The sequence below is a fragment of the Aegilops tauschii genome, chromosome 4 (assembly GCF_002575655.3).
Source record: "Aegilops tauschii subsp. strangulata cultivar AL8/78 chromosome 4, Aet v6.0, whole genome shotgun sequence".
NCBI lineage: Eukaryota > Viridiplantae > Streptophyta > Magnoliopsida > Poales > Poaceae > Aegilops > Aegilops tauschii.
In genome coordinates this window covers 452,439,753-452,510,160 of record NC_053038.3, presented here as the reverse complement: position 1 = coordinate 452,510,160, position 70,408 = coordinate 452,439,753, and the positions used below count along the sequence as shown (strand labels likewise).

Here is a 70,408-nt window from a genome sequence, read left to right as displayed (position 1 = left end):
AATCATCTCCTCAAAAAGTTCATCAGCAGATCATCCCCAATGCACTTGTTTGTTAAGCAGTACAACAAATTGCTTGATTCCAGGAGCCAGGCAGAAGACGAGGCAAATTATGTCAGCAAGCAGGTATAAAAGGCATGCATGTATTTTGTTTATATAGTATGAGTACTACTCCAGCTACTATCTGACATTATTTTATTTTATCTCACACATTATATACTTATTCCACTGAATAACAGACACGCAGGCGGCTTGTAATTGGCGCTACTATCGAGATAGATGCAGCAGCTGTGTACACGAAGGCTTTGTACAAAAAAATTTCACACGAACTTTTTAGAACAGGCTCATTTGATGCACACCGTTCCAAGCCTGGACACGTCTACAAGGTCAAATTGTCGCCGCAACTAGCCTTAACTGATTATGACAAAAAGGTATTCACCGTCAAAGTGGAAGACGGTGGGGACTTTGTCACATGTGATTGTGGATTTTTTGATCATGTCGGCCTGTTGTGCTGCCATTCATTAAAGGTATGCACACATTTTTTCATTATGGTCCTATGTCATGCGTCTCAAACTCATTTTTACAGCACTACATTAATGATTTCTCATCTGACTCGTAATTTTGTTTTTTCAGGTATTAGTTCAGAACAATATTGGCAAGATTCCACCAAGGAATATAGTCAAAAGATGGACTTTATGGGCAAGGGAATCGAGACCACTGCACCTGGCAAACGAGGGTGAAATGGGGGAGCTGTCTTCTCAAACTACGTATAGAAGAAATGTTCTATATGTGGCTGCTATGGACCTTATCAAGGAGGCAGAATCCGGGTATGAGTCATTCCAAACGGCGTTCGCAGCTATATGTGAGGCAAAAGAAAAAATTGCAAGTAAGAAGGCTTCAGATATGCTTATTGATACTATCGCCGAACAAGCAAATCCTGTCCGGCATATCATAACTGATGTTGGGTCAGAAACCCAACTTCTTCCTCCACAACGTGTGCTGTCTAAAGGACGACCTAGCTCCCTTCGCCCAAAGAGTCGTATGGATTACATTGTGGCTAAGAAAGCTAGAAAATACTACAAGGACGGCCCATGCCATGCTCATGAAGATACTGCCGGTCCAATGCCACCCCCTCCATCCAAAAAAAGGATTGTGAAGTGTAGCCTATGCAAGATTCCGGGGCACACAAAGGGTAATTGCACTGCTAGGGGAGTCTGAGCGCAAATGTTCTCATGTGGTTATGCAAGTTTATGTTCAGTGTCACTTCATTTAACCTGTAGCATCCTGGGTGTACTATGTTTTGTACTGTGTTTTATTTTTACATGAATCCGTATGTTCATGGATTTTTGTTATCTTTTTTTTTGCGGCTCCATGCATGATGAATTTTCTTTTCTAACTTATATCGACAATCTCTTTTTGTTCTCTTTTTGTTGGTCCTATCTTTACCACGCCTTCAAGAATATAGGATAGGTTTTCACACCCGGCCAACACACGACGCCATAGAACGCCACACCCACGCCACCATGCCGCCCACATCCCATGGTCATCTGGCAGCACCGAATACACGGATTTTCCCATGAGCATACCGCTACCACCCCCATTGTCGTCCCAGGAACAAAGACCTTGACACCATCTCATCCGAGACCCGCCGCTATTCAAGAAAATAGAAGATTGGAAAGGCCCCGTCTTTCGCACCCCTGGCCAGCCCAAGCACAAATACCCGATAGGGCGGCCCAAATGCTGGCCTCATCGACCCGTCCTGTTGCACCCAGTGAGAGACTAGTCCGGTCCTACTACCGGGGCGCGAGACGAGCGACAGATCACGACTGGGAGATGTCCAGCCCTTCGACGAAGGCAGCACACGGACGACGATGGAAGGGAAAGAAGGACAAAACAAGCTGCTAATCGATGGCCGACGTCGAAAATCTCTAGCCGCCGCCGCAAAATGACCTATACAATCGCCATGAGCCACCACCGTGTCTTACCGCCTACATTATCGTCTACGGAAAATGGTCAGATCTAGTTACGCCGAATCGGCTAGATCCAGCAACTTCTATAAGAGGCCACCTTGTGAAGCCTAATGCGTCGACTCTCGCCGATGCCAGCGTGCCGCCAACTCTCGCCGCCGAGCCACGGAGAAAGGGTAGAAGAAGCCTCGCCGCCGACGCCAGTTGGCCTTAGTCTGGCGGCATGCCCTCACGATGACTCCGAAGTACGAAACAAGCCGCTCATCTATTGGCCGACGCCGGATATGTCCAGCCGTCGCCGTGAAACGACCTAGACCAACGCTATGAGCCACCACCACGTTGTGGTAGATGCCACAAACATCTCCATCTCCCTAGAATACCGGCGCACCTCCTATAGTCATGAATACCGAAAACTGCAATACTTAGCGTCGCCGATGCTTTAACAGGCCACCTCGCGAGGCCTAACGCGTCGGCGCCACCGTGCGCCGCCGACCACCCGCGTCAGCCGCAACCAATAGAGGGTATAAGAAGCCTCGCGCGCTTCCGACGCCTGGCTTTAATCCGGCTGCGCCGAGGGGAGTGGGCGAAGGTAATATGGCTTGCGGCGCTAGGGTTTGCCCTCCGGAGCTGTGCGCGGGAGACATAGGCCATCCCTACAAAGTATGTGAAGGAACTTTTGTATCTTAGCGGCTGGTTGTCGTAAAACTATTGTAGTAATAAAAAATGTGGAGTAGATTGGTTTCGGATATTTGTTTCAGATGTCAATATCTGAATCCTTCGCCTAGATCTAAGTTACCTCCGCGGTAGTTGTATGTTCGTTTGCCACTCCTATGTTCGTTTGCACCAGCATATACAATTTGTTTTTGAGAACATTTACAGACAAGACAAACATGAACACGTTATATTTGATTTAAGTTTCCGAATCAAACATCATTTCACGCGGACAACAAAGTATATGAAGAAGTAGAACTTAGGCATTAAGTGATGTAGAACACTTAACATAGTCATTAGCTGTCTCATGGACCAGCAAATACAAAACAAAGTGCATTTTACGACTGACAACAAATAGTCTCATACCGAATTACGGACACTAACACTGACAGACCACAACACACACACAGTGTGTGAGGGCTTTTAGGTACACATGGCATCATAGACATACAGCAACTTTCAGTCGCAAACATTTTTATAGTGAAGAAAGATGGATAGTCTTCATGAGAATGTTGCTTAGACGCCGTTGATCTTCATAATGTTGGAATCCATGGTCATGAGCAGGTATCCAAGCACCTTCCTATGTTCGAGCAATCCTTCCTGGAACAGTTTGATTGAAAAATAGTTGAGTTTTCCAACAATATTGTATATGCATTTGATGAAGAATAAACATTTCATAGGACACTGAAAAATGCAGCAGCGCAAACAATCTGATAGCTGGTCCAGCACAGGTTTGGCTTGGTTGTTCGTCATGTTCCTCGCGGCATATGCAACATATATCGCATCATTTGGGCTGTTTTTTTTAAGAAAAATGATGAAGTATTTCAGCAACCTGTAGATATTTCTTACAAATGATAATTAAGACTCAATGTTTGTTAGAGCTAACCTCGCTCCTGGACCCCCAGTGTGTTTGATGATGTTAAAGCCCAGTGCACTAGGAATAGTTGCACCTAGCACAATAGACATGCAGTGACCCAGTGCCAGAAAAAGATCATCAACTTTACGATGGTGGTTGGCCATAGCTATGGCGGGAAAATCACCATTGACCACAGGGTCGTACACATGCACTGTTGTATGTGTTCCCTTAATATTGTAAGCGTAGCAGACCCAATTGACTTTGTCACGTAGTATCACAACTACCTGATATTGGAAAAGAATTGTTATTGTTCAATACTACATTTCTCACAGATTTAGTTCTATCAAAAGATGAGGCAAACAAAAAATTGTGTACAATTTTGTCGATGTATAGCAAGGTACCTCTTTGCAGTCCTGGACCTTGTATGGTACACTTGGACCCCTGAAGAAGTGCCCTATGGCTTCCAGAGGTGGAGTTCCATTGTAAATATCGCACAAGTCCTAAAATAAAGTTACATTCGTTAGTTGTTTTGACCACGCTGAATTATTTATTATCTTAGGTACTTACCACGAACTCTTGAGGAAGGAAATGACGATTGCGCAAGCGAGAAAGATGCTCACACGCCTTGTGGCAACCTCATTGAACAGCACAACTACAGCTGACATCATGTCATTCTCAAATGCACCGCTGAGCTGCTTCTTCAGACTAGTCCCTGTTATAATCAATGGCATTTATCCAGGGATGTAGATAAAGTTCCTGCATGACACGGATTAGTTGATATCTTTGTTTTGCAAACTTTCGTGTGAGGCTAAATGCCAAATGAATTTCATGCAAAAAGAAAAAAAAATACCTTGTTAAGAAGTCGTCTGTAGCAGCAAACAGTATCCATCGGTATAGCACCCCAGCACGGGCCTGCTGATTTTGAAGGGACTGTGCAATCGTTTCGTTAGCATTAGATGGGCCAGCTTCCATCCGTTGAGCTGTTCATTAATTCATAAGAAAGTCAATATGTTTTAAAATTTCGTTTAAAATTACTAATTGACAATCTAGAACACTCACCAACAGGGTTCACGATAGGTGCATTGCGTATGTGGTCGAAGATTCTCTGGCTCATATTGTTTTGCCCAGCCGCAGCCATTGATATCATAGTGAGCACATGAGCTTCGTTTTGGAAAGAAAAAAATCTGTCAGCAATTGTTTACTTTGAAAATGAGTAGAAATAAAAAACATGTCACTCAACCAGGTATCTTACATGGTATGTTAGCTACAAACTGTTCCAGGTCTGGTTCATTGTCCATGATAGGTGGAGCCATATCAAGTGGGGTTGCATCGACAACATTTTCTAGAATGTTAGGAGCTGCTACTGATCCTCTTGCCCCTGTAGTGGCATCATGTTTTTTAACCTCACGGAGAAACTCAATGCTTGGGGGACCTAAATCAAAAATGTTTTGTAGATTATCAGTGATAAGCATTAGTTTCTGAAATATCCAACTGCACTAAACATAAGAAAACACTAAAGTCATTCCAAACAACAAGAAGTTTTATTTACTTTTATCACTTTTCTTGTTGCTACAGCTGCCTGGGCCATCATATATTTTGAAGGCACTGGCTTTTGTTAACTCAGCAATCCCCTTCTTGATAGTTTCAAGAAGATTCTCTGGTTGCTGGACCGGCATGTCGACATTTCCTACAATGACATGGACAAATACATGCGAGAGATATCTTGAGCACTTTTGTTCGACCATAAAGTATTGTTGACATCAAATTCACTTTGAAAAACACTTCATGTACCGTCATGCCCACCTTTCGACCCGCTCTCCACTTTAGCCTTCCTCTGGAACACTATTGTAGGCTTAGCTTTTTTGCTTGTAGAAAATTAAGTATTATGGTTTAAATTTTATCCCCTAAAAGGTTAGAAACCTCATGCATCAAAATAGATTTTGTTGTGGCGAACATTTCACCTTCGGTTGGCGGCTGTTGTTCTTCGGCACCTGCTCTTTCTTGTTCTCCGTCTACTACATGGGCTTTTCCCTTTGACATATCTATGCTGCGCTTGCGGCTATCTGTCCCAATACTATCCTTTTCCTCGATTACCTTAATTAAGCCTTGCAAGGAGGTTACCAGAGTTTTCAGCTGCCAAATGTGTAAATGCACATAAAAATCAGTGAGATACATGCACCTATGTTGGCTCTTAAGCTGAATAATGAAAATATACTCGCTTACTTGTTCAGGAGAATAGTTAGCATGAGCAACTGATTGGGCTTGCAGAGACGCATCATCTGTCCCAATACTATGCTTTTTCTCGATCACCTTAATAAAGCTTTGCATGGAGGTCACCAGATTGTTCAGCTGGCAAATGTGTACATGCACATAAAATACAGTGAGATTCATGCACCTATGTTTGCTGAATAATGAAAAAATACTCGCTTACTTGGTCAGGAGAATAATTAACATGAGCAAATGGTTGGACTTGCGCTGGTGCGAGTGCATGAGACGCATCTGTTGTTGCGTTTGATGATATAAAGACACCGCCCACACCAGACTGAGCCGGGCATGACTGATTATCAGCTATTCGTGAGCATGGTGTTCCTTGATGCGCAGCACTGCCATTTGTAGCCTCTTCAGCCGGCAGCACAAACTGATAAGAAAAAAATGAATAAGGTCATGTTACTTGCTTTTTCAGCCTACAACAAAATGCAGTATGGTCCAATGGGGGGAAGAAAAATCACCTTTCTCAATTTGAACTTCTCGTACAAACTCCAAGACCCTGCTTTAGTAATGTGATTTATTTGCGCCAAGAGCTTGTCGTTGTTGTAAGCCTTTGATCTTGGGACATACAGAGAGTGCATTGGCGTGGGTGGTCCCATTATTTTGTCGAGGTAAAAATCTGTTTCGTATAAGACATGTACACATCAATATGTTTGGTCAGACGATGTGTAAAAATAAAAATTGTATTTAAAAGAGCAAACCTGCGGCAGTATTGGGCACGATTCTAGCTTGATGTTCGTCAAGCCTTCACGTTTAGCTTTTTGCACAGTAGCCACATCATCCATTGTGGCGTTGAAAACATGCTTCGCCCAGTTATATTCTGCTACCCTCTTGGTGTCTCCAGCAGCTCTAACCACTTGCACATCGATCTTACCAGGACACAAGACAAATCCTGCAGTGTAGTACATCACATCAAAGTTTTGTCATATTTTCATTGCTGTAAGTAATAGAGGTGTCAGCAACAAAAAGTTCGGACGGCTATGGTAAAAAATGACAAAGAACGTACTCAAATGTATTTGTTCATACATATTGTAATAAGAGGGTAATTTTTGGTCAGGCGGTGTTTTCATCTGGATATGCTAATGTCATGGCCATATTAGCACACATCCGAAAAACATTGTGCCTTCAAAAAGGATTTCAAAAAATTATATCACTTATGTTAACGATTTTTTTGAGTGAAAAAGATATGATATGAGCATAGCCCAACATAAAAAGAACCACGAAAATTCGCTGTCTACACATTCTCATTACATACGTATCTGAATAATTTAACAGAAAATAAATGAAGCTCACGTGTAATCGTGGGTTTGCACGAGCGTATACTGCTAATCAAAATAGTAAACTATTATATCACACTATGTTACCCTATAATAAAAATCCCGTATAAGAAAAGTGTATTGCGAAGCCATATCTACCCAAATATATACCACTATTCAAAAATCATGCCTTATAAAAAAAGCTTTTCAGAAAAAATAACGTATGACAGAGCCATCTCTAGCAAAATTTCTACGGTTCCATTGAACTAGGTTGGCAACAACGAACCTAAACACGGCATTAGAAAGTCGAAGCAGATCCAACAGCTAAAAAAACAGAAAAAAAGCTAGTACTTTGTTAAACATATGCGTCTTACCAAAGCAAAATGCGAGGAATGACTGTATGAAGACCTTCTCATCGTCCTTATTCTTCTCCTTGCCGATGAGACGCTCAAGGTTATCCCTCGCCGACTCAACCGTCAAAGTGGTTGTTGCCACGCCCTCGACATCTGGTGCCTCCGCCAGGTCAATGGGACCGCTCGGAATGCCAAGAATTGTTACGGCATCTTCGCAGGTCATCACGACACTATTTCCATGGCCGTCGTCCATGACGCCAGTGTGCTCATCTATCCTAGACAGCACGAAGACAGTGAATTGCCTTTTGTGCTCCTTGTGTGGAGGGATCTCTAGCAGCTTATCTAGTTTGTATCGGTAAATCAGCTTACGTTCTGCCATACCAAATTTGCTAACTACAGCATGGTAGTGGGATGCGCTGAAACTAGATTGGATGGATGGCTTGTTTTTGTCTCTAGTAGCAGCTGCTGACACTTGACTCTCTGGAGAACCCAGTCTAAGGGATGAACGGGAAGCCATGACTATGTGTGCTCCTATTGCTCTTGCGGTGGGTGAACTGACATGCCTTTTGCATTCACGTCTACTATTTATAGCACCAGTAGCAGCTCGTCTGTTCAGTTTCCGCGTGGGGCTCACCGCCGGCTGCGGGCCCGCAATCCATACAGTTTGTGTACAAAATGTTGGTGGGAAAAATCAGAACGGCTGTCGATTCAACTTCCTTCTGCTCACATCGGTACGGTCTCATGTAATACTTGAAAAGATGCTTTTCCCACTGCACGCTTTACTTACACTTAATTGTTGCTATCAATGCAAAATCTTTTCCCTAGGAGGAAACCTATATCCGCCTTACCATAAGTGCATTGGTTGGGTATCTTTTAGCTGGGGATTGCATGCATTATATTTATTTTTTCTTGAAAAGGTTTGGTAGTACTCTATAGTACTTGACCAGCGGGAAGAAAAGAATGTCTACTTGTATGTTTCCTTTAAGTTTTGTTAAGAAGGACTAAGAAATCACCCGGCTAGGTACCTTCTATGGAAATCTCCTAATGGTAATTATCCCTGCAGTAGCCCCCGCGACCGCGTCGTCCCCGTGGGCGACCGGTCTCACCTCCCCACTCCTCGCAGCGAGCGTTCTCTCCTCTCCTCCTCCTCCCCGCCGCCGTCGCCGGCGCGCGTCACGGGCCTGGCCCGGGCGACGCTGGCAAACTCTGGGCAGTGACGTCGTCGTTGACGACGGAGCAGCGCGGTGGCGCGGGCTGGCGGCGCCCGCCCGACGCAGATCTGGGCCCTTCGAGCCCCATCTAGGCCGGGGCGGGCCTACATCGGGCGTGGCATATGCGGGGCTCTCGGGCGACGGTTGCGAGGTGTCCGGCTGGTGGCGGGGTGGCGGCTTTGGCTGCCGGCGTGCAGCAGCGTCGTGGCTAGGGCTTTGCGGTCCCGCTATGGGCTCGGCCAGGCCCGGGTCGCCTTTTTTGCCCTGGTTGCGGCGTCTGGTTGGCAATCCGCATTGGTGCGGGAGGCAGAGGCCTCCGGCGCGATGGCGGTGGAGGCGGTTCCCTCCCGTTCGGCTCCGGTGCTTCCGTCCGTGCCATCTAGGTGCATCTCGCATATGCTCGCTTGTCCTCGTGGTGGTGTTCGCAGCAAGACGGCGTGGATGGGTCCAAGACCGTGGTGGCGTGTGCTGGCAGGTGGCAATACGGTTGTTTGGCTCCGTTCTAGTGGGTGTCGGGGCATGGGGGTGCGGGAGAATTCTCTGCCGGCTCTTTTGGCTCCGACGTGGTGACGCTGGTGGGTGCCACCATTCATTCCTGAAAGGCGTCGGTGCTACCCATCCCCCGTTCCCCTTCTGCGTGCCGGGGAAAACCCTAGGACTTGTCCGGACAGCAGCGTCGTTGGCGTCGCATTCCTTCTTGGAGGTGTTGTTTGGTACGCGGAGGTCCAGTGCCATGGCGAGTGGTTGGACGTAGATGGAGGGCGCAGCGGTGGCGGACCATTCATGCTCGTCGAGCTGCCGTTGTTGGCATTTTAGTCTTCTTCCTTTTTTCTTTTGGAATTGTTTTGCCGTTCGCCCAGGCAGTTACCTTGTGATCGATGTTCGTGCTTTATAATATAAAGCGGGGAAACCCTATTTCGTAATTATCCCTGCAGTACCTGAAGTTCTGACGGTTGCTAGAAATTCAAACGTCTAGATTTTTCTTTTTTTGCAAAACTTATTTTTTTTTCTTATCATCATTGAGATAATAAAAACACAGGAATTGATCGAGAAAATTCTTCTAGAATTGTTTTTTGTATTTTTGAAGCTAACAATCCCTATATTGCAGCAAGGTGTTGTATGCTTGGAACAGGTAGTACTAATACTACTAATATTCTTTCGTTGGTATGTACTAGTAGTACTAGTATTTATAAAATTAATCTCACCTATACAGTGACCGCAGTTCACGCCTTTTCATCCATAGGCTCCGTTTTCAAGCAACGTTTGACAAGACGATGGATTGAGATGTCACCTACTGTGCCAAACGCATTAAATGCGTAGTTTTCGTTTCCAAAGCTAACGGGAGCCACAGTGCAGCATGCGGGCATCGGGCACGTACTATCATCATGAACTGACCTTGCAAAACCACGGTGACCAATCGGTAGTATATGAGCCGCACAGGATGTAGGCCCTGTTTGGATACTCTAACACAGTTAGAGTTAGAGTTATTTTCTAACCCACTCTAACTCAAATAAGCACCTCTCCACCGGGATAGTTGGGTTAGATGAAACTAACCCACTCTAACCCTCCCTGTTTGGATACTTTTGGGTTATTTGAGCCCCCAACTAACCCAAACTAGCTCTAACCCTGTGATCCAAACAGGGCCGTAGTGCTGCATGTTGACTCATCATGACCTGACCTTGCAAACCCACGGTGACCAATCGGTAGTATATGAGCCGCACGGGATGTAGTGCTGCATGTTGACTAACTGTGCTTGCAACCAACGCTGGCCGATAGAGCCGATAGAGTAAAATAGTAGCTGCACTGGATGGAGCACTGCGTGAGGCTTCTTGAGCAGGTACTGCCAAAGCCTTGTCCGCTAGGTACGAGTAGCACATTGAGTACCTAGATTCGTATTTTTTACCATGATGTAAAACAATGGGTTACTGTGCTAGCTGCACTGGATGAAGCGTTGCGTCAGTCGTCTTGAGCAGGTACCTCCAATCGTAGACCGCTAGATACGGATAGCACATTGAGTACCTATCTTCGTTCTTTTGACCACGATGTAAAAAAATGGGTTACTATGGCAGTGAAAAATAGTTAACCAAGGTTAAAATTGGTATGTAGTCACTATCTTACCTCCTTTCACCATGATGTAAAATGGTCGGTTCTGTGGCTGGGAAAAACTTAACAAACATAAAATGTCATTTACTGAGGCAGTGAAAAACTTGTCCAAAAGGTTAAAAAATGTTTTGTAAAATGCTAGTTTGACTTTTGTCTTCAGGATGTAAAGAAAAAAGTGCTACTGTGGCAGATGAAATACTTACCCAAGGTCAGAAAGTTGGTATAGATATCATCTTGGCTCTTTTCGCGCCCTTTGATGAAAAAAATGTGCCATTGTGGCAAAGAAAATACTTACACAAAATTATAAGAAAGATGTCAATTATGACAAGTAGTGCGTCTATATTGACCATAATTCAAGGATTTAGATAGCACAGTGGATGAAAAAGTTATCGGACATAAAAGAAGTTGCTACGGTTGATTTTTTTTTCTTATAAAACGTAAGCATTAATGAGTGTTATTCAAACAAGGTAACACATCGGGTGTTTTTCTGTTTAATTATATTCGAATGACACGGGATTTTTTTTCTGCATACCATTTTAGAAGAAGACTCTGGAAACTTGAAAAAAAGGACTGGTTCGGGGAACCGCCCCTCCCTCTCTCCCGCCACCCCACCGCCCCAGCGGGCGGCCGGCTGCACCCATCCTCCTCCCCCGTGCGCCCCCTCCCTCTTCCTCCCTGCCGCCGGCGCCGGCGCCCGCTACGGGCCAGGCCCGGACGGTGATGGTGGCGGCGCCCCCTCCCCTTTCCCCTCTCGGGTGTCTGTAGGCGGCGGCGAGGGTCCCTGGCGCGAGCGGGGGCGGGCTTACGATCGGCGGCGTCGTCGCTGGCGGCGGGGCGACACGGCGGCGCGATCTGGCGGCTCCCGCTCGGCCCAGATCTTGGCCCTTCGGGGCCCATCTAGGCCTGGGCGGGCCGGCGGCGGGGTATGTCTGCTTCGTGGCTTCCTGTAGGCGGGGGAGAGGCGATGAGCGGCAGGGTGCTGGCGGCGACATCGCCGGCTTGCTGCAGCGTGGCGGCGGGGCTAAGCGGGCCCGTTTCGAACCTGGCCGGGCCAGGGGTGGTCTGGCATGCCTTGCTGCCGCGTCCAGACGGCTACCGCGATGGCGCCGGAGGTTCTGGCCTCCCCCACGATGGCGGTGCAGGTGGTTCCCTCCCGTTCGGCTTCGATGCTGCTTCTCCCTCCGCGGGGCGCTTCTCTTTGGTCCTCTTGGTCTCGTCTTGGTGTTCGCAGTGAGGCGGCATGGGTGGCGGCGCATCCGCGTTGGCGCATGGTGGTGGGCGGCGGTCTGGCTGGTCGCCTCCGGTCCGTTGGGCGGTTGGGTTGGAGTGCGGGAGAAATCCTTGCTGTTTCTTCGGCTCCGGTGCGGTGACCCTGCGGGTGCCACCATTCATTCCTGGAGGGTGTCGGGTGATATCCATCCCGGCCTCCTTCCGCGTGCCGGGGGAAACCCTAGGACAAGTCTGGGCAGCAGCGTCGTCGACGTCGCATTCCTTCTTGGAGGTGCTGCTTGGTGTGCGGCGGTTCGGAGCCTTGGGTTGTGGTTGTTTGTCAGGAGGGTGTACCGGTGGCGGGTGATCCGCGCTTTGTCGAGTTGCCGTTGTTGGCATTTGTTTCTTCTTCTTTTTCTTTGGGCTTGATGTTCTGTTTGCCACAACGTTCCTTGTATCGGTGTTGGTTGCTTTGTATTACAAAGCGGGGAACCCTTTTTCGGTATAAGAAGAAGTATTTGCGCTACAATTTTTCCTGGTTCAACTAACACAAAAAAGATTTGCAGTTGTGCATGCTTTATTACCATTTCGCAATAGCTACATTTTTTATCAAATGTTTTTTGAAGTTGGGTTAGTCAATTAAAATGTGAAGTTCGGTCAGTCGGCTAGTTGAAAGATTCGGTGACGAAGAAGAGAACCTATGTTGAAGATGATCCCCTGGACGTTGTATATTGATCCGTTTGGCATGTTGTGGGGGCGGAAGAAGGATGGTGGTGTGGGGTGGTTCCGTTGTGTGCGTACCGGCGAAGCAGCATGGTTGCGCCGCTGGTGCCGGCGGGGCCGTGGTGGCCGCTAGGGGAAAGATATGATGACGAAGAATAGAACCGATGTTGAAGATGTTGTTGGACGTTGGATCTTGATCCGATGGTTATATTGAAACCTATAAATCAATATTCCACTTTGGATTTTCTAGTTGACCGTTTTTTCTAGTCAATCCCTTAAGTTTTGCACAAGGGTCTGCCCTACACCTTCCTACTAGTTAATTGAAAAACATATTCCTTCTCGAAGTCTTTGCCCGGAGTCGTGACCCGTATCATTTATCTCTCCCCACAATATAGTTTTATGGTGCATTCTTCACCGTATTTTTTGTTTTGTTTTTTAGTAAGCATATAGTAGTAAACATGCACATTTTTTAAAAGTGTGTGATTTTTGCGAGTAGTTATTGTTTTAAAAAAAACATAGATATATTTTTCACACAATGATAAACGATGGCCCACTTAATCCATTTATTGAAGAAAGTTGACAGGCAAACATCTACAACACTATCATACACTTGTCCGTGTACAAAATGGATATCGATGATGCCATTTACATGATAGTCTTGATTTCCCAACTCATTAGCACATAGGCTATCTCTAATCAATAGATCAAACATTATTGAGGTCACGCGCTAACGATTCTAATGTGTAGAAGTCCGCCTCTGACCAATCCTCAATTTGCTGGGTGTAATCAGGTGCCTACAGCGACATTAAAAAAAGGTTGTATGAGTTTTAATGAAATAATTAAAAATTGATTTGCAATAAAATGATATTTATTGTAAAAACGCAAAAAACACCGTGTAGTGCGAAGTCATTTCGTTGTCCTTTCCCACCACCTCGTCGTAAGGTAAGTAAATTTTGTCCCACGCTGCTGCGAGGTCCCTCATCTGCACAATGTTCAAGAAGACAAAAACAAAAATTGTAAAAGGCAAAGCTGGAAACGTAAATGTAAAAAGGATGAAGATGTGAGTCCGGATACTAACACTCAGTTCTTCCTGTTTGGATGACATGCTCTGCTGGCTTAGGAACGCAAGCTATTCTTCTATGAAGTGCTGCAGGGTGTGACACTGCTCTCGGGGAAGCTATATTTATAGCATCTGTGGTCAGGCCACCCCCACTCTATACTCCACAAATGGCTTGACCCAATAGTCAGAAAACATTTAAAAATACCATTGCGTTACCTCTGTACGTATATAATTCATTGACGAAAAAAATGACACCAGTACGAATTTGAGAATAAAAATAAGAATTAAAAGTAACACATATTTTTATAAGTGATGGCGAAATTAATGGGTGTATTATGACGGGGTTCTCTACGTGTGTAAACCAGATAAAAATTCCACCAACCTCCCTGCCGCACGTGTGAGGTTACCATAAAATCGCGATAGCTCGACCATTGCCTCCCCTTTAAGTTGTCGAACAAAAACTTGCATGCTCCTGTGATTGCTATACATCTGAGTGTGACGGCATATCGTCGTTGGGATGTGATATCGTCACAACAAGCTATGTGGTTGAGTACTTTATGTAACCTGACTAGCTTAGTAACATGATGCAATATAGTTATTGTTACAATTCTAGAATGGTTCTCGGACTCAGAGCACGTTGTCACGTTTTGCGTTAGTGGGATGACATCGTGGCAGGCAACGTTAGGGGTAACTAGCAGATGATATGGTTGGATATGTATGAGGCTTGCTTGGTCGCGGAATCGGCAACCATTGGGTGGTGTCTCCCCTGGTTGACCCAGATGGGTCACGAGAAGGTAAGTGTTGGACCGAAAGATGTGGACCTCCCCCGAGCAGTACGGGCAGCCGAGCGGCGCATGCTCGGTTCGTGGAGCTCTTGGCGGTGCTGAGTGGCTCATGGTAGCGATATGCAAAAGGGAGGGCGCGATGGAGGAGAAGTGGAGGGTGCCAAGCAATGTGGTATGTGTGGATAGGTGGGCGGCTTGTGGTTCTCTTAATATAGTCGCACAGCCGACACGCCCGTCTGCATGCAAATCCATGTCGCACGTGGTCACCTAGCCTGAATGTTAAAATAAACACCTAATTTGTTGATGTCTGCAGCATGCAAACGTATCCTGAATTTTTAACCCACTACCCGATGCAGCATCTTTTGTGGTACCCAAGAGCAGTCGTACTTGTCTTCGGCTAGTCGGGCATGCATAGTTGTAAAATTGACCAATCACGCACGTGTTACGCATAGTTGAATTGGTGAAAAGCACTTGCAGTACGGGAGTCTCTTACCGGTAGAAGCAGTACCAAGCAAGTTGTGCTAGTAGTACAACAAGGTTCAGATGGTATGTTCCCGAAGTAGTTCTTTGTACCAGCAGAAAAAAAGCATCCAGACGTACTCGCGGCATGCATCTTGGACGAAAAAAAAAGTGCTGGCAAGCTCGCAATGCTAACTTGTCATGCACGGCTTTGGCAAAAACCGGGTCGGGTGTTTATTTTTTCTTCCGTCCAAACATAAATGTGCCAACTCTGTACTATAGTTAAGACATTTATTTTAAGACGGAGCAAGCATTTATTAAATCAAGAACCATATATTTTAAGATGGAGTGATTATTTATTAAATCAAGAACCATATATTTAATAGATCGGTATAGTAAAATGAAAAAATCACACGTATCATGGTACGCCTTTGAAAAAGTATATTCGTCTGATACCTATTAAAACTTTTTTTTTATTCCAAAGGAGAACTAATATACACCTTAAAAAAGGATGTTATCAAAACAACCTTTTTTCATGTTGGGTAGCTTTTTTCTTTCCGTTGAGCTAATATGATTATTTTTTGTGTGTGTCGACGACACACGTTTTATTATAAAAGTTCACCATAAGCACCTTAACAAACCACACCAATGTGATACAAAATAAAATATGCATGATGCTTACAGTATTTGCTCAGTTGAAGGCGGAAATCTTTGATAAAAGGCATGGTTCTATCGACCAATCGATACAAAATTCAAAAGCAAGCGGCAACTATCTTCCCTCTTATCACATGTTGCTAACGAGCACCACACACATTATGACGTAATTATAGAATTCCCTGCACACCTAAAACCACCTTTTTTTATTGAAGTCATAATCACAACGTCGGTGACTATGCTGCGGACAACATGCTCGATCTTACTAGGGCTCACTCCTCAAACTACCTTGCCTTGCATTGGTGTCTATGACGCGTTCCATTCTCATGGCTCAACTAAAGCTACATCCTCCAATCCAAACATTTATGTGTCTCCGGGGGTGACTGCTTCTAGAAGGTGCCACCCCCCCCCCCCCCCCCCCCCCGCTAGATCTGTATCTCTTCCCGGCACGTCTATATCCTTACCCTTTCCTAGTGGATATCTCTATCCCCGGTTATTTCTCTACCTCCTTAGCACCAATGGTCGTAGTTCTCCTCTCCTCGAACGTGCTGCAAGCGGCAACTCCCTTCCCTCTTATCACATGTTGCTAGCGAGCGCCACACATATTATGATATAGAATTATAGAATTTCCTACACACCTAGAACCACCTTTTTCAAGCCATGCATCACCTTTCTTCGGTAACTAGTGTTTTCCTGAAGATTTGTCTCAACTATTTTCGACCCCCTTCATGCAGATCGATGGAAAATGGCTTGAATGTACCATCGAGTACGGAGAAGTATACGCTTAGGTTTTCTCCCTCCATTACGCAAAAATGAGTGGTGTTGAGCCTTAGATGTCTAAAATAGCGATGAAGGGTACATACTTCTAGAAAAGCATCCAAAGCAAACACTTACATATCCCCACATCACAATCATAAAAAAACACGTGGCAAACTAACCCGAGTCAACGACATGTGCTTCGTGGAAAGGTATTGCTTCGTGCCTACAATCAGAAGGACACATGCTTAGTGGTACATACTTCTTCATTTCTTATTCCCTTGGATGAATGAGTGAAGAGCTGACGTCAAGTACCGCACATCTCCACATCATGGCACCATATTAAATCTTGGTGGCAGCCAGGACGCAGTGCTCTCCCTACCTCCCGTTCTCACGGTTTTTGTCTTGATATCATCCACTAAGGACATTTCTATCTTGAGACCATCCACTAAGTGATTACATATATAACACACATGTATAAAAACTCATCCGGGAAACACCATCCAAATTCATGTAAGAAGGGTACATCTTTCTTCAACTTTACGCAGTCGCCCTTTACTTGAAAAGTGACAAAACCCGACATTACTCCCAGTCTAGCATGCTTTGCTTCACTGTCACATGGTTGCCTGTAGACCAGGCTGTTTGTATCCACGATCAGTATGGAACTGCATATCGGTGCATCTTCCTAGTGGATCTCTCTGTCCCCGGTAATCTCTCTACCTCCTTGACGCCAATGGTCGTAGCTCTCCTTTCCTTGAATGTGCTCCAAGCCGGGCATCACCTTTCTCTTCGGTTACTGGTGTTTTTTTCCTTGAGATCTGTCTCAAGCACTTTTGACCCACCCATGCAGGTCCGTGTGAATGGCCTCAATGTACCATCAGGTAGGTTGAAAAGACATGTTTACTTTTTCTCCCTCATCGGCACAAAAAAATGAGTGGTGAGCCTTAGATTTCTAGACTAGTGATGAAGGGTACATACTTCTACATTAGCATCCAAATAGGTCACTTGTATTTCCCCCACACCACAATCCATCCTGCTTTGCGCATGGTTGTCATCATACTAGGTTGTTGCGGCGGCTTCTACGAGATTGTCTGTCTATTGGGAATGATGCGTCTAGACGGTGCCCCGGCGTGGATCTTCACATCGGTACCTCTTCCTACTGGAACTATCTATTCCTTGTGACATCTATGCCTCATTGACGGCAATGGTCGTACCGTGCTCCACGCCATTAATCACCTTTCTTCGCTAACTAGGGATTCTCCTTTCGTTTATACAACTGATAAATCAACTGTTGTTGAGCATTAGGTAGACATAAAAAGATAAAAATGTCAATAAATGGCTTAGATATCCCCCACACCACAAAACATCCTTCTTTTGTTGTGTTGTCGCATTGTTGTTTGTATACCATGCTGTATTGCATGTCTCCGAGACTTGTTGCATTTGGATGGTGCCCCCATGTGGATATGTACATCAGTACCTCTTCCCATTGGATCTTTTTGTGCCCCATGACCTGTATACCTCCTTAACAGCAATGGGCGTACCTCTCCTCGAAAGTGCTCCAAGCCAGGGATCACCTTGCTTCGCTGCCTAGGGTTTCTCCCTTCATATAAACAACTACATACGCGATTGGTGAGACACCTTGCTTCCCGCACCCCTGATCTAGCTTGCTCTGCAACAGTTGAACTTGTGCTAGGGGGGGACCTAGGTCGGCAAGCCAACACCACAACACCCTACCACACCCCCATTCTCATGGCTCAACTAAAGCTACATCCTCAAATCCAAACATTTATCTGTCTCCGGGGCTGACTGCTTCTAGATGGTGCCCCCGCATGTGATCTGTACCTCTTCACAGTGCGACTAGATCGTTACCTCTTCCAAGTGGATCTCTCTATCCCGGGTGATCTCTCTACTAACTTAACGCCAATGTTTGTAGCTCACCTCTCTTCAAGACGGGCACCACCTTTCTTTGTTAACTAGTGGTCATCTCTTACTAGGGATCACTCCTCAATCTACCTTACCTTGCATTGGTGTCTATGCCGCGTTTCGTTCTCATGGCTCAACTAAAGCTACTCCTCCAATCCCAACATGTATCTGTCTCCGGGGCTGACTGCTTCTAGATGGTGCCCCTGCGTGGATCTATACCGTTACCTCTTCCAAGTGGATCTCTCTATCCCCGGTGATTTCTCTACCTCCTTAGCACCAATGGTCGTAGTTCTCCTCTCCTCGAATGTGCTCCAAGCCGGGCATAACCTTTCTTCGGTAACTAGTGTTTTTTCCTGAAGATTCGTCTCAACCACTTTGGACCCCTTTTATGCTAAAGCAAGCGGCAGCTCCCTTCCCTCTTATCACGTGTTGCTAGCGAGCGCCATACATATTATGATAAAATACAAACACCTACATACGCGATTGGTGAGACACCTTTCTTCCCGCACCCCCGATCCAGCTTGCTCTGCAACAATTGAACTTGTGCTAGTGGGGGGCCTAGGTCGGCAACCCAACACCACAACACCCTACCACACCCCCCATTCTCATGGCTCAACTAAAGCTACATCCTAAAATCCAAACATTTATCTGTCTCCGGGGCTGACTGTTTCTAGATGGTGCCCCCGCACGTGATCTGTACCTCTTCACAGCGCGGCTAGATCGTTAAAAAATATCCCAACTGCATACGCGAAGGGTGAGGCACCTTGCTTCCCCTACCCCGGATCCAGCTTGCTCTGCAACAGTTGAACTTGTACTAATGGGGACCCCAGGTCTAACCCACCACCGCAACCCCCCACCACACCCCCACACAAAGCGACCGCGACAACTCTACGACATTCTCCATCTCTGGTAACAACACTTGCCCATCTCGGGTAACTACATCTGCACGACCTAATTATTCTTTTGTCTGTAAAATGACCGATATAACCACCCCGTGCATCCACCCCGCCATCTCGGGTGATCTCTCTACTAACTTAACGATAATGTTTGTAGCTCACCTCTCTTCAAGACGGGCATCACCTTTCTTCGTTAACTAGTGGTCATCTCTTACTAGGGCTCACTCCTCAATCTACCTTACCTTGCATTGGTGTCTATGCCGCGTTCCGTTCTCATGGCTCAACTAAAGCTACATCCTCCAATCCCAATATTTATCTGTCTCCGGGGCTGACTGCTTCTAGATGGTGCCCCTGCGTGGATCTATAACGTTACCTCTTCCAAGTGGATCTCTCTATCCCCGGTGATTTCTCTACCTCCTTAGCACCAATGGTCGTAGTTCTCCTCTCCTCGAATGTGCTCCAAGCCGGGCATAACCTTTCTTCGGTAACTAGTGTTTTTTCCTGAAGATTCGTCTCAACCACTTTCGACCCCTTTCATGCAAAAGCAAGCGGCAGCTCCCTTCCCTCTTATCACGTGTTGCTAGCGAGCGCCATACATATTATGATAGAATTGTAGAATTTCCTACACACCTAAAACCACCTTTTTTATTGAAGTCGTAATGACAGCGTTGGTGACACGTGCTCCATGATTTTGCCACCTCCGTGACGGCAATTGTCGTACCTCTCCTCGAAGGAGCTCCAAGCCGGGGATCACCTTGCTTCACAATCTAGGGTTCCGCCCTTCATATATAAAACTAATAAAATCAGGTGCTTTAACAGCCATAAAAATTATTAATTGCATTATTAAGCAAACGCACCACCGCAACCCTCCACCACACCCCCAGTTCTCATGGCTCAACTAAAGCTACAACCTCAAATCCCGTCATTTATCTGTCTCCGTGTCTGACTGCTTCTAGATGGTGCCCCCGCATGTGATCTGTACCTCTTCCCAGCGCGTCTAGATCATTACCTCTTCCAAGTGGATCTCTCTATTCCCCGGTGATCTCTCTACCCCTTTAACGCCAATGTTTGTAGCTCACCTCTCTTCAAGACGGGCATCACATTTCTTCACATAAATAACTAATGTGAATCAGGTGTTTTCACAACCATAAAAAATTATTAATTGCATCGTGTAAAAAATATCCCAACTACATACGCGAATGGTGAGGCACCTTGCTTACCCTACCCCGGATCCAGCTTGCTCTGCAACAGTTGAACTTGTACTATTGGGGAACCCAGGTCTAACCCACCACCGCAACCCCCCACCACACCCCCACCCCAAGCGACCGCGACAACTCTACGACATTCTCCATCTCTGACAACAACACTTGCCCATCTTGGGTAACTACATCTGCACGACCTAATTATTCTTTTGTCTGTAAAATGACCGATATAACCATCCCGTGCATCCACCCCGCCAACAGTCCGCCCGCCATCTAGCCACATGACCAGCACACAATTTAGACGCACTCGCGAAACGCATCGCCAGCAAGAGCTAATGCCCAAACAGTATAGAACTGTAGTAGTGCATCATTGAGCTTTTGTCCTCCCTCTTCGTCATTCATGGCTTAAAAATTTTCACACACAAAAAAGACATGTATGTTCATTATAAATCATGGTGGGGGTGATTCTTCCTATGTGATGTACATATTATTTAAAAGTTATTGATAAAAATCTGCAAAGGGCATCATTAAAAAAAGAATTTTTTTTGACCGTTAATCAATTGAAAAACCTCGGCCTGTTTCAACAGCAAGTTAAAATTAAAAATGGATGCAAATCATACAACACTAAACACCGCACCTAATACTTGACATCTCACCAGCAACTACAAATGATATCCATTTCTCATAATACAGGGAACTACTGATCTATGGGACACGCATCGGTAGTTATCTTCTCTATACAAATTTTGAGAGGCATCATCTTATCCCCTCCCACATGAACGAGCATCTTGGGAGGCAGCTCCAGGTATGTGAGATCCTCAACTTCGACGTCTCGGGGACACGTGCTACTTGCCACTTCCATGTCTGCCATCATAGAGTCACCCTTCCATGCTTTATCATGGGGAGTGTGCGACCCAATACTCGCCCTGTACCTCGGCCAGAGCGAGTCCGGCGACCTGATGCACACCATTGACACCACCGCACCAAGACCGTGCACTCCACCCACAAGGAGGAACGCGCGGCTGTCATCATCGGCGAGCAGCAAGTAGGGAGGATCCAACAACGCCGGCACATGGAGCTCAAATACCTTGCCGTAGTTCACCTTGGTTATCGGCATGGAGTGGCTGCTGTTGAAGTGCCGGACGAGAGCTAGTGGTGTGGCGGCGAAGCCACACCCAGGATGCACGCAGGCACATGATTCATCGCCGTGGTTATGTGTATTGATGTACGTTGTGCCGCTGCCGCTGGCGTCCATCTAAACCACTATCTGTGCCACATGTATAATGGCATATCCTTGAGCACTCCTCTATGTATAGGGCGATGAGACTTCTTTCAATAGTTTTAAGCAATAGTCGATTTTAATTGTTCCTATCCACTCAAGTCAACTATACTTATTTTTGCATTGAATGTGACTGCTTTCCAATGCTCAGTACCAAGAACTACACCCACAGCATGGCATTTTTTTTACTTTTCCACAGTCGTTAAACATTTGGTTTACAGTGATAAAATGTATTGTTAGCAGGGTCATGAAATTAATGTCAGTTCCCAATTAGAATTAGAAGTTAAATCTTTATTCGTTATTATGAACAGCTCCGATAACAAGGATGCCGAGAAAAAAGCTGTCACTCCATTTGTTGGCGGGTGTTCTGGCCTGTATTTGATAATCGTTTGGTTAAATAATTAATTTTAGTTTGACTAAAAATTTGGATGCATGCAGCTACGGGTGGCCATGCAAAACTTCGTCAGAATGATTATTTTTTATGAGCCTTGGTTCGCTATAAAGCTGGTACGCTTTGTTGAGAGGTGTACCCTACGAGCCTATCACATGCACGACTCGGTATCGAGTAAAGCATGGCTCAGTATAAAGCTAACACGATTGTTGAGATGTGTACCATAGGACATATAACATACTACTAATATAGGTTGCATAGCCATCAACACGATTTAAGCGTTGAACGGCCAGCCGGATCGGCGGCTTCTTGGCAGAGGGTATCGAGCTACATTATGCTTACTGGCTCAGCCTTGGCCTGCGCGTTCGTATGAGCAGGCTGGAACAGTACCAGCACAGTCGTCGAGACGTTGACTATAGATTGCATCGGCGCCGCGGTACAGCTTTCATCCAACTGTACTACCGCAGCGGCGTGACAATGGTGCACTGGACGAGCGTGGACGGTACGTAAATGAAAGTATCATCGTGGCACATCACCTCAACGTGTGGCCGAATAAAAAAATTGCAAGAAAAATATTCACAGCCCGAGCCCACTTAGTCACACCGACTCATTCAACCAACCACGCAGAGGGTCATTTTACTAATGTTGCATGGGACCAGTGAGAGATGCAGCACTATAAAAAGTGGCGGGGTGAAGGCCTCAAAGCTCAAAACGTAGGTGAAAGAAAACCAAAAACATGTCGGAACCAGCAAAGCGTGCAGGGAAGGAGGTGTTCGAGCCTAAGATAGAGGAGACCCAGCGTCAGAAACGTGACAGCTCGCCATTGTATGTGGCAAAGGTAGAAATCTAATATCTTGAAAAGAAAAATTACGTATGGTAAAATTATCCTACTAACACTGCATGATCTTGATGTAGGAATATAGGGACGACATCATCCTCTCTGTGACAGTGAAGCAGATTTGGGATGGGGTGAAGGGAGCTGCGCACGGAGATGACCCTGTCATAAACAATCGCCGCCCCAGCATGGTTAGATACTGCTTATTAGCTCATTAATGGTTTATACGAGTATGTTAAAACTGTTTTTAAGTATTTATGGTTTGAATGTTTTTTGTCTGATTCAGGTACGACTATGTGCGCGGCTACTAAGAAGCAAATCAGACGCGTACCAGTTCAGCTGTGTGCTAGATGACGGCACGGGACGTGTCAAAGCAAAATTATGGTGGGGGTTCTAAAAGCTGTAGTCGACAAATTTGTTCTCTTACAAAAAAAAAATATCTTGTACTGCTTTCTGGAGTTTATGATTGCAAAAAAAAAAACCTTTTGCACAAGTTTGTATATGATTTTTCCTGTCTTCATGTACAGGTTATCTTCGCCAGTGGAAGAGGCAATCATAGAGAATTTAAGGTGAATAATTAAAGTCTGAACGAAGTTATGACAATTTTTTTATGTATAACATACCTGTATAAAAACTCTTCACTAAACAGGGACCATGACTATGTCAAAGTGAGTGGAAGGCCTAATATGATGAGCGATGGGCCTCATATATGTATCTATAACATACAGTAAGTATGATTATAACTTCATTTTTTGTTTACCTGATATTTTTTTATGCTGATTTTTTTCATGGCTCTATATTTAAAAAAAAATCGCCAGTAAAGTGACAAACTACAATGATATCACCCACCATTTCCTCCAAGCTATATATGAGCACCTGGATATTTCAAAGGCAAGATTAATATTTATACATTGAAGTTGTTTTGAGTATAATCTCTACTTTATCTCTTAGACTAATATATAGGTGTATTTTTGTTGGCAGACTGACGCCGCTAATGCTCGTGCGTCTACTAAAAAACCAACATCTGATGACATTGTCAACGTGGTCGAAACCATAAAGGAGTTTGAGCATAGGTATATTTTTTTACTGTGAGCGCTGGTCGTTTAATTGCGAGGTGTATTATTGACAATATATGTTGTCTGGCAGCGATGGGGAGAAAGGTACACCTATCGGTTACATCTTAGAAACGCTTAAAATAGAGGAGCATGTGGCGAGGTAAAATAGTTATATATTTACTTTTTTCTGAATGGCAATTTACTTGTATTGGAAACGAATTAAAATTATTAAATCTGTGTTCTTACGGTGCAGGAAGGCCTTGGCCATATTGCTTCAGATTGGAGAAATTTACACAACGGTGGACAAGAACCATTTCAAGGCGATTTGAGAAAAGAATTACCTTTCTTTGGGGTGAAGCATGTGAGCTGCCCTTAATGTAGTAGTATTTCCAAAGGGTTTCGGTAGTACTGTTGTCGTTTTTTGATCATGCTTCCCAATATTGTTGTCTGAAACTTTCAGGAAGCATTCGATCGATCTCCCTAATAATTTAAGATTAAGAGTATTGTACTAGGTTTAAGAACCTCAGGACTGTTGCATTAGTGTTCCATCTGTGATGATCCCTGTATTACCAATGTTTTAAATTACCCTGGTATTTTCATTATTCAGATTCGCTTCCATTATGCTGTTTCTTGATTCCTTCTTTATTGATTTTTTTTGCATTTCATATGATTAACTGATATATCATGCTTAAACTATAAAAATAAGTTGAAGCGGGCACAGGAGAATGTTGGTGGATTAAGGACATGAAAAACATAAATTTCTAGGGCGGATGAGGCGGGCGGGTACATTCGCGGTTAAGCTCACACAACGACGCTAATGAAAGTAAATGAAGGGGTACATATGACCATCACATTGGCTCGCCCACACCTAAGACTTGAACACTAGATATGACAGCACAATGGCGAGAACTATCCACAGTGACGAGTTCAGCATACGAAGAAGCTCAACCATGCCGACGAGTTCCGCTCCTTGACCGGCAGTACGCGGAACGTTGCGTGCGAAGTGTGGTGCCGGAGGCGCAGCTGGATTATACTCATCGACCCAACGCCAGAAAGGGCAATCCTGCGAGATTGGCACTTGATTATCAACATCAGCCACGCTGGATGTATTTGTTGAGATGCGAAAGATTTGTACTTACCGGATGGTTCACACACTTGAAGAAATATCTATTTGGATTGCGAGAGGTGTTTGACCGATAGACGTACACCTCCGCAGAGCAATACGGGCATAGGAACGGCGCCCGCTCACCGCCGGGAGCCCTATGCTGCGTGGAGTGACTCATGTCTGCGGTGGTCAAGGAGTAGAGATACTATCTAGTACCAGATGGAAGGAGAAGCAGCTCTCAGGATATGAGGTTCTGTGTGTGGAGACGAACTACTGCTTTCCTCAACCTTATATTCAGCGTTGGAACAGTATAAAAAGGCATAGGATTCCCCTATCTCATGCATGGTGTCCACGTCGCGCGCGATGCCTTCATTTCGGGCATATATCAAATGTACAGTGCGAAAAGGGCCTACAAAGACAATGTTAGCACAGAAAAGTACTTTACAATATAGTAAAAGATAAAAAAGTTGTTGACAAGTACTATATTTTTCTAGGGTAAGTAGTAGGCAAGAATAATCCATCGCATCCGCAGGCCAATCATTACAAAACAATATCGGCGACACATCTATGCATATAGAAAAAAAATAGTCTTCACAAATAAGAATAGTTACAATACCCGTAGAAAAATAATAATTATAAGTTCAGTTCTATAGCCAAAAAATTAAGTCATACATTAAGCTATGTATCACGTTGGCTAGTACCTGCTAGTACTTTGTACTACAAAGAAAAGTTCTCTATACAAGAACTCTCCTTTTTTTTAGTGTAGCACCCCTTATTTCTTTTTAGCACACCGCATTGACTTGTGTGCTTTACTTTGAACAAAGGGAATTGTAATTATGGTATTTATAATACTTGCTCAATTGAATAGAGGAGAATCGTCGATAAAAGGTGGGGCCACTCCTTAGTCTACTTTTGTTTGCATTCTTCCCGTTCTCGATCGTGGTCCAACTAAACCTCTTTGACATAAAATTTTAAAAACTACAACATCGAAAATCAGAACACATAACAAATCCCTAGTCGATGTTTTTGGTATTGATACCATCAATTGAGGACGCGTGCATAGTATTGAAATGATTATATTTATTACACATGTATAAAAACTAAATGTGAAAACTACAGCCTGTTTTACTCCGGTATCACGTAGTTGCCTACATATTAGGCGGTTTTTATCTAGTATTCTATGACATTATCTTTCTCCTGGGTTGTGCCCCAGCATGGAGTTAACTCGATCGGTACCTCTTCCCAGTTGATCTCTTTATCCCCGGTGATCTCTCTTCCTCACTGACGCCAAAGGTCGTAGCTTTCCTCACCTCAATATACCATCAAGTAGGTAGAAGGATACATTCAGGTTTAGATGTCCTGATGCCCCCCCCCTTCCACCAAGCATATAAATGAGTGATGTTGAACCTTCGGCGTCATAAAAAAGGCGAAAAAGGGTACATACTTCTTGAAAAGCTGCCAAAGCCGACATTTATATTCCCCCCACCCCAATCCAGCCTACTTTGCTCCGTTGTCACATGGTTGTCGGCAAACTAGGCTGTTGTGGCGGCTTCTACAACATTTCTCTAGGGTTTGTTGCACTTTTGACCCCCCCTTCATGCAGATCGACGGGGATGACCTCAATGTACCATCAAGGAAGTAGAAGGATGCGTTTAGGTCTAGATGGCTGACTGCACCTAGATGGTGCCCCAGCATGGATCTGCAGATCGGTACCTCTTCCCAGTGGATCATGCCAATCTCTCTCTCTCTCTCTCTCTACCTACCTACTCAACGGCAATAAACGTTGGCCATATCCAACAAATATCGAAAATAGGGTTGTTACATTATGCAACCATTCCTAGGCTTGTTGACATTGTCGGTGGGTTGTAATCAACATTCTAGCAAAATTATTAAATTTTATGATGTGGCCGTGCGTTTCTTAGATTTTCTTCAGATCTAGCAAAGTCCAGGGCGGACCACCACCTGCGCGCAACCCCTTTCATATGTACAGCTGATGATCTGGTGTTGTCAAGCCTTAGAAATTGAAGTGATAGCCATAAAAACATCTTAACTGAATTACGGAAATTGTTATAGTATTGAGGACGCGTGCATATTATTGAAATGATTATATTTATATACATATGTATAAAAACTAAATGTGAAAATCACCACCAACATACAGCATGTTTTACTCTGGTATCACGTAGTTGCCTACATATTAGGCGGTTTTTATCTAGTATCTACAACATTATCTTTCTCCTGGGTTGTGCCCCAGCATGTAGTTAACTCGATCGGTACCTCTTCCCAGTGGATCTCTTTATCCCCGGTGATCTCTCTACCTCACTGACGCCAGAGGTAGTAGCTTTCCTCACCTCGAATGTGTTCCTAGCCGGGGATCTTCATGCAGATGAACGGGGATGACCTCAATATACCATCAAGTAGGTAGAAGGATACATCCAGGTTTAGATGTCCTGATGCCATCCCCCCTTCCACCAAGCATATAAATGAGTGATGTTGAACCTTCGGGGCCATAAAGAAGGCGAAGAAGGGTACATACTTCTTGAAAAGCTGCCAAAGCCCACATTTATAGCCCCCCACCCCAATCCAGCCTACTTTGCTTCGTTGTCACATGGTTGTCGGCAAACTAGTCTGTTGTGGCGGCTTCTACAACATTTCTCTAGGGCTTGTTGCACTTTTGACCCCCCTTCATGAAGATCGACGGGAATGACCTCAATGTACCATCAAGAGAGTAGAAGGATGCGTTTAGGTCTAGATGGCTGACTGCACCTAGATGGTGCCCCCGCATGGATCTGCAGATCGGTACCTCTTCCCAGTGGATCATGCCAATCTCTCTCCCTCTCTCTACCTACTCAACGGCAATAAACGTGGCCATATCCAACAAATATCGAAAATAGGGTTGTTACATTATGCAACCATTCATAGGCTTGTTGACATTGTCAGTGGGTTATAATCAACATTCTAGCAAAATTATTAAATTTTATGATGTGGCCGTACATTTCTTAGATTTTCTTCAGATCCAGGGCGGGCCACCACCTGCGCGCAACCCCTTTCATATGTACAGCTGATGATCTGGTGTTGTCAAGCCTTATAAATTGAATTGATAGCCATAAAAACATCTTAACTGAATTACGGGAATTATCCAAAATATATACGCAAATTCTACTTAAATTATCAATGAATTACAAGTTTGACACCACGGAAATGAAGGTTCTATTTGGCCGCAAACAAACACGTTTTGCCACTTTAGCGAACATCGATATTAGTTTCGCAGCTGGTTAATCGCTAACCGTCTGAACGAACTCCTTAGGTAGATAACCGTTGTTTCCTCGGATATGAAGAATGTCGTAGAGGATGAAAGACGCGAACTCGTTTGCATCACTTTGCAACTGTATCAACAAAAAAAGTACACATCGTCAACATTAACAATGCCGGCGTATACCGCTCTTCTAATTTAAATAATTATGGGACACAAACCTCTGGGAAATTGTCATTATTTCCTTCGAAGTATCTGCAAAACATCAGTGTGGCTAAGCCCGTGCAGTTTCTGGTACATGTAAAACATCTTGATTAGTCATGGAGGGGGGGTGTGGTTAAGAAAATGTAACAAAAGTTTTCAAGCAATCTTTTACCTTAGTGTAGTTGTTGTCTTGCATTGCAATATGTGGACTGACATGCTTTCCCAATCATACTGCCAGTTCTCAAAAAAGTCTGTGGCGCATTGCTTCAGGGACGTCCTCATCTGGGTGCATATCTTCATATGTAGCTCTGGCAATGAGCTACCGCCATCCATGCATATTGTTGGGTCAAAAACAAGTATCCTTGACTTGTTAAAGTCAAAAGCGTAGCACACCCATGTGAAATTGACCTTCCCTGGAAGTAGCATCTTCGAGCGGAAAAATAATGTTTATTATCTCATCATGTGTGAGCTTATCATCGATAAAAAGGGTTAAGCACGTACCAGGTTGCAATTCGGTAGGTCGTGTTTTACATGTGGTCCGATGAACTGTTCCCTTACTGCTAAATACGCTGATGTTGAATGCTGAGCCATTATGCATGTCTGAAACACAAAAACAAAGGATGAGTAATGATGGTCATAGCCTGAAAGTTGTACAGGGCAAAAAATTTGAAAAGTAATAATGGTGATTAGTTACCGCAACGTCTGATTCCATGAAGTGTTTCACAATGGAAGACTGAGGTTCTTTTGTCCTTTCCTCGTCATATTGTTTGAATCTTCTTATTACAATGTCAAAGAAATCATGTTCCATGTCCTCGAACATGCACAAGTGTCTCCTTACTGTGCCAGCAGAGATCTCGATATACCTCGGGTTGTAGTGCATAATCCACAAGCTGCATGCCGATTTAAAACAGTGAATATCAATGAATCAAAAAATAAAAAAGTTCATTCGACATGGTTTACCTCTTTTTCAAAAATCGATGTATGCATGGAGAACTTATTTACCTCTCACATGTGTTTTTGTCGTTGACATTTTGCAACCATTGTTTGAAATTCTTGCATATATCGAGTTGATAATGCCATATGTGTGCCGGTTGACATTGTCGCTGGTTCGTACTTAACAATCTAGCCCTTCTTTTGACGAATGGTGAAGAGCTGATGTCAAATTCCAGAGTCCTCGCATTTAGATTCACCGTGTCCATGAACCTAGTGTCTCTTTCATATACATACATTTGTTGTTCCAGTAAGTTATTTGTTGATGGGCTTCTCCTTGATCGAGGAGGTGAAATCTGGCTTATTGACATTGCTCCTCCCACTGTAGGTTCAGGTGTTGTCATTCCGATCATGTTATATGCATCATTATTCTTCGCTGAAACCGGGCTGTTAAAATCAATTCCCAAACTGAAACTTGGGCAGTCTTCTATAAGTCGTCTCTGGTCATCATTCTCAAAAAGTCTTGTCTTTTTGGTCGACCCATTTGGCGAACGAGACGACAAGAATTGAGAAAAAGAGACAACCCTTTTACCTCTTTGCTTGCTCTCTCCTGCACATATGAGAATGGAGTGTTCATTGATCATCATATTTATTTTTGTCTAGCTATGCGGACACAAAATAAGAATCTTGAAAACTTACTTGTGCTCAAGGAGCCGCTGTTGTTTGATTTATTTCTCTTTCTTCCTGCATCCCTATCTTGCTCATAAGTGTCGTACACAGTTCCGTCTTTAGTTGAGCTATCTACATGCCTCCATTGTTTTCCCAAAGCTCCTAACTTACCAATTAGCTGCACTGCATACTCAACTATCTTATTTAGTCTCTCAGCACAACGTTGATTATGGGTCATTAGCTCTCTGTAAATACTAGCACCGCACTGCTCGAAAAATGAAATGACAATTAATCATAGCATACAATGGTTGTACCTTATCAAAGTATTCAAAAAACATAATACCTTATGTTCATACCATTATCGGTAACCTCATATCATCTGCAAGTTTGCAGGCTGCGTTCCAAATTTCTCCATCAGTGGTACGGTTAACACTGCTCCTTGGCTGCATTTGGTTCATACAGTAAAAGTTAGAGGGATGTTAACCCCAAGCTAAATTGACAATTCGAGAGAGTAAGAACTAACCAACGATTTGCCGAATGTAGGCTCAGATCTTTCGCCCATTACTTTCGTGTCAGACTGAATCATGTTTTTCAGTATATCATTGTTGAATACTGATATCCTTGGAAGAATACCTTGGTCCATGTTCATCGGTCCAAGGTCGGCATTGTCCAGATAGAAAACCTGAAAAAACAAGTATTAGTTAAACGCACTGAACTGTCCGTTCGAAAGAAACATGTTATGTGAAAAGAATTGTTAATGCGTACCTGTAGGAACAATGTACATTCTGTTATGTAGCTTATGTTGCTTCCATTGGTCAACTCGTTCTTTATCCTCGTTGTTGCTTGACAAAGTGCATCTAGGACAAATTCTCCCCAGTTCCAACACTGTAATTCATCGGTGTTTTCTAGTGCGTGCCAATACGCAAAGGTGCCATAATCGTGCTTGCTAGAAGGTGCAAGTAGATGCCCAACTATGAAGATTATAAAAGCTGTCTTGAAAACTTTTATTTCCTCTTGTGACATTGGGTTCCTATACTGCTTCTCTAGTATTTTTTGTGCAGCCTTGAGGCTATGACCATCCTTCTTCTCCATGCCTAAACGCTTCCTAATCAAATAAACTATGCCCTGCTTGCCATCAGAAATCTTTTCTAGTACCCTCCTTCCGGAGCATGGGATGCCGAAAACGTTTTTCACATCTTTAGGGCTCATTTTGTACTGCCTACTTCCATCTATAATTATCATACGTCTAATCTCATCCACTTTGCTCAGCAACCATATTGAAAACTTCACGTTCAGTTTGTTCAGCAAGGGGAATTTCAGTAAACCTTCAAACCCCATTTCGGTAACAATTTTCCTTTTGAAATCATCAAAGGAGGATATGACCTTGAATACGAGTTTTGTGGAGCACCTGGATGTCGGACAACTGCCATCGCTGCGTTCAAAATCCTCGTCTGACCAGTCTGGTATATCCATGATTTGTTCAATACAAGACCACAAACCTATCAACAGATATCAGAGATGTATACGTGTGGTTATTTATTTGTTATCGAGTTTATTAATAAAGCAACAACGTATTATTCTGGATACACGGAGTTTATTTATAAAGCAAAAAAGGTATTATTCTTAGTACTTCTACCGCTGAATTTCTCCCATAATTTCTTACTGTATACCGGCTTGTCTATTTTCTATCTCTGAACTGAGGACGCTTTCACCTACATTCTACTCTAGTCTCTTCTTCCTCGCCCAACTACAGTCGTATCCATGTACACAAACGGAACGAAGAACAGAGAAAGAACATCTTGAGCTCCGGCTAACTAGAACCGGCAAGAATAGAGATAGAACAGCATGAGCAAGTTGTTTTAGGTACATACCAAGGTCCGCCGCCGTATTAGACCAGTCCCGGGCAGGCGAGGCTGCACTGTCCCGATGGCCACGAACGCAGTCACACACTCGCACTGGCGCACTCCTTTCTGGAGAAGAACTATGTTTGAGACCTTGTGAGCCTTATAGTGGATAAATGAAAGGAGGAGGAGGTCTGGGGTGAGGAAGATGATTGCATCGGATACCTTAGCCTAATTAATGCTGCTCTTGGGGGCAGAGTTGTCACGCATATCAAGCAAATAAACAAGTAGTGAACAGTTGGTCATGCATGAAGAAGCCATTGACATGTCCGATGCAGCCTGACTATTGTATTGCCTAGTGTATAAACAATTGAGTAGGCTTGCTTAGCAATTCATAGCTCATGACCTGACTAAACAACTCGCGCCATGCATGACCACTCCCGCCAGCTTCCTCCAACTGTTCCCGCCATGCATTGTTTAGCACCCAAACTCTTCCCGCCATGTATTGTTTACTCAACCATGCACAAATCCATAGAAACAGTGTCCAGGGATCAACGTCTCCGAGCGTGGGTTCGGGTGGACCATGGTCCTGCCCAACATTCTCGGCTATGATGTTGAACAAGAGTATGTCAAGTACTGTGAGGAATTATCCAAGCAACTGAAGGTATGCATCACAGATCATGTTAAGGAAATCTCTCTTTATGAAAAGGGGTTTCCCCCTGCCCCATTTTATTGAAAACGAGGCAGTTAAGGAAATTGTCTTATTTTATTCAACGCTTTCAAATTTCTTTGGACTAACAACTCTTTTTTTCTCTGGCAACAGTGGATGGAAGATTATATCGATATTGACCCCTCATCTATCAAAGTATGGCCTTACAAAATTCTTGGAATGACACTGTAAATTATCTGTTTATCTTGTAGCAAGCTCATAACTTTGTTGTTTGTTCAGTGGGATCACGTATCTTCCCGGGGAGCTTATCAAGCAATTAAGATTGCTGCTACAAGCTTTCCCAAGATCACTCCGACTTTGGCTTACAATGGCTACGATGTAAGATCCCTCACATACATTAATTTAATGTAGCTTGCAGTGGCTACTATGTTGTATCTAACAGCTGCATTCACTTGATTTATAGGAGTGTAAAGAGAGCATGGGCTATCATCATATATGTTTGAAGGAGTATGATGGTTTGTATTTTGAGATTTGTCGGCGGGTCACTGTGCAAAGGGTTAGTGCTGATCTGCACCGTAACCAGTCTCCTGATCAATTAAGCAACTATTCGATGGTTGTTCCTTGTTTGTACAAACACAGCACATGCTTAGCACCGCATGACTTCTGCCTTGAATATTGCGCAGATGAATTTCAGAGATGCTCTGGAGGGCGTTTGTAAGCTGAACAGGTTTCCGTTACGGCAAAGTTTAATGCAAACTGCGCTGGGCCATGAGTTCACCATGACGTCACTGGAAAAGGACGTACGCCAGCTGTTTTGGTTGATAGATAGATAATTTGCACTTGTAACGTAATATTCCTTTCTGTGTATATGCTTATCTCTTTTCATCTTCTTGCCTTCAGTTCCAAGCCTGCACGGGAGCCATTCGCCCTGGAGTAAGTATGTGACATGCAAGTGTAATCCATTCAAATATTTCCTTTTGTCTGATGTATGGTCTGCTTGCCTTCAGGTTGAAGAGGATGAAGCCAAGGAGTTGATTGCAGACGCAGTAAAAAAGCGGGTACTGTAATTTGTGAGTTCACCTCTGCATTATGCATGCTTTTGAAAGATGATTTATCTAGTGAAATTTATTACATTTCAGGTTGATAAGCCAAAGTTCTATGAGGATTATATCAGAAAAAAGATAGAGATCGCACACATTGTTGGAATCCTTCCATCCGAGAAGACTGAGACTGACGCAATAGTGTAATTAAGATTCTGAAGAATGGGATAATTGTCAAACGAGCTTTGTTTATGAGAGTATGAGCGTTGTTTGTGCAGCAATGTTACTGATCTAATAATATAATGTAACAGATCACTTATGCAGGCTGGGAGCAAATTTTAGTTAACATACCTATATTTATTACTATTGCGGCCTTGCGGGTAGAGATCTTGGCCTTCGATACCCTTTTGATGTGAAGTAGTCTTACATGATACACGTATGGTGTAGAAAATAGAAGCACATAAATCTTGGTCACTATTTGTTTCCTTATTGAATAAGGCTTTCGCCCCGCTTTATAAATAGAGCAAACCACCAATACCATAAAGTAACAACATAGCACGCACACCACACCCAGGTCTCAAGACGGAAAGTACAAATGGCTTCTGCTGAGGACACAGCTCAACAAGCCCTAAAAAAGCTTAGAAAGATAAAAAAGAGCGGATGGCCGGGTATAATGCTGACCAAGTGGTAGCAAAAGACCCAGAAAACTAAGAAAAACCACATTGAGTGATCAAGCGACTCACAGCTTCACTGCATGAAGTCCAACCAAAAGCTGTCAAACGAAGTACGAACGCGGGAGCCAGCAAACTCTCGAGGGGCCTCCCAATCTACAAATATGTATTGATGCTGTTTAATCCTCAACATGGACCCATCTGTATGAAATCACATAAATGGATAGTACATAAGAATGCAAAAGTGCACCCAATCTACGAAAATACCAAGAATAACAATTCTGCCTCTAGGAGAGAATCATTGTCAAACTTGCATTGTAACTATATCTGGCCATGGGCCGGGCCGGGCCGGGCTTGGGCCGGGCCTAAAAAAGCCCACGGCAGAAAACTGAGGCCCAGGCCCTCCCAAGCCCTTTCAGCGGGCCTACTTTTCAAGCCCAAGCCCGACCCATCTGGTAAAAAGCCCTGAAAAGCCCTTAGGGCTTAGGGCCGTGGGCCGGGCCTCTTCCTTAAAATGCCAATATGCCAAGCCCAAGCCCGTCCAGGCCCTGCTGATGGGCTCAAAACTCAGGCCCAAGCCCGGCCCACGGGCAAGCCCATCGGGCCTAGGCCCTGGATTTTAGGGCTGGGCCTGGGTGGGCCGACAGGGCCGGGCCTGAGATGGCCAGGACTAATTGTAACAGAAGCCCACAATCAAGACTGCACAACTTCCACTTCGCCAGTCGACATCCTCAGGTTGTACCTCTTGCAAAGGTTGCTTCAAAATGGCGACGTATGGTACAACACATGTTTGCCACCTGTCACAGCGAGAGTTTTGGTGGGTTTTTCCACCTGGGGATTGTGGTTGACTGTATGTGTTTCTTTTTTGCAAGATCTAAGTTTCAAAATATCTCTTCAATCGAACATTCAAACTACGTACCATTTTCACAGCTGCGTTCCTCGCACATATATCTTTGAAATTAGATACCATGAAATTGTACTTATAAGAATAATGAAATTGTACTTCATGCAGTAATATACTTGTACTTTTCATGGGGTAGTGTACTACTGCGTAGTGCAACTTGTACTTCCCGCGTAGTACAATCCGTACTTCCAGCACCACACATCATGTACTAGAAAGGCAACCTGTCCCGCCCTTCCAGTATAACATATACTTTTAGGTGGAACATGTACTTCTCGTGCGACATCACTTGTACTCGGATTAAGTAGTACAAGAGACGGAAAAACAGAAAACAAAAGCGGGAGAAAAAAGGGCTTTGCCCGTGGTGCGCTCAATGCACGACGCGTGGCAGTGTTGGAGCATCCTTCTATCCCGGTGGGGGGGGGGGGGGGGGGGGGACCCGCTGGTTAGGCCCCCTTGCAACAAAAAAAGATCGACCAATCGATATTTTGTCTGTTTCAAACAATTTGCTTTGGTGCTTCCTTGTCCGCCACGTGGCCACGCCACGGCCAAGCGCCTGTGCCCAAGCCCACGCCGATCAACCCTGTTCCTCATACCATGACCACACGGGATGTGCCAACATCTACAGCATGCAGCCAGCCAACCAGAGTCGGACTCCAACTCGCACAAGCGTTGGTGCACAACCTAGGCCGATTGACGGGAGTCGTGCGTATTCAATCAACGTCGCAAACAAGCAACCCTAGGTGGTAAATTTTCCAATTATTTTTCAACATTGTTCGTTCTCAGTTCTCACAAGCAAGTAACCGACGCAGACACGGGCTCTGCGCATATTCAGTCAGCCTGATCTTTTGAAAAGATCATCTGGGTAGCGAGCCGTTGGATCCACCCGCGAGAGTCGTTCGATTCGTGTCTGCCAACCGACAAGTGTTTGCAACATGATCCATGTTGTGTTCGGAGGTTTGTAGCATGAACCATATTACGCCTGGGGATTTGCAAGACGAGGCTTTACAACACGAGTCATGTTATGCTCAATGATTTGCAATACCGAAAAAGGCTTTCGCCCCGCTTTATAAATAAAGTAACCACCGAGCACAAAGTTCACAAAGTACCAGCCACGAACACACACACACACACACCGCCACCGCAGACAAGGTCTAACACACAAGCACACACACAACAACGGGTTCAGCTGTGGGCACTGCACAACAAGCCCAACACACAAGCACACACAACACACCCGGTGGCGACGACGATGCGGGGAAGATCTAGTCCGGCTCCGGAGGTGGTGGGGGGAGCAGCGAAGCCAACCGGAGAGCCATCGCGCGAAGCTGGGTGATGATGGAGGTGATGGCGTCTCTCTCCTTGGGGCGGCTAAGCGGCCGCCAAAGCTGCAAGTAACCAGACCATTTAAACAGAGCGTCAGTAGCGCGACGAAGAGGTATACGTTGAATCACGAGCCTATTCCTAACAGTCCACAGCGTCCAGCGAGCACAAGATGGTCAGCCACCTAATGTGGCAAGACGAGGGTGGTGATGCCTGAAGTTTGGCGAAGAGAGCGGGGAAGTTGTTGTGGTCCCAACTCCCACCCACTAATTCGCGAAAACAACTCCAGAGGAACTGCGCGGACACGCAGATGAAGAAGATATGGTTTGAGTCCTCTTCGGGCCCGCAAAGCGGGCAACACCCGTTACCAGGGCCGTTGCGCTTCAAGACCTCCACGTCGGACGGAAGGCGGCCGCGGATCCATTGCCACAAGAATATTCTAATCTTCAGGGGAAGCCGGATCTCCCAAATGGTGGTGAGAGCCTCGGGTCCCGGGGAGGGGGCGATCGCCTGGTATAGGGATTTAGTGGAGAACCGACCAGATAGCTCTAGATGCCATCTGGTGCGATCATCCCCCATATCGAGGTCAGGCTCGTGCAGTGCGATGCAGTCGAGCAAGTCATGCCAATCGGCGGTGTCCGCAGGTCCGAACGGCCGTCGGAACGCGAGTTGCCCTAAGTCAATAAGGGCCACCGCGACAGATACCCTTGGCTCCACCGCAATGGAGAACAAGCCAGGAAAGCGAGTCGCGAAGGGGGCGTCCCCAGCCCAACGATCGAACCAAAACAACGTGGCGGTGCTAGATCCAACCGCGATCGAAGTCCCTGTGCGGAGGACTGGGAGGAGCTGTATGATGGATTGCCAGAACTGGGAGCCCCCGGACCGCTGACAGAAGGCGAGCGGCTGGCCACGCAGGTATTTCTGCTGGATGATGCGGAGCCACAAGCCGCCCTCTCCGTTCGAAATCCGCCATAGCCATCGAGTCAGCAGAGCAATGTTCATGCGTTTGGAGGACATGATCCCCGAGGCCGCCCTGATCACGAGGCAATATGACCCACATTGTGCTTGGAGTTTTGCAAGACGAGTGCTTTACAACATGAGCCATGTTGCCCTCAGACGTTTGCAACATGACCCACATTGCACATCCACCATTGTCGGTGCTAGCAGTAGTCGTTGACTTGTTGCAGTGGTTGTTACCTTGCAACATTGCTCCCTAGCCCGTAGCAGTGTTAGCATGGACAAAAAGAGCACAGAGAAGTGCCGCTTTGCAACATCGATGGGGAGTTTGCAGCAACCCACACAAGTAGTGGCCACTTGCAGCACCTTCGTCAGTCACCAGCAGTAGTCGTCGATCTGTATCCGCGGTGATCGTTGCCCTCGCAGTAGTGCACGACAAGCTCCACCACCAAGAGTAGGAAAGGGCAGGGAGAGATAGAAGAGGCTCTTGGAGAGCAACTAGCATCTCGCGGAAGAAAAGAAGTTGAGAGCTGAGTTGCAGATGGAAGGATAAGCCAAAGATGAGAAGCGGCGCATTGGGCTCACGATGGCACGTGACAATGTGTAGTATAAGTCAAACTCTCCGCGACATGAGCCGTGCTGCGTTCAGGAGTTTGCAACCTGACCCATGTTGCAAATCAATTGGGTCAGACCGACGTGGACGCGCGAACCAATCTGTGGTTGGATGGTTAGAGGGACAGTGGTATCCCCAGCCCACCAGATGTGTTTTTAGTGGAAGGAGACGTTCCCGTGGACGACGAGGCACCTACGGTGACTTCGTAAATTTTAAGATGACATGCCGGCTCGGTCTCTCGAAGCTGCTCATAGGGGTAGGGCGTGCGTGTGTGTGTTTATAAGGGTGAGTGTATGCGGGTACGTATGATCGCTTGCGTCTGTATTTCTATATCTATACCTACTATTAAAGGGAATAGGTATTCTTGGTTTGGTCATAATATTCTTTGTCCCGTGGTATTTTTTTGTTTATGGTGGGACCTACCTAATTTTAGTCCGTCATGGGACGCTGGGATTAATTTTTACGTTCGTCTGTGATTTTCTCGAACGTTTGGGCCGGCCCATGAAGATAATGTTCATGCGTTTGGAGGACATGATTCCGAGGCCGCCCTGATCACGAGGCAATATGACCCACATTGTGCTTGGAGTTTTGCAAGACGAGTGCTTTACAACATGAGCCATGTTGCCCTCAGACGTTTGCAACATGACCCACATTGCACATCCACCATTGTCGGTGCTAGCAGTAGTCGTCGACTTGTTGCAGTGGTTGTTACCTTGCAACATTGCTCCCTAGCCCGTAGCAGTGTTAGCATGGACAAAAAGAGCACAGAGAAGTGCCGCTTTGCAACATCGATGGGGAGTTTGCAGCAACCCACACAAGTAGTGGCCACTTGCAGCACCTTCATCAGTCACCAGCAGCAGTCGTCGGTCTGTATCCGCGGTGATCGTTGCCCTCGCAGTAGTGCACGATAAGCTCCACCACCAAGAGTAGGAAAGGGCAGGGAGAGATAGAAGAGGCTCTTGGAGAGCAACTAGCAGCTCGCCGAAGAAAAGAAGTTGAGAGCTGAGTTGTAGATGGGATTGGTTGAAGAAGACGAGAGGATAACCCAAAGATGAGAAGCGGCGCATTGGGCTCACGATGGCACGTGACAACGTGTAGTATAAGTCAAACTCTCCGCGACGTGAGCCGTGATGCGTTCAGGAGTTTGCAACCTGACCCATGTTGCAAATCAATTGAGTCAGACCGACGTGGACGCGCGAACCAATCTGTGGTTGGATGGTTAGAGGGACACTGGTATTCCCGACCCATCAGATGTGTTTTCAGTAATCCTTAAAAAAAAGATGTGTTTTCAGTGGGAGGAGACGTTCCCAAGGACGACGAGGCACTTACGGTAACTTCGTAAATTTTAAGATGACATGCCGGTTCAGTCTCTCGGAGCTGCTCATAGGAGTAGGGTGTGCGTGCGTGTGTGTGTTTATAGGGTGATGGTATGCGCGTATGTATGATCGCTTGCGTCTGTATTTTGATGTTAAAAAAAATAGACCGACGTGAACGCGGGTGTTAAAAAAAACTCTGTGTGTAAACGCCGGGGACAGTTATCAGCCTGATGAGCGCTACTGCCGCGGACGGATCGCGGATAGGGGTTGGCGCGCTGCGGCCTCGAGCGGAGGGGCGGCGACGACGCATCTGAGGAAGTTGCGATCGGTGGGCACTGGCTCAGAGTGGAGAGATGCCGCCGGAGAAGGCTGCTGCGGCCTCGAGCGGAGGCGTGCCGACAACGCATCTCGGGAAGGAGGCGGCGGCGGGCGCTGCCTCGAGTGGAGAGATTCCGCAGAAGAAGGCTACGCCCTCGAGCGGAGGGTCTGCCGGCTCGGGTGCTCTTCACGGGAACTCTACTTCCCAGTACTCTGAAGAATCTGCCGCCGGGCACCCTAGCAAGAAGGCGCGCACAGCCTCAAGTCTGAAGATACCACAGAAGCACCACAAAGCTGATATAAGCTTGAGCGGAGGGACGCTGCAGAAGCAGAGCTCAGAGGTGGAGGCTGATACCAGCTCGAGTGGAGAGGTGCTGCACGAGCAGGAGCATCCCAAGCACTTTCAGGAATCTGATCCCAACGAGATTGTACATGCCAAGGAAGAAAATAAACATGTGCAAGAAGCCAATCATCTGATCGAACAGCTGAATGAGTTGGGCGGCATGGGAGAGGATATCAGCGAGGAGGAGTTCCTTGCTTACCATGACAAGCTACCTCGCATCCCTTGTTATATCGTTGCCCGTAAACTGACAAATGAGGAGCTCGATGAGCAAGATCTTCGCCACGCACTTTGCCGCTTCAGATATTACAAATACAAGGTTCAATCCACAGTTCTATCTAGTATAGAATTATGTATCATCACACATCATGCATCCTGTTGCCTGCATTTACCTGCTATATGCTACATCTGCTGGATTATTTAACATCCTGTTTTCATTTGGTTCGATCTTTTGGGTCATCGCATTGTCTACAGTTGAAAGAGGAGGGAAAGGAAGATACATTTGACCTTAAGGACGTTTCTGAGGCCGAGTGCGATCAGGCGTTCTTAAAGAAACAGAGATTTTTCAGACGATTCGAGGAAATTTCCACACTTGATTGGTATTTCCACCCTGATTACTGCAAAGATCCTTCTCTTAGTGACTACCAACGCCTAGTCCTTCGAAATTATGTGAGTTATCTTCTGATGCATGAGTAGTCCCTCAATTTGTAGTTGTGGTTGATTGTATTAGCACAACTGTGTCTGGCTGTTACAATCGCACTAAAGCCTCCAAAACTATGATCTGATGATTGATGATCAGTTTAAAGTCATGAGATGTGCTAAATAATCACCAAGTGGTCTTGCTTTGAAAAAATAATGGAAAAGTATATCAGGGTCCAGACTATCGACCAGTTACGTGTGCGAGTTCATGCTACATTTAGTGAGCCCCAGTAATATTCGCCTTAGACCAACCTTTAGTTATATTATATTCTGAAATGTTTAACTCATTAATGTATCAACTTATAAACTGGCAAGACTGACTAATTCAAATATAGTGTCAACTGACAAAATGCTTTTTCACCTTGTTGCTCAGTTCTTTATCATATCTGCTTTGGAATAAAATTATGGTTTGGTGCTTGTGGTCTTCAGTTAAAATATAGTTATTTAGGTTATGTATTGTCCGTCGTTCTAATTTTTTCTAAGCAATTGGTTCTCTCTCTATCCTTTTCAATGTAGGGTAGTAGCGAGTACGCCAGGTGGACTGAGTACCACGAGTTCCTTCATAGCCATGACGTTGAAGAAGAGTATGTCAAGTTCTGTGAGGAATTGTTCAAGAAGCTAGAGGTATGTACCACAGATCATGTTAAGGAGATTTTATTTTATTTATTCAGTGCTTTGTGTATATATTTTGGATTAATCACTTCTTTTCTCTGCCAACAGTGGATGGAAGGTTATCTAGATTTTCCCCGGCCATCTCATAAGGTAAGTATGGCCATGCGAGAATCTTGAAACGACCCTCTCATCTATATATCTTGTAGTGCCCTCATAACTTAGTTATTGTGCAGTGGGATCGCATATCTTCCCGAGGAGCTTTACAAGCAATTAAACTTGCATCTACTACCTTTCAGAAGATCACTGCGTCTTTAGCTTACTATGGCTACTTTGTAGGTTCCCTCATATGCGTTATTTTTACGTAGCTTTCAACGGATACCATGTACTCCCTCTATTCACAAATATAAGAAATAAGATGTTTTAGATATTTTAATATGGACTACACACGGACTGAAATATGAGTGAACAAACACAATAAAACGTGTGTATATACATCCAATTCAGAAAAAAAGTTATAACATCTTATATTTGCGGATGGAGGTTGTAGTATCTAACAGTTTTTTGTTTTTCGATTCAGGAGTGTAAACAGAGCATGGCCTATGACCGTACTTGGTATAAGGATTTAGATGGTGTTCATTTTGAGATTTGGTGTCGGGTCACTGAGAAACAGGTTAGTACTGATCTGCACTATACACCCGTCTCCCCGCATAACTAAGCAACTATTCGATGGTGGTTCCGTGTTTTTACAAACACTGTATGCTTAGAAATGCATGACTTTTGCCTTGAATAATGTTCAGATGAGTTTCAGAGATGCTCTAGCGGAGGTTTGTAAGCTGAACAGGTTTCCATTACGCCAACGTAGACTGGAAGGTGCACTGAAGCGTGACTACACCATGGAGAGATTGGAATCGGAGGTAGGTTGTTTTGGTCTGTGGGTAATTTGCAGCAGTAACTTGATATTCCCTTGTGTATGTATGCTTACCTCTTTTCATCTTTTCTTACTCCAGTACCATACCTGCACGGCAAAGGTTCCCCCGGGAGTAAGTAGTTGCGTTTTTTTTTTGTGTGTGTGTGTGGCATGCAAGTGTAATCCATTGGAATTTGTTTTATTATGTGATGTCTTGTCTGCTTGCCTTCATCAGACTGAAAAGGACAAGGCTAAGGAGTTGATTGCAAAGGCAGTTAAAAATCGGGTACTGTAATTCATCAGATCACCTCTGCATTATGCATGCTTTTGAAAGATGATTTAGCCTGTGAAATTTTTTTTTTCTTTTCAGCTCAATAAGCCGAAGACCTATGCGCAGTATATCAGCAAGAAGATACACATTGCGCGCGTTGCTGGAATACTTCCTCTGAAGGATTCGAAGGAGCAGTGTAGTTAAGGTTCCGAAGAATGGGATTATGAAATTGGTCCATACCTTGCCCTTCTGCCAAAGACCTATGTTTATTTTCCTCTCCTCTGAAGGCGTTGTTTCTGAGATTATGAAATTGGACAGTTGGTCAATCCCTTGTCCTTCTGCACTGTGCTGCCCACATGTGATTGCGTATGCAGAAATGGTAGTGATCTGTAATATATATTGTTATGGATCATATATGCTCGTTGGGAGCAAATATAGCAGTTAATACTCCCTCCGTTTCGAAATAATTGTCGTTGGGAGTTTTTAGTGCAATTTCCGCCGCGTTACGACATTTCTATCGTTTCCGAAACTACCCTCCCACTCTCTCGCTCGCTCAGCTCAGCCACTCGCTCGCTGGCTCTCGAACCCCTAGCTCACCGCCACCGGCGCCTCTCCGTCGCACGCGTCGCCGGCGCCTCTACCCCGCACGCAGCGCCTCCGCCTCTCCCTCTCGCGTCGTCGCCGCCTTTCCATGTTGCCATACACCGTCGCCTCTCCCTCTTCAAGATTTCATTTTTACTCCGGCGGCTGGATCTGAAGCGCGGCTGCTCCACCTTCCTCAGGGTTGCGGGGATCTCCGGCGGCTGGATCTGAAGCGCGGCTGCTCCACCTTCCTCAGGGTGGCGGGGATCTCCGGCTCGCTGCGCAGGGGAAGGGCCCGACCGCCGGCGGCCGCTGCGGGCAGAATGGGAACTGCGTCGGCGACGTCGTCGGCGTCCCAGGGACAGGGCACGGCGGCACGCACTGCGGGACAGGGCACGGCGGCACGCACTGCCGTTGCCGCCGTCCGCCAGCGCGCCGCTGGCCGACAGGAGCAGCCACAGCCACGAGGCCACGACGAGCAGGACTGCCGGCGACGGGTTGGTGCAGTCCCGCGAGGACCGCGCCGTGTGGGATGCCGAGACGACGTTGCCGGAGAAGGAGTCTCCGACTACCTCACGCCCACCGCTGGCCTGCACATCAGGTAACCCACCCGCCGCTGGCCTGCACATCACTGAATAAATTTCTGTAAATTTCAGAGATGATGCATGAAGTTTTGTACTCTGAAAGTTTAGGAGTACACTGGATAAATTTCTGTAAATTTTTGAGTACTACTGCTTGTAGGGCGGCTTGTACGGCGTGTACTCTGAAAGTTTAGGAGTAGATGATGCATGCAGCTGCTTATGATAAATTTCAGTAACCATTGTGCTCGTGTGTTCATTGTGCCTTTGGCTTAAAATGGTTACTACTCCTAAACTTTCAGAACATCACCTTGCAGTGTTCAGTAATGGAATAAAAGTTTAGGACTATCTGGAGTTCATTGTGCTCGTGTGTTTATTGTGCACTACTGCTGCTGCTTGTGCATCTGTTTCAGGCTCTGAATTTGCTTTTGTTCTTGTGACTGTCCGTCAGGTCGCCGAGCCCGTACGCCGGTGTGAGCAGCCTGGGTTGCCGGGTGCTCGCCGTCCGGCAGCACACCACGGTGCGACACGGGGTGGTGGAGGCCGAGGCTCACCCAGGTCGAGACCATATGGTGGCAGTAGGAGGGGACTGAGCACCGTGTGGTGTGAGCGCCGATTGAAAATCACCAGCGAGTCCTACTTCAACTACGATGCAATGTGAGCCTCACTTGCCGTCCTCCCTCTCTTTTTCTTTTGTGAGAGCAAAAATGCATTTCAGTTGTTGCAAGTACAAGGTCCAATCCACAGCCCAACTCCTATCAATATACTAGTACCATCGTCACATGCCATGCTATCCGTTTACTTGCTCTATGTGCTGCATGTATTCGACTGTGTAACATCCTGTTTGTATCTAATTTGATTTTATGTGTGTCATCTCATTTAATTTCTACAGTTGTCCAAGAAAGGCAATAACCTGGAAGATGATTGGCCTCCAAACCCTTTTGACGGAGGCGCACACGGCGCCAGACTGAAAGCGAATGACCTCCTGAACATTCCTGAGGCAGATTGTACTCCGATGTTTATTAAGGAGCAGGGATATTTCAAGCGCTTCGAGACGGACGGCACTCTTGATTGGTCGTTCCCCAGTGATTACATCAATTGTGCTCTACTGAATGACTACCAGCGCCTAGTCCCTCGAAATTATGTGAGTTGTGTGCTGATGCATGAGTGATCCTTCAATTTATATTTGTGGTCAATTTGTTTTGACTGAAAATGATCAACTGTATTAGCACAACTCTGGCTGTTATTAGAATCACATTGCTATGTCTAAGGAGCTTTAGTAAGTTTTGCTTCAAACAAAACATTCAATGTTTCATACTGTTCTGTATATTGGAGTGTGTAACTTGTTAACTTGTCAACCTAGAAACTGGCCGTCTGACGAATTCAAATATAGTGTGATGTGAACCGCCGAAATGTCTTCAGTGTTCACTATCTTTGTTTTTATGAAACGGCTCACTGGTAGACTCTTTGACTGCCTCTAATCTTTTTTTTGTAAGCATCTGATTTTGTTTTCTGCTAAATATTAGCCATTTCTTCAGTTGTTTACCATATCTGGTTAAAACTAAATTAGTATTTGCAGCTTGAAGTCTTCCGTTAAAATACTACCTCCATCCTAAAATTCTTGTCTTAGATTTGGAGTGGTTGTTTAGGTTATGTATTGCCATTGGTTCGTCATTGTTTAAATTTTTCTAAGCAATTGGTTGTCTCTATTGTTCCCAATGTAGGGTGGTAGTGAGTACATCAGATGGAGTGAGTACCATGAGTACTTGAATAGCTATGAGATTGAACAGGAATACGTCGAGTACAGTGAGGAATTAGCCAAGCAACTGAAGGTATGCATCGCAGATCATGTTAATCTCCGTTTTTTGTTCAGTTCTCTGGAAATTTCTGGGCTAATAACCATTATTTTTCTCTGGCAACAGTGGATGGAAGATTATATACATTTTGACCGGCCATCTTTTAAGGTAAGTATGGACATACAAAAATGTTGTAGTGACACCATTATCTATATATGTTGTAGTACACTGATAACTTTGGTGTTGTTCAGTATGACTTCATCTCTTCCCGAGGAGCTTACCAGGCAATAAAGATTGCTGCTACTGGCTTTCGCGGAATCACTCCGGCTTTAGCTTACAATGGCTACTATGTAAGATCCCTCTCAGGCTTTAGTTTATTTAGATTCTCATATGCATTAGTTAGTGTACTACTGGCTATTATGTACTCCCTCCGTTCCAAAATAGATGACCCAACTTTATACTAACTTTAGTATAAAGTTGGGTCATCTATTTTGGAACGGAGGGAGTAATATCTAACGGTTGCGTTCTTTCAATTCAGGAATGTATAGAGAGCATGGGCTATGACCTTGCTTGGCTTAAGGAGTTAGATGGTGTCTATTTTGAGATTTGGCGGCGGGTCACTCAGGGAATGGTTAGTACTCTGCACTGTTCACCAGTCTTGTGCTCAATTTGATGGTGGTCGCTTGTTTTATCAACACTGTACATCCTTAGCAAAGCATGACTTTGTACTTGAACAATGTTCCACAGAGTTTCAAAGATGCTCTGGCAGAGGTTTGTCATCTCAACAGGTTTCCGTTACATCAACATAGAATGGAACGTGCCCTGGAGTTTGATGAAGCGATGGAGGAGATGGAAGAAGAGGTTGGCTGTTCTCTTCATAGATAATTTGCTGCTGTTACTTAATACGAGTATATTGGTTTGTGTATGTATATACTTATCTCTTTTCATCTTTCTCCCTTCAGTTCCGTATCTGCACGGCAGCCATTACCCCAGAAGTAAGTGATGTCTTTTGTATGTGGTATGCAAGTGGAATCCATTGGAATATGTTCTTTTATGTGATGTTTGATCTGCCTGCCTTCCTTTCAGGTTAAAGAGGATAAAGCTCGGGAGTTGATTGCAGGGGCGGTTAAAGAGCTGGTACGTACCATAATTCATGCGATCACTTCTGTATCATTATGCTATGCATGCTTTTGAAAGACAATTTGCGAAGTGAAATTAATTTCCTTTTTCAGCTTGATGATACGCCGAAGTCCTATGAGCAGTATATCATAAAGAAGATGCACATTGCCCGAGTTGTTGGAATCCTTCCTGACAAGAGGATTGAAGATTCTCAAGAATGAGATAACCGTCAAACAAGTGTTTGTTAAAAAGCTGGTACTGTAATTTATGAGATCACTTCTGTATTATGCATGCATTTGAAAGATAATTTGCTAAGCGAAATTCATTTTTCCTTTTCAGCTTGATAAGCCGAAGTCCTATGAGCAGTATATCAGAAAAGAAGATACACATTGCCCGAGCTGTTGGAATCCTTCCTCCACATGATTGAAGCAACAGTGTTAAGATTGTGAAGAATGAGATAATGGTCAAACAAGTGTTGATTGTTGTCAGATTATGAAATTGGACCATCAATGGTGACCCCTACTTCCAAGTTTTCAAGTGGTCGTCTACTCCAATAGCTTAGCATGAAATTTATAGATTTTTTTGGTGAATCCAAGTTTCACACTGAGTGTAGGACAACAGTATTATCAAGGGGTGTACAAGCAAAACAACTTTGGTTTGAACTCTAAAACAAGATCATAAACCAAATTGTTCAGAACACAATTTCACCCAAAGAGAATTTAACTCTAGAGAATTAAATTGGTTTGAACTTTCAGTCTCCCTTCTGAGAATTTAACTCTCTGTTTTCATTGTTTTGGTACCTCCGAGTTTCACCCAAAGCCTATGAGGAGCGAGTCAGCCTTGCTGAGGAAACACATTTTTCAAGAGATTCGGAAACAGCCGATAATTCTTTTTGTTTTTCTAGGGGGAGTCATCCGGCTAGTTTTATTGATTACCAGAAATAGCTAAATTGTTCAAAAGGAAGCTAGGGGGCTCATCGACTCAAGTACAAGTTTCATGGAGAGTGTTAAGGGCATTTCTAACCAACCCCCAATACGGCCATAAGGGAGTAAAAATTTCAGTTTACTCCTTTACGGCGGACCTAGCCGATCCCCTAAAAATGCTAACGAAGTATAATTTTTACTCCAACTCCCTATTCCCCCCAAGATTTTCCTAAATATACTCCATCGTGTGGCAGCCGAGTAAAACTCCCTCTCGCCCTCCCGTGCCGCACTGCCTCCCGCCCCCGCTGCCGCCACCGATGACCGATCCAAGCCGGCCGGAATGGATAGCCAACCCCCCGCTCACCCCGCTGGCCACTGGCGCCAGCTTTTCGCCGCCGAAAACCACCCACGTGCCGCCGTCGGTGCCGAAAAAAGCTTGGGGATGCCAAAGAACCACCGGGTCCAAGCTACGCCTCCAACCGTGCCAATGGTGTCCGGGGTGGCCACCGCGTCTCCGGCAACGGCACGTCGCCCTCCCATCGCACCTACCGGAAGCAAACGGGCTCAAAAGCTGACGGTGGTGGCGTCAGCGCTCGCCGAGGCGGCCGCCAAGAAGAATATGAAGAAGATCGCGGCGGCGCCTCGTCCAAAGCCTAGGCCTCGTGCGGCAACTCCGGCTGCCCCTACGGCGACTGCTCCGGCGCAAGGCCGCAGCCGGCGACAAAAAGCACGGCTGCCAAGTGATCGATGAAATTCCAACAAGGTAAAATAAAATCTCACGTCCCGTTGGTATTCGATAGTGATTGTTTATAGTGCTTGCTTTGACATTGTAGAGCGAAGATGAACACGGCTGAATTCCTCGCATCGTTGGAGTCCTCGGCCACCATTGGCCTTGATAATCTCAACTATGACTCGTTTTGGGATCATTCGGCCACCCAAGATACAGGGGAGGCCGAGGAGGTCCAAGAGGTGGTGGCCGAGGAGGAGGTGGTGGAGGTGACCGAAGCAAGCACCAAGGCCTCAAGGAGCTGCACCCAAAACTACAACCAAAAGGAGGACTTTGCGCTTTGCGACGCCTGGTGTGCCATCTCCATGGATGCAACGACCGGAATGGATCAAACCAAGACCATGTTTTGGGAGAGGATCACCGACTACTACAACATCTCCGTGGTAGTGGCCGAGAGGGTGGTGGTGCATGCCAAAGATTGGCTCAATCCAGAACAAATACATGTTTGTGGTGATTTTGAATAAAACATTGTGTTTAAAATGATGTCTTTTGGATGAACTTTGCATGTTTAAATTTGAAAAACGCGGTGATAAAAGTTTATGTTATGACGATTATTGCTATCCATGCTTTAATTTGAATGATTTTAAGATATGTATTGTATAGAGATTGTGTTTGTACGGCTAGTATACAAAACGGCCACAAATTTGACTCCAATAAAATCGGAATCTAAGGCCCTGTTCGGATCTCAGGAATGTAAAATATAGGAATGTGAGAAAATATAGGGATAGCAAAGGAACGCAGATGCAAAACAAAGGATCCGAAAACCTACATACTGTTGTACCTGATATAGGGACGGTGCGTTGGTTTGGTTACAAAAGAAACGAGGAATGCATACTGTTCCACCTGATGCAAATCGTGATTTCAAGAATATTTTATTTGGCCACAGCTGATGCAACCTCGATTGGACACACAACATTGTATTATTTTATTTGCATGCAAACCAACAGCTCGCCCCACACCATGACCTCTCCTCGGTCTTCCGCCCATAAAATGAGAACTGAGTGAATGTTTACAATCCTCAGGATTTGGCACTGTGGGAGAAGATTTCTCTTGGAACACTGTAGTCATTTCCTACATTCCGAACGCCAGGAAGGGAAGAATTCCTATATGAACAGTGTTCCTCTAAAATTCCCGCAGAATTCCTATGAACCGAACGCAGCCTAACTTCATCAAAAGCGCACTAGTTCTCATAGCACAACCATGGAAAATAGCGGAGCCATAGAGGAGCAACCCCCCATCACACGATGTTGCAATTACCTGTGTAGTCAGATTGTAATATGATGGAACATCTGCTGAGCTAAGAATAGAGCATAAACTTCTTTTTATTTATTGGTTTGGAAAAAAATATACTCAAACATTTGGATTTTTCTGGAACATTCACATGTGTCTATGTGAGCATTTTTTTTATTTTCTGTAGTTTTATTTTCGTTCTTTTTACAACACATTTTTTATATACTTCCTCCGTCCCAAAATTAATGACTCAAGTTTGTACAAGGGAGTATGTTTTTCAGCGAACACACACTTTTTAACATGACAAAAAAAAAATCGAAACGGAAAAAACGGGGACGTAAGTGGGCCGCTTGGGCCGGGCCATGCTGTGTGCGTTTGCCCGACGCAGCGAGAGTCCTCCGGTAAAGGGGTGGCCGGTGGGTACCGGCTCGGGCTGCGGGGTCCTGCAGAAGAAGGTTGTCGCGGCCTCGGGCGGAGGGGTGCCGGCCGACGGTGCATCCCGGAGAGGGGGCGGTGGCCTCGAGCGAGGAGAAGTTGCTGTGGCCTCGAGCGGAGGGGTGCCGACGGCGCATCCCGTCCCGGGGAGGGGGCAGCGGCCACGGGAGGGATTGAGTGGAGAGATGCCGCAGACGAAGGCTACGGTCTCGACCGGAGGATCTGCCGCCCTGGCTGCCCTTCACGGGAACACAACTGCCCAGGATTCCGAAGAATCCGCCGCCAAGCACCGTACAAAGAAGGCACGCACGGTCTCGAGCGGGGAGACCTCAATGGTGGATGCCGATGCCAGCTTGGGTGGAGACATGGCGCACGGCCACCCTGCAAAGGAGCCTGATACTGCCAAGGACTTTCAGAAATCTGATTCAGACGAGACTGTACTACATGCCAAGGAAGAAAACGAGGAGGTGAAAGAGGCGGAGCTTCTGATCCAAATGATGAATGATCTGGGCATAGGAGAGCATGTCAGCGACGACGAGTTCAACGCTTACTTTGATCAGCTACCTTCCATGCCTCGGATCTATCCTGATGCTGTCAAACTGACCAGCGAGGAGCTCGACAAGCAAGTCGTTCGCCTTGCGCTGTACCGCTTCAGATCTTACAAACACAAGGTTCAGTCCACAGTTCCATCTATACAACCATCTATCATCACACATCATGCATTTACTTGTTCTATGCGACGTGTGCTGGATTATTTTATTTAACCTCCTGTATTCATTTAGTTTGATCTTAGTTATGTGCCGTGCCGTCTCATCGTCTGCAGGTGAAAGAGGAGGGGAAGGACGATACGCTGGGCCTTAAGGACGTTTCTGAGGACGAGTGTGATCGACAGTTTCTTAAGAAGTGGGGATACTTCAAGCCGATCGAGGAAAATTGGACACTTGATTGGTATTTCCACCCTGATTACTGCAAAGATCCTTCTCTGAGTGACTACCAACGCCTAGTCCTGCGAAATTATGTGAGTTATCTTCTGATGCACGACTAGTCCTTCAATTCGTATTTCTGGTAGATTGTATTAGAACAACTGTCATGGCTGTTACAATCACACTAAATTCTCCAAAATTATCATAGGAGCGTATCATGCAGCAGTGCCAAGTAGGCATTTAGCTGATGTGACACATCATTGAATGGAGAAAGAGTTGGATTGATCTCATGCCTTCATCTCCTATGGATCCTACAAAATAACAAAAGATGTCGTATAAAATACGACCCCTATGATACTATGCATTGGGGAGGTAGTATTGTAGACTGGTATCATGTTCATGACACTACCCACTGTGAGAGGTGCAATCTCTAGGCGATCTTGCTTACAATAATAGAAAAAGGTATATCAAGGTTCAGATTATAGGCCAATTACATGTAGGTGCGAGTTCATGCTACATCTAGTGAGCTTTAGTAATATTTGCCTGAGACGAGCAATATTATATTCTGAAATGTTTAGCTTGTTAATTTATCAACTTATAAACTGGCCAGACTGACTAATTCAAATATAGTGCTAACTAACTAAGTGTGTTCTTTCACCTTGTTGCTCAGTATTTTATCATTCTGCTCTAAAATAAAATTATTGTTTCCAGCTTGAAAGTCTTTATTTAAAATGTAGCTATTTAGGTTACGTATCGTCCACCGTTGTAAAGTTCTCTAAGAAATGTGTTCTCTCTCTATCCTTCTCAATGTAGGGTGGTACTGAGTACGGCAGGTGGAGTGGCTACCACGAATTCCTTTGTAGCCATGTCATTGAAGAAGAGTATGCCAATTACTGCGAGGAACTATTCAAGCAACTACAGGTATGTATCACAGATCATGTTAAGGAGGTGTCATTTCCTTTGTTCATCATTTCTTTGATATTCTTTTTGGACTAAGGACCTTTTTTTCTCTGCCAACAGTGGATGGAAGGTTATCTAGATGCTCGCCGGCCATCTTATAAGGTAAGTATGGCTATGCGAAAATCTTGGAATGGCGCTGTTGTCTATATATCTTGCAGCGCCCTCACAACTTTGTTGTTGCTTAGTGGGATTGCATATCCTCCCGGGGAGCTTTCCAAGCAATTAAGATCGCTGCTACTACCTTCCCCAAGATCAGTGCGTCTTTAGCTTACTATGGCTACCATGTAGGTTCCCTCACATGAATTATTTCTATGTAGCTTACAATGTAGTCTGTATCTCACAGTTGCTATCTGTCGATTCAGGAGTGTATAGCGAGCATGGGCTATGACAGTTTTTGGTTTAAGGAGTTGGACGGTGTCTATTTTGAGATTTGGCGGCGGGTCACGCAACGAATGGTTAGTACTGATCTGCATTGCACACCAGTTTTCTCTCGTTTTTACAAGTAGTGAATATCCTTAGCAGTGCATGACTTTTGCCTTGAATGATGTTCAGATGAGTTTCAGAGAAGCTCTAGAGGAGGTTTATAATCTGGACAGGTTTCCATTACGCCAACATAGGATGAAAGTTGCACTGGAGGATGACTACATCATGGGGAGAATGAAATCGGAGGTAGGCTCTTTAGGTTTATGGATAATCTGCACTTTGTTGACTTAATATTCCCATTGCGTATGCATGTATGCTAATCTCTTATCATCTTCCTTCCTTCAGTACCGTGCCTGCACGGCAGCCATTACCCCGGAAGTAAGTAAGTAGTGTCTTTTTTGTATGTGTGGCATGCAAGTGCAATATGTTCTTGTATGTGTGATGTAGTCTGCTTGCCTTCAGGTTAAAGAGGATGGAGCTAAGGAGTTGATTGCAGAGGCAATTAGAAAGCGGGTACTGTAATAATATATGATAGAAATCACCTCTGCATTATGTATGCATGCTTTTGAAAGATGATGATTTAGCGTGTGAAATTTATTCTTCTTTTCTTTTCAGATTAATAAGCCAAAGTACTATGATGAGTACATCAGAAAGAAGATTCACATCGCCCGCGTTGTTGGAATCATTCCTCCGCTCTAAGGATTGAAGCAACAGTGTAATCAAGATTCCGAAGAATGAGATGAGCGTCAAACAAGCGTTGTTTATGAGATTACGAAATTGAACCATCCCTCGTCCTTTTGCACTGTGATGTGCTGCCCACAGTGGTTGTGCGCGCAGAAATGCTCGTGACCTATAAGATAATGTGATAGATCATTTATGCAGCTTTGGTGAGCAAATATAGTGGTTAATATATTGTTATTATTATTATTATGCAGAGATTTTCTTTACATTCCATGGTTTTCCAGTGATAGTTACGGTGATGAATCTCTTCTTTCCGAATTAGTAAAAAGAATGACTTATATTTCCCTAGAGAGCTTTTTTTAAAATGCTGAGTAGTATGACATGATCGGATACACATATGGTAGCTTCTTCAACTGTCAGTAGCGGGACGTTCTCTCAATCGGGGAAGGTTTTTGGTGTGGTAAACGGAAGTAGATAAATCTTGGTCACTGTTGTTGTTTTCTCACCCACACAAGGACAACATTGCGCTAACCAAGTGGCAGCAAAAGATGCACTAATTCAGGTTCTTCACGCCTCTGAAGATTATACTCCACTACGGAGTACCAGAAGTATCATGGCTGGACTGAAAAGGAAACCCACATGGAGTGACCAAACGACCCACAGCTTCACTGCAGGAACTCAAACCAAAAGCAGACACCATCAAACAAAGGACCAACGCAAGAACTTTTGCCTACATGGAAACTGCAAAAAAAGAAAAAAAGTCAGAACAAACCCACAGCTTCACAAGGCAGCTTGCTGTTTACCAACGTGCGATTTGGGAGCTTGAGAGCTGAGAGCTGGTAGTGATTTCGGGCCGGCACCAAACCGTCACATCGCCGCATCTGTATTTTGGTGCCTCGTCGTATCGGCTCGGCGACTGAGCCAGGACAGACAGGGACACTGGAACCAGCAAATATACTGCTAGTAGATCACCAAACTCTCGGGAGCTTACTGCTCACCAACCTCCAAATCCCAAAAATATGTAATGATGCAGTGTGGTCTGTGCTTGGTCCTCAGCATAATGGACCTGTCTGCCTGTCTGAAAAAATCACATAAATGGATACATAAAGAGTGCACCCAATCTTCCACAGAATTCTGCACCCTGAAAAATCTACCAGATCCCAAGAACAGACTCTAGGAGACAATGATCGACAAACTTGCTTGTTTAGAGATCAAAAAAGCAACCAAACTTTGAGTTGGTCTCTGTAACATATAAACTCTCAACCATACATAAGAATCAGGTAATGTGAAGACATCAATCAACCTTTATTCCCCAATACAACATGTTCCAATCTCAAAAGCGAGCAATGGAAAAGAGATCCTGTATGCGTGGAAAAATGCCGTGGCATTGCAAAATAGTTACCATACTAATGCTACAGAATCCTGCACCGGAAAAAACCTACGAAAATCCTGAGAACAGGAATACTGCCTCTAGGACAGAATGATCGTCAAACTTGCTTGTTTAGATGTCAGAAAAGCAAACCAAACCTTGAGTGGGTCTATTTGTAACATATAAACTCTCAACCATATATAAGAATCAGGTAATCTGAAGACACCAATCGACCTTTATTCCCCAATACAACATGTTCCAATCTCAAAAGCGAGCAAATGGAGAAGAGTCCCGCAAACGCGGTGAAAATGCAGCAGCATTGCGAAATGGTTACCATAACTAATACTACAGGTGGATAGCAAATCTCATATGAGCGACGGTGCACATCTTGCAGCCTACTTATGTTATGATATATGATAAACAACAGCCCATCCTACTAGAGCGAGCAATACCAGAGGAAGGATCATGGCGGCGACGGGCCGATCAAGGGTTCCTCGCTTGGAAGTCCTTCATGAAGGCGACGAGCTTCTCCACGCCGGAGAGCGGCATGGCGTTGTAGATGGAGGCGCGGACGCCGCCGACCGACCTGTGCCCCTTGAGCTGCAGCATGCCCTCCTTGGCCGCCTCGGCGATGAACTGCTTCTCAGAGTCGGCCCCCTTGGCCAGCGTGAATGGCACGTTCATGAGCGACCGCACCGGCTTGTCCACGGGGCAGACGAAGTAGCCGGCGCTGGCGTCGATGGTGTCGTACAGGATGCCGGCCTTGTGCTGGTTCTTCTTCTCCACCTCGGCGAGGCCGCCCTGGGCGAGCAGGTCCTCGAAGACGAGCCCGCAGATGTAGATGGCGAAGCAGGGCGGGGTGTTGTAGAGCGAGGCGTTGTCGGCGTGGGTCTTGTAGTCGAGCATCACCGGCGTGATCGGCTGCGCACTGCCGACGAGGTCCTTGCGGACGATGGCGATGGTGACGCCCGACGGGCCGACGTTCTTCTGCGCGCCGGCGTAGATGAGGCCGAACCGGGAGACGTCGACGGGCTTGGAGCAGAAGTTGGAGGACATGTCGGCGACGAGGAGGCCCGCCTCGTTCCTCGGCTCCGGGTAGTCCTTGAACTCGACGCCGTGGATGGTCTCGTTGGAGCAGATGTGGAGGAAGCGGGCCTCGGGGTTCTGCGACATGGCCCCGAAGTCCGCCGGGAGGGAGGTGTACTTGGCGGCCTTGCCGGACCACGCGACGGAGGCGGCCGAGTACTTTTTCGCCTCCTTGAAGGCCTTGTCGCTCCAGGAGCCGGAGACGACGAAGTCGGCGGGGTCCGCGGGGGAGGCGCAGAGGTTGAGCGGCGCGGCGGCGAACTGCGTGGTGGCGCCGCCCTGCAGGAAGAGCACCTCGTGGGTGTCGGGGACGGCGAGGAGCGCGCGCAGGTCCGCCTCGGCCTTCTTGATGGCGGCGTCGAACTCCTTGCCCCGGTGGCTCATCTCCATGATGCTCATGCCGGAGCCGCGGTAGTCGACCAGCTCCGCCTGCGCCCTCTGGAGGACGGAGAGGGGCAGCGTGGCCGGGCCCGCCGCGAAGTTGTAGACGCCGCGCTCGCCCGCGGCGGCGAGGGGGGAGGGGGCGGCGGGCGCCGCGACGGCCTGGCAGCGGATCCTGGCGGCGCGCGCCGGGACGCGGGCGGAGGGGCCCGCCTTGGGGCTCGGGCGGTGGAGGAGCATGGAGTTGGGGGTGGCGGCGGCGGCGGCGGCGGCGGGGGAGGCCATCGTGGGGAGAGGGTTTTGGGTGGGTTGGTGCGGGACGGGGGGAGGAGAGATCTATACAGAGTGGGGGGCGGGGGTTGGTGGCGGCGTGAGTGTGGTGTGGTGTGCCGTGCCGGTGGCTGTCTGCTATGTGTATATGCTGCAGCGAAAGTGAAATCAAGGGGATGCAAATTGCAGGCAGCCGGGGCCAAATTGAGACTTGACAGTGATGAGGACGAGGCGTATGTGTGTGGCGAATCTGGAGAAGCTCTCTGCTTCGTTCGTGCCAGGATTGTTTATGTTGCGAATCTAGGGGTTGATGAATTGTTTGCCCGTGCTCCGGCTCATGGTGCTTTTTTGCCTTAATGGATTTTCTTAAATACCATTGCGAACTAAAATTACGACAAGAATTATGAAACGAATAAAGTAGGACACAACTGTGACGAACCACAGGAGATGGCCAGGAAGTTGATCGCCGCGACAGTTCGACATGTATGCACGACAGGCTGCGGAAAAGTGGCAGTCTCCAAATGGTACGCGGCTGCCACAAAGCTTTTTTTTTTTGTTTTTGTTTTTGTTTGCGGAAAACATCCGACCCATGCATCTTTAGTCATGGTAATACAATCAACACCAGAAATAATAAAAATTACATCCAGATATATAGACCAACTAGCGACGACTACAATCACTAAAGCGAGCCGAAGGCGCTCCGCCGTCATCGCCCCTCCCTCACCAAAGCCGGGCAAAACTTGTTGTATTGTAGTAGACAGTCAGGAAGTCGTCGTGCTAAGGCCCCATAGGGCCCACGCACCAGAACAGCATCCGCCGCCGATGAAGAGTAGCGTAGATCAGAAGGATCCAATCTGAAAACACACGAACATAAACGAATAGATCTGAGCAAATCCACCTAGGACAGATCCGCCGGAGACACACATCTACACGCCTACTGATGATGGTAGACCCACCAACGGAACAAGGGCTAGGCCGCGAGAACCTTATTCCATCTTCAGGGAGCCGCCGTCGTCTCGCCTTCCGGACACAAACCCCTAACAAATTTCGAAGACACATCTAAAAACGAAGCCCTCCCACAGGCAAGGGCTAGGATCCACCGCACTCCCATGACCATAAGGCCACCGGAGACGAGACGGACCGGCGCCGGCGCCGGTGGGAGGCGGAGGAACCCTAATTGGGGAGGAGGCGGCTAATCTGAGCAAGACCTGCTCGTACGTTGCCTTTGTTTCTACTATTCTTATAATTCCATTAGCTACTGCCAAAAAGCTTATGGGCGAGGGGCGTTTGTTTTACCTGATAGCATTTGCTAATCATTTTAGTCCGCATATGAGATTTGTCCCAAGTCAAACTTTGTAAAATTTGATCATATTTATTATATATAAAAAAATATGAACATCTACAATACTAAAGTTATATTGTATGAAAATTAAATTCATGACGCATCTAATAATATTGATTTCATATTGTGAATGTTGGTATTTTTCATTATATAATTGGCCAAACTTTGTAAAGTTTGACTTCAAATAAATCTTATATTCAAAGTAAAAAGGGCTGAAGAAAGTATTAGCACTGCCTCTATTCATTGTTATTATAAGATGTTCTATTGTTTTTCCGAATCAGATGTGTATAAACATATTTTAGAGCAGTTTGTTCACTCATTTTAGTCCGTATATATTTTATATTAAAATATCCTAAACATCTTTATAATAGTGATTGGAGAGAGCAGTATATTATAGCGCCTTGTTTGAACGGGCGTTGCCACGGAGTACATAGTGGTGCTAGTAGCCAACACGATCTCTGCTTCCCGGATAATCAAATCAGCCAGTGGTGGATTTGACCCGGAGAGCGTAAAGCTGCCACTGCTTTGGTCCACTCTGAGAAGCATGCTACGCACATTTCTGTATTTGAGGCACGAGGAGCTCCTGCCAGAAAGAAAACAACTACTACTCGCAAGTGTAACTCAGCTCTGGTCTAGATGTGAAATTCAAGTGCATTACACATGTTCTACGTGCCAGAAAGACGACGGTGCCATTTTTACCCCCTTTTGCGAGGTATGAGAAAAATAAAAGGAACACAAAAGAAAAGCAATGTTTTTGTCTTCAAGTCTTTGCTATCTATACCACCAGTTTTACAGTATACCACCTGTGCAATTCCAGCATCCACCATTGCACAACAACATGCCATGTTTTGTCACTTGTTACATACACACATCCAATTCACCACATGACAGCACACATGTCCTCCATCTACTGTCAATGAAACAAATGCTATGGGGTGGGCTATTCTCACATCTCTGTTAGTCCAGCGCCTAGCCACTCATGTGAGAGGGCACGGGTAAAAACAGATCAGTTTCTTTCCTACTCTCCTTCTCTATAACTATTTTCTGCACAACAGGATGGATCACAGGGGCTGTCGCGCCACAGTTAGTTATAGGCAGAGCAGTACCACTTCAGTTACCCGAATGAGGGGGAGGTTGTTGCTTCTTCAAGTCCTGGAAACCCCCTCCATTATTTCTAGCGGCAGGCTGGCGTGTTCCTGTACCGCTTTGGTTTATCGACTGGTAGCCGTGCCCGTAATAGCAACCGGACATGAACCCAGCGGCCTGTGTGCCTTCGGGTTCATGATGGCTCCATCCAGCTAAACTGCTGTAGTCTGCGAACTGGGGGTAGTAATAAGCTGAAGACTGAATCTGATCAAGGTCGCTTTTAGCCTGCGATGCCACAACTTAGACAGAGTTACTTGCAGCAAAGCACAGACAAAAAAATATAAATTTGTGATACTTAATAAGAAATCAATGAAAGGAATGGTGAATCGGGCATATTAAGAACTTCGGTGAGTTAAGCAAAACTGAAAGGAAACATGAAATAGTTCCGCAGGCATATGTTTTCTCTCTCTAGAATACTCAGTCAGCCTACAGCGAATACTACGAAAAATATATTAACCAATAAAAACTACAGGCAGAAAAATAAGCAACAAATTACATAATATGGCAGACTGGCACAAGGCTAAGGATGTACTATATGTAATTCATCACAGCAGTGCAAAAGAAAACAATACATCAATAAGCAGATAGTAAGTATTTTTAAATCAACATTACAAAAGAAAATTCTGTTCTGACTTCTGAGCATGTACCTGCTCATTTGAAAATCCTCCAAAGTAATCTGTCTGTCTTCCAGATGTTGAATTGCCTACCAGAGCTCCAAAAGGCGTAGGTCTCTTCAGTTCTTGAACAGGAGCCTGTGTTTCCTGCACAACACACCTACATAAATACCCCCCAAAAAATACAATGACTGCAGATACTAGAAGTATGTCTCACCTGCTTATTATTGCTCATCGCTTCCTTGTTTGATTGTCTAGTCAGGCCTGATAAGCTCCAAGACGTCTTATTTTCAGATGATGGTATGGTTGGGGTCTTGTCATGTAGCCAGATGCTACCAGTCAAAGTTGCATCAGTCATGAGACTATCCCTACTGTTAGAAGTAACCCTGATATTTGCAGTTGATGAAGGAGCTAAAGAATATTGATCAGCTGGATCAAAATTGATCCCAACATTATCAGCATCCGAAGGAGCCATTTCGATAACTTCACCAGCGTCCACTATACTTTTCAAGTCTAACTGCACAAGATCGCATATAGTTTCAAAATAAGTCCTTAAGCACTAGTGTAAAAAACACTCTTATATTATTGGACCGAGGGAGTAAATGACAAAAGAATATCCACAAAGTTCAGCCAAACTGACCTCACCAAGTCGTACTTTCTTTAGTTGCTCAGCTATTGCTTCAAAGGCACCAGAATTTTCAGTTGCATTCCATACGATGTCCAAGATTAGGTCAAAATTATCCTCAACACATGGATATTTTGATTTCACGATTCTTCGCAAATCTGCAGTAGTTGTAGGCATCTTCTTTGCTTTTGAATTAAAAAAGGAGAGTTAGCCAAGACAATATATCAAATTTTGCAGCATAGCAATCCAAAGAAATCAGTAATACCTATCTCAATCAAAGCCTTGTTTGGCAATACATAACCAGTGCTCTCATCTTGTTCACGAGCTATATAATCTCTCCACTGATGTAGAGCCTGAGAATGAAAAAAAAAATGCTCATGCAATTGAATAACTCTCTCGGTAGAACAAAAAGAAAACATATTATACTCCATGGATATACTAAACTATTGCTTTTCAGAGTCAAAATGATGAAAGTAATGAAATAACGCCAAAGTTTACTTAAAAAAACGCCAAAGTCAATTGACAGCATGATTTGGGACCAGAAAGCTATAAAACCATTTATAGGAGAAGTGCCACATCATATGTTACTATGCCAGGTTTATTGAAGACAGAATAATCATGAGCAATCCAAAAATGAAGAGAGTAATTTCTTACAGAAACAACAGCCAGCTGAGCTGCGGCCAATTCATGTTCCTGCAACCTGTAATAACACACTCGAGTTAATGGGATAAGCACACATATTTTCAGTGTAAACAAAAATGATTTCCCTTAAAGATAAACAAAGTGCAGTAATTGAAGTAACAGCACACAGACCCGTATATGTGGAGGTAAGATTTATCTGTCAGCAGCTCCTTTTCATACAACTGTAAGCAAATATCATTACTGCGCTTTTGAACCTGCAGCTAACAAAAAAGACAGATCAGAATGCCTGTTCCGATAAACTTGTCAGTCAAAAGTGACTACAAGTTGGTTGAGGAACCATCAGTAACACCCAGATTGCAGATTTATGTGAAGCGGAAAGGACACCACATATGGCAACAGGCCAATTTTAAACTGTGTCATGTAGTTCTAAATCAAGGGTTCATTCAGTGAAGGAGACAACATCAACAGTGCTCATTCATATGAATTCATCATACCAGATCAAAACCAAAAGGAAAACAGTAGAACATAAGCTTAACCTCTAAAAGAAGATCGTTTTCACATGTGGACTCCCTTTGTAGTCTAAGTCTCATCAAGTCATATATATACAACAGATAATGTGTATCTTCTCTCGCATACCTGCATAGGGGTAATGTCAAATGGATATATTGACAGAAATAGTAGCGGGGGTAAGAACAATAACTAAACTAAAGAATGGAATATATGGTTTATATGCACAATACTTGATCATTTCATCAGAGAGTGGCCTTGACCTCCAATCTGCATTTTGATATCTACAAGAAAATGTTCACTTTGGTAAGAAACAAATCTCATGGTAGATAATTAGGGAGGTCAGCATGGGTATATCTAAAAATTATGGGTAAATGAGATGTACGTTTTATTCGCTGTGACTCCACAGAAATGATGTAATAGGTGTTCTAGGCTGTTTCGTTCCATCTGTAAAACCCTTGAAGCCTGGTTGGTGTTAGACAGGAAAGTCAAACTTAAGTTTAACATGGCAAAGAAAAAGGTAGGTTTCAAAGCAGAATGCAGAAAAACACAAACAGAGAGTCACAATCAAGAATTATGGTATAGCCTATTTTCAACAGTACCTGTCCTGTGTCAAAAAGATTGCACACATATACTCGGAAGTCCCGCTGGAGCCACATTATATCACGATCTGCCCCATGCATTACCTATTTCCCCAAGAACAAGTGAGGAAAAGGATATTAAAGTGCACAAAGACCGACACAATTTGATGGTTAAGAAAAACCTTTCTCTTGGTTGGATCTTTGAAAAGTTCTTTCAAGTAGGAACCGATGTATATGCGTAGCTTAAGGGTGTCGATAATGAAGTCCTCTGTTCTTGTTGAAATCTGCATCAAGCAGGTCAAACCCTGGAATGACCTATACTGATTGTGCTCCAAATCGACCTGAAAACAGCACAGAAATAAAGCAAAGATTACATTGCTAGCAGTCACCGAGCTATTCCATGCCAGATGACCCAAACAGAGAAAGGCACAAATGGGTTCTTCTATGAGAAGACAAAATAAGCAAAACATGGAACATGATCTTGTTTATGTCTATGATCTGTAATTCATAGCAGGAAGACGGACAAGGCAGGGGAAAGGAAAAAATAGAAGCAGCTACCGATCATACAGAAAGAAAATATAATGCATCAATTACAACAAATTCAAAAGTAAAGGACAGCGGATATAAGCTCACATTGTGTAATATGATTTATAACAAACTGAATTCACTGGATTTGTGGCTGGAGTTTGATGGCAGCAGGTAAGACGGAAACACCTATGGAGCTTATGATAAGTGATTTTGTCAAAAAGTTCTAAAGTAGCACAGTCTAAGACTTTTACCAATAGTTTAAGAATATATGCCTGTCAAACTCAATTAGGGCCCAAAACAGCTACCATACGACAATAACTCAGCCATGTTTCACTTGGATTATTTTGTTGAAAAAATTACTGCACGACTTATGTGCACAAAACTTATGTGCATAATTTCTAATTGATAGCAGGAACAATGTCAACTGAAGCATTTAAAAAGAATCCAAGAAAAATGCACAAGGTACTTGTAAATTTCGAATATAATACAACATAGGCAGCAAACAAGTCTGATACAGATTAATTTGAAATTTAAAGAAAACTTGATTACAAGTGCTTACAGCAAATTCATTTACATCCTTCAACTTGTTAACTAACTCTGTCAATCCTTTCAGGTCTTCTACTAGCGTAAACGGGGTATCGTCTACATCAGCTGGCCTTACTGGTTCACTTTCAGGAACATTTCTGTCAATAAACTGTTCCACAGGTAGTTTTTCCTGCAATGAGATAAAGTATATTTACATCAATTTTAATACATGGACATGCACACAAGAAAATTGCTGTACAACTTAGAACAATTGAAAAGCAGAACGCCATACTACTTTTATGTGGTACAGGTTGCTCTGCAGTGAGGAGATTTAGCCTTTCCTTTTCAAATATCAACATCCATACTAGATCTCTTGTAACAAACTCATCATCTAGTACTTTAGTCAACACGCTAGATGGTTACTTTTCTTTTATCCTTTTCGAGCTCAGAAAACCAACTGTCCAGCAAAAAGAATCAGCAAACGTACGCATTCCCGCTGTCCTGACTGCAAGTGTCATCCTACACTTTTCTCTAGAATAAAGAGACATGCTAGTACCATGACCCCATCTTCTGGATTCCATGTAAACATGTCATGGATCCCCCGAAATAGAAAGAAACGAGATCAAACTATCTTTTGCTCACGGATAGCTTTGAAATTGCAAACAACAAGTGATCAAAGAAAGGGCCATTAACATTTCATTAGATACAGAATTTTCTTACACATGTTGAGGTTCTAGTAATTACTGATGACGCAGTGAACTAACTACTACTACTAGTAAACAAATCTGAGCAGGCAGAGAGCTCTTTTAGTCCATTCGCATGTCGCGTTTCGATCCAGGATTCCTAGTACCAACGACAGAAAAGGGGAGAAGGAAGTAGGAGTAGGAAAGAGGCACTGACCAAGGGGTGGATAGGGCGGGTGCCGTCCTCGCTGCGCTCCAGCCAGACGTGATCGAAGGGCGAGTTGCAGTTGTTGACCCTGATGAGGTACACGTCCTGCGGGCGCGGGATGCTGGGATCGTGGTAGACCACCTTGGGCTTGGCCCCCGGCGCCGCCCAGGGCGCCCTGCCGTCGCTGGCGGTGATCCTGAACGACCCGGCGGCGAGAACGGCATCGGAGGCGCCGGCGCCTGCTTCCTGCCCGCCGGGCGTCCTGTCCTTGTTACCGTCCCCCGCGTCCTCCGCCGCGTCCCCGTCGCTCGGGCCCTTGGACCCGTCCATGGAGGAGCGCGCCGCGGGGACTGCCGCGGCGTGGTGGGTGGGTGGGTGGGTGGGGGGATTGATTGCGGAGGCGGGCGGGAGTGGCGCGAGGCCGGGCAGAGCGCGGTGGCGGGGTATCGGCGGGCGGGGCTAGGGTTTTGGGGGCGGGGCGCCGCGGCTGGGCGGCTGGCCGCGGCAGGGGAGAGGGAGATGAGAATTGAGGGAGGGATGGGAATGGCGGGCGGGCGGTTTCTACTGCCGCTACTCCGGGGCGGGGCGGGCGGGGCGGGCTCGCGACGCCAGCCAGCTCGCGTTTTATTTATTGCTTGACCCGAGCCGACGCGACGGGGCGCCGGGCTGCCCGCTGCCGCCGCTCAGCTGGCACGCCACGCGTCACGGGCGCCTTTGCTTTGCTCTCTTGATCGAACCAACATCTCCTCCCCACTCCACGCACATCTTAACGTCACGGCATAAGCATCGTCATCCATATCTATCTATCAATCTCATCATCTCCTTCTATCTTTGCTCAACGGATATCTCTGTTAGGTTGAGTATGCATTTTTGCACGCGCGATAGCTGGTATAGTACTGTACGTACTAGTAGTAGAATGTGTCCAACTCAAAAAAAAAAAAGTACTGTGGTAGAATGTGTTGGTGCCGAAAAAAAATAATCAAGAACAGTCGTCATCTGGGATTAGTGCCTCCCCTCTCAATGTCTCGATCCTGATGGACGGCGATTGCCTGAATTAATTGCTACCGCGTCATTACAGCCAGCGAGCGACGCCAATCATGAACCAGCGACACGCAAGATCGATCGCGTCTTGGAGATCTCGACGCGGCCCGCGCCCGCGCCCACGCATATCTGAATTCTGAAATTGTTCGCTCTCCGATTCACCACCTCCACGGACGGAGCCGCGGCGCGGGGGACGACGCCTGAGGCGCGAGGGGCCGCTGCCCCGGCCCCGGCTGCGGCCATGTTGCTACGAGGCCCGCAAGGAACATCACACAACCCACCCAGCCCAGCCCACGGAGGAAGACGACGTGCCGTGTGTCGTCGCTGCCCGACCCTCCTGATCTTTTTTTCCCCTTAAAAACACGGAACATGTGTACACATACACTCGCACCTACAAACATATGCACACATACCTTTTTTTACGGTATTTTTGTAGGCTAGTACGTTCGAGAGGCTGAGCCACCCCACACACTTGAAACTGCAGAATGGTTCCATCCTGACATGATTGTTCACTTTTGTTTTGGGGCCTGAATGATTACACAATGATTCGTTCCTACACAAAAGAACATTCGACTGTGTGTTCACGGAATCATGGCGTGGGTTCAAACTGCAAATTATTGTACCAGTGTGAAGCACAAACAAAGCTAACAGACTTGTACATGTATATGAAGCGGTCGCACGGGACGGGGAGTTTCGGTCAGTGTTCTCTTCAACCTGATCGTTGCTCGGCCTTGTCGGCCGTATCAACTCGGACGAACAGTACCAAGTGTTTTTGCTTCAGAAGGATGTTATGCCACTAGGGCTGTAGGGTTTTTTGATCCGGTTTTCCTCATAAACTCAATCAAGATTTCCGATTCAGCTTTCCATATAAATTGGGGGTTTTCACCCGATTTCTCACATGAACCGGCTCAATTTCTTTGAAAATGAGATAAATACGGGGAGCCCCCTCTTTTTCTGTCTTTTCTTTTCTTTTCTTTTTTGGGTTTTTTGCATCGCTAAAATATATTCATAATTTCAAAATAATAATAATAATAAATGTTCATGAATTTAAAAAATGTTCCGAATTCCAAAAAAATCACAAAGTGTGAAAAATGTTCTCAAATTTCAAAATATATTCACGAAATTGAAAAATGTTTGAAAATTTTAAAAAATCACAAATTTGAAAAATGTTCCCGGTTTCAAAAAGTGTTCCAGTTTTCAAAAAAATGTGAAATTAAATATATTTTTAAAAGACTGGCTAAACTAGGGGCGTCGCCCTTTTTTAGGATTTTTTTTTGAACAATTGACATGTGGTAGGTAATGAACAGTACTCAGTGTTGAACGGACGGCGGGTTTCGCGATTGGCTTTCTGACAAGCTCCTTGGTGGCGGTGGTGGCTCCATCTATTGATCGTGTAGGTGACAAGGGGTGTAGTGGCGGGAGGCTTGGGCCTGCTCTGGTCGTGCCCAGATCTAGGGTGGACAAGTTGGCCCTTATTGAGATGGTGGCTGAGACTCCTCTTGGTGGTGCAGGCGAGTGTCCGAGTGAAAGCTTCGCCTTTCTAACGCCGGCGCTGGCGACACTCGTGGGTGCCACTTGCTTCTTGAAAATGTCTTCATGGATCTCGTCATTGTGCTAGAGCTCCTGGTGAAACCTTTGTTTGTGCTCAAACTCGGCAGCGGAGATGCTTCGAGCCGTCACCCTCTTGGGGGCGTTGTCATAGAGCTCAGTAATGTAGAACATTGCATGAAAATAAAAAAATTCCCTATGAAACACCCAAGATCTAATCTAGGAGATGCATAGCAACGAGAGGTGAGTGTGTCTACATACCCTTATAGACCGAAAGCGGAAGCGTATATAACTCAGTTGATGTGGTCGTACTCTTCGTGATCCAATCACGATCAAATCCGATCTAGCATAGAACGGACGACACCTCCACGTTCAACACACGTGCGGCTCGATGACGTCTCCTCCTTCTTGATCCAGCAAGCAAGAGAGGAAAAGTAGATGGGATCTCAACCAGCATGACCGCATGGTGGAGATGGTGGTGGTGCAATCCCGGCAGGGCTTCACCAAACGCTGCCGGAACCAATCTGAGGAGAAAACAAAGTGTTGGGAGAAGTGAAGGAAATATGCCCTAGAGGCAATAATAAAGTTGTTATTTTACATTTCCTTATATCATGATAAATGTTTATTATTCATGCTAGAATTGTATTAACCGGAAACTTGATACATGTGTGAATACATAGACAAAACATCGTGTCCCTAGTAAGCCTTTACTAGACTAGCTCGTCAATCAAAGATGGTTAAGTTTCCTAACCATAGACATGTGTTGTCATCTGATGAACGGGATCACATCATTAGGAGAATGATGTGATGGACAAGACCCATCCGTTAGCTTAGCATGTTGATCGTTCAGTTTTATTGCTATTGCTTTCTTCATGTCAAATACATATTCCTTCGACTATGAGATTATGCAACTCTCGGATACCGGAGGAATACCTTGTGTGCTATCAAACGTCACAACGTAACTGGGTGATTATAAAGATGCTCTACAGGTATCTCCGAAGGTGTTTGTTGGGTTGGCACAGATCGAGATTAGGATTTGTCACTCCGAATATCGGAGAGGTATCTCTGGGCCCTCTCGGTAATGCACATCATAATAAGCCTTGCAAGCAATGTGACTAATGAGTTAGTTGCGGTATGATGTATTACGGAACGAGTAAATAGACTTACCGGTAACGAGATTGAACTAGGTATGATGATAGAATATGTAGGAACCAATATGAGCATCCAGGTTCTGCTATTGGTTATTGACCGGAGATGTGTCTCGGTCATGTCTACATAGTTCTCGAACCCGTAGGGTCCGCACGCTTAACGTTCGATGACGATTTGTATTATGAGTTATGTGTTTTTGGTGATCGAAGTTTGTTCGGAGTCCTGGATGAGATCACGGACATGACGAGGAGTCTCGAAATGGTCGAGAGGTAAAGATTCATATATTGGAAGGTAGTATTCGGACATCGGAATGGTTTCGAGTGGTTCGGGTATTTTACTGGAGTACCGAGGGGTTACCGAAACCCCCGGGGGAAGTATTGGGCCTACATGGGCCTTAGTGGAGAGAGAGAAGGGCCGCAAGGGGTGTCCGCACCCCCCCATGGCAGTCTGAATTGGACTAGGGGAGGGGGCGCCGCCCGCCTTTCCCTTTCCCTTTCCCTCCCCCTCTGCCTCTCCTTTCCTTTTCCCCTCCGGTAAGAAAGGAAAAGGGGGGGGGGCGAATCCTACTAGGAGTGGAGTCCTAGTAGGACCCCCCCCATGGCGCACCCCTCCTAGCCGGCCGCCTCCTCCTCCCCTCTTTTATATACGGGGGCAGGGGGCACCCTATAGCAGATCAATTGTTCTCTTAGCCGTGTGCGGTGCCCCCTCCACAGTTTACTCCTCCGGTCATAGCGTCATAGTGCTTAGGCGAAGCCCTGCACGGATCACATCACCATCACCGTCACCATGCCGTCGTGCTGACGGAACTCTCTCTCGACCCTCTGCTGGATCAAGAGTTCAAGGGACATCATCGAGCTGAACTTGTGCTGAACTCGGAGGTGCCGTACATTCGGTACTAGATCGGTTGGATCGTGAAGACGTTCGACTACATCAACCGCGTTAACCTTACGCTTTCGCTTTCGGTCTACGAGGGTACGTGGACACACTCTCCCCTTCTCGTTGATATGCATCTCCTAGATAGATCTTGCGTGAGCGTAGGAAATATTTTGAAATTTCATGCTACGTTCCCCAACAGTGGCATCCGAGCCAGGTCTATGCGTAGATGATATGCACGAGTAGAACACAAAGAGTTGTGGGTGATAATAGTCATACTGCTTACCACCAACGTCTTATTTTGATTCAGCGGTATTGTTGGATGAAGCGCCCCGGACCAACCTTACATGATCACGTTCATGAGACCGGTTCCACTGACAGACATGCAACTTGTTTCGCATAAAGGTGGCTGGCGGGTGTCTGTTTCTCCACTTTAGTTGAATCGAATTTGACTACGGCCGGTCCTTGTTGAAGGTTAAAACATCACACTTGACGAAAAATCGTTGTGGTTTTGATGCGTAGGTAAGAACGGTTCTTGCTAGAAGCCCATTACAGCCACGTAAAACTTGCAACAACAAAGTAGAGGACGTCTAACTTGTTTTTGCAGGGAATGTTGTGATGTGATTTGGTCAAGACATGATGTGATATAAGTTATTGTATGAGATGATCATGTTTTGTAAAAGTTATCGGCAACTGGCAGGAGCCTTATGGTTGTCGCTTTATTGTATGAAATGCAATCGCCATTTAATTGCTTTACTTTATCACTATGCGGTAGCGATAGTCGTAGAAGCAATAGTTGGCGAGACGACAATGACGCTACGATGGAGATCAAGGTGTCAAGCCGGTGACGATGGAGATCATGACGGTGCTTTGGAGATAGAGATCAAAGGCATAAGATGATGATGGCCATATCATGTCACATATTTTCATTGCATGTGATATTTATCTTTTGTGCATCTTATTTTTCTTAGTACGATGGTAGCATTATAAGATGATCCCTCACTAAATTTCAAGGTATAAGTGTTCTCACTGAGTATGCACCGTTCCTATAGTTCGTCGTGCCGAGACACCACGTGATGATCGGGTGTGATAAGCTCTACGTTCACATACAACGGGTGCAAGCCAGTTTTGCACATGCAGAATACTCGGGTTAAACTTGACGAGACTAGCATATGCAGATATGGCCTCGGAACACTGAGACCGAAAGGTCGAACATGAATCATATAGTAGATATGATCAACATAGAGATGTTCACCATTGAAAACTACTCCATCTCACGTGATGATCGGACATGGTTTAGTTGATATGGATCACGTGATCATTTAGATGACTAGAGGAATGTCTATCTAAGTGGGATTTCTTAAGTAATATGATTAATTGAACTTTAATTTATCATGAACTTAGTCCTGATAGTTTTTGCATATCTATGTTGTTGTAGATCAATGGCCCGTGCTACCATTCCCTTGAATTTGATGCGTTCCTAGAGAAAGCTAAGTTGAAAGATGATCGTAGCAACTACACGGACTGGGTCCATAACTTGAGGATTATCACCATTGCTGCACAGAAGAATTACGTCCTTGAAGCACCGCTGGGTGCAAGGCCTGCTGCAGAAGCAACTCTGGACGTTAGGAACGTCTGGCGAGCTAAAGCTGATGACTACTCGATAGTTCAGTGTGCCATGCTTTAAGGCTTCGAATCGGGACTTCAAAGATGTTTTGAACTTCATGGAGCGTATGAGATGTTCCAAGAATTGAAGTCAATATTTCAAGCAAATGCCCGAGTTGAGAGATATGAAGTCTCCAACAAGTTCTATAGCTGTAAGATGGAGGAGAACAGTTCTGTCAGTGAACACATACCCAGAATGTCTGGGTACCATAACCACTTGACTCAGCTGAGAGTTAATCTTCCGGATGATAGTGTTATTGACAGAGTTCTTCAATCACTGCCACCAAGCTATAAAGGCTTCGTGATGAACTATAATATGCAAGGGATGGAAAAGACAATTCCCGAGCTCTTCGCGATGCTTAAGGCTGCGGAGGTAGAAATCAAGAAGGAGCATCAAGTGTTGATGGTTAACAAGACCACTAGTTTCAAGAAAAAGGGCAAAGGGAAGAAGGGGAACTTCAAGAAGAATAGCAAGCAAGTTGCTGCTCAAGGGAAGAAGCGCAAGTCTCGACCTAAGCCTGAAACTGAGTGCTTCTACTGCAAAGGGACTGATCATTGGAAAGCGGAACTGCCCCAAGTATTTGGCGGATAAGAAGGAT

General features: G+C 45.4%; 5 protein-coding genes across 8 annotated transcripts; 3 read left to right on the top strand and 2 right to left on the bottom strand.

Annotated features, from left to right (window-relative positions):
* Nucleotides 1-39,655: 39,655 nt before the first annotated feature.
* On the top strand, nt 39,656-43,058 carry LOC109779075 (uncharacterized). Of its 4 annotated transcripts, XM_020337676.4 has the most exons (10): nt 39,658-40,419; nt 40,575-40,769; nt 41,316-41,423; nt 41,520-41,561; nt 41,645-41,743; nt 41,989-42,081; nt 42,209-42,325; nt 42,419-42,451; nt 42,554-42,604; nt 42,689-43,058. In XM_020337676.4, exons 1-10 carry the CDS (start codon nt 39,796-39,798, stop codon nt 42,791-42,793), a joined length of 1,467 nt encoding a protein of 488 aa, XP_020193265.1. In that variant the 5' UTR covers nt 39,658-39,795; the 3' UTR covers nt 42,794-43,058. The 4 variants fall into 4 exon arrangements, with proteins under 4 accessions (XP_020193264.1, XP_020193261.1, XP_020193265.1 ...); XM_020337672.4 differs by having other exon boundaries at nt 39,657-40,419; nt 42,419-42,604; XM_073496892.1 differs by lacking the exon at nt 41,645-41,743.
* A 297-nt stretch (nt 43,059-43,355) lies between these two features.
* On the top strand, nt 43,356-47,418 carry LOC109779076 (uncharacterized). Its single transcript, XM_020337678.3, has 12 exons — nt 43,356-43,772; nt 44,201-44,406; nt 44,642-44,893; nt 45,474-45,581; nt 45,672-45,713; nt 45,797-45,895; nt 46,084-46,176; nt 46,293-46,406; nt 46,508-46,540; nt 46,632-46,682; nt 46,778-46,919; nt 47,004-47,418. Exons 3-11 carry the CDS (start codon nt 44,765-44,767, stop codon nt 46,883-46,885), a joined length of 777 nt encoding a protein of 258 aa, XP_020193267.1. The 5' UTR covers nt 43,356-43,772; nt 44,201-44,406; nt 44,642-44,764; the 3' UTR covers nt 46,886-46,919; nt 47,004-47,418.
* Nucleotides 47,419-50,053: 2,635 nt separating this feature from the next.
* LOC120963084 (uncharacterized) lies at nt 50,054-56,168 on the top strand. Its single transcript, XM_073496893.1, has 10 exons — nt 50,054-50,710; nt 50,863-51,057; nt 51,776-51,883; nt 51,983-52,024; nt 52,108-52,206; nt 52,285-52,377; nt 52,475-52,591; nt 52,691-52,727; nt 52,808-52,858; nt 52,961-56,168. The coding sequence occupies exons 1-9, from the start codon at nt 50,225-50,227 to the stop codon at nt 52,810-52,812; spliced, it is 1,182 nt and encodes a 393-aa protein (XP_073352994.1). The 5' UTR covers nt 50,054-50,224; the 3' UTR covers nt 52,813-52,858; nt 52,961-56,168.
* Nucleotides 54,608-56,147, bottom strand: LOC109779077 (phosphoserine aminotransferase 1, chloroplastic). Its single transcript, XM_045227712.2, has one exon. The coding sequence runs from the start codon at nt 56,145-56,147 to the stop codon at nt 54,879-54,881; it is 1,269 nt and encodes a 422-aa protein (XP_045083647.2). The 3' UTR covers nt 54,608-54,878.
* Nucleotides 56,169-58,225: 2,057 nt separating the features above from the next.
* On the bottom strand, nt 58,226-64,221 carry LOC109779078 (protein RRP6-like 1). Its single transcript, XM_020337680.4, has 14 exons — nt 63,543-64,221; nt 62,677-62,832; nt 61,772-61,930; nt 61,611-61,694; nt 61,394-61,473; nt 61,242-61,292; nt 61,038-61,137; nt 60,673-60,755; nt 60,514-60,559; nt 60,125-60,212; nt 59,875-60,044; nt 59,452-59,751; nt 59,268-59,381; nt 58,226-58,845 (listed from the first exon to the last, which is right to left on the bottom strand). The coding sequence occupies exons 1-14, from the start codon at nt 63,861-63,863 to the stop codon at nt 58,585-58,587; spliced, it is 2,013 nt and encodes a 670-aa protein (XP_020193269.1). The 5' UTR covers nt 63,864-64,221; the 3' UTR covers nt 58,226-58,584.
* Nucleotides 64,222-70,408: the final 6,187 nt, after the last annotated feature.

What these genes read in the sequence shown, in the direction of transcription:
- LOC109779075 (XM_020337672.4), top strand. Translation starts at nt 39,796, where the DNA reads ATGCCGCCGGAGAAGGCTGCTGCGGCCTCGAGCGGAGGCGTGCCGACA. An exon ending in GCCTAGTCCTTCGAAATTAT is followed by an intron (nt 40,770 to 41,315) that starts GTGAGTTATCTT and finishes TTTTCAATGTAG; the next exon opens with GGTAGTAGCGAGTACGCCAG. An exon ending in TGGAGAGATTGGAATCGGAG is followed by an intron (nt 42,326 to 42,418) that starts GTAGGTTGTTTT and finishes TTCTTACTCCAG; the next exon opens with TACCATACCTGCACGGCAAA.
- LOC109779076 (XM_020337678.3), top strand. Translation starts at nt 44,765, where the DNA reads ATGTTTATTAAGGAGCAGGGATATTTCAAGCGCTTCGAGACGGACGGC. An exon ending in TAGCTTACAATGGCTACTAT is followed by an intron (nt 45,896 to 46,083) that starts GTAAGATCCCTC and finishes CTTTCAATTCAG; the next exon opens with GAATGTATAGAGAGCATGGG. An exon ending in GGCGGGTCACTCAGGGAATG is followed by an intron (nt 46,177 to 46,292) that starts GTTAGTACTCTG and finishes AATGTTCCACAG; the next exon opens with AGTTTCAAAGATGCTCTGGC.
- LOC120963084 (XM_073496893.1), top strand. Translation starts at nt 50,225, where the DNA reads ATGCCGCAGACGAAGGCTACGGTCTCGACCGGAGGATCTGCCGCCCTG. An exon ending in TAGCTTACTATGGCTACCAT is followed by an intron (nt 52,207 to 52,284) that starts GTAGGTTCCCTC and finishes CTGTCGATTCAG; the next exon opens with GAGTGTATAGCGAGCATGGG. An exon ending in GGCGGGTCACGCAACGAATG is followed by an intron (nt 52,378 to 52,474) that starts GTTAGTACTGAT and finishes AATGATGTTCAG; the next exon opens with ATGAGTTTCAGAGAAGCTCT.
- LOC109779077 (XM_045227712.2), bottom strand. Translation starts at nt 56,147, where the DNA reads ATGGCCTCCCCCGCCGCCGCCGCCGCCGCCGCCACCCCCAACTCCATG.
- LOC109779078 (XM_020337680.4), bottom strand. Translation starts at nt 63,863, where the DNA reads ATGGACGGGTCCAAGGGCCCGAGCGACGGGGACGCGGCGGAGGACGCG. An exon ending in CCCGCCCTATCCACCCCTTG is followed by an intron (nt 62,833 to 63,542) that starts GTCAGTGCCTCT and finishes ATCTCATTGCAG; the next exon opens with GAAAAACTACCTGTGGAACA. An exon ending in GGAGTCACAGCGAATAAAAC is followed by an intron (nt 61,293 to 61,393) that starts GTACATCTCATT and finishes ATTTTCTTGTAG; the next exon opens with ATATCAAAATGCAGATTGGA.